The 60,948-nt window shown below is 33.3% G+C and overlaps 4 protein-coding genes, 1 long non-coding RNA gene and 1 pseudogene across 8 annotated transcripts; 3 read left to right on the top strand and 3 right to left on the bottom strand.

The window, feature by feature from the left end:
- Positions 1 to 2,215: 2,215 nt before the first annotated feature.
- On the top strand, positions 2,216 to 14,957 carry LOC100246750 (NADH dehydrogenase [ubiquinone] iron-sulfur protein 1, mitochondrial). The gene is made up of 5 exons (XM_002270121.5): positions 2,216 to 2,856; positions 3,655 to 3,901; positions 9,564 to 9,858; positions 12,213 to 12,587; positions 13,806 to 14,957. Exons 1-5 carry the CDS (start codon positions 2,433 to 2,435, stop codon positions 14,703 to 14,705), a joined length of 2,241 nt encoding a protein of 746 aa, XP_002270157.1. The 5' UTR covers positions 2,216 to 2,432; the 3' UTR covers positions 14,706 to 14,957.
- Positions 14,958 to 15,898: 941 nt separating this feature from the next.
- LOC100241624 (uncharacterized) lies at positions 15,899 to 20,461 on the bottom strand. The gene is made up of 7 exons (XM_002270303.5): positions 20,175 to 20,461; positions 17,886 to 18,009; positions 17,718 to 17,780; positions 17,570 to 17,617; positions 17,397 to 17,450; positions 16,337 to 16,394; positions 15,899 to 16,106 (listed from the first exon to the last, which is right to left on the bottom strand). Exons 1-7 carry the CDS (start codon positions 20,303 to 20,305, stop codon positions 16,063 to 16,065), a joined length of 522 nt encoding a protein of 173 aa, XP_002270339.2. The 5' UTR covers positions 20,306 to 20,461; the 3' UTR covers positions 15,899 to 16,062.
- Positions 16,539 to 17,450, top strand: LOC109123807 (uncharacterized). The gene is made up of 2 exons (XR_002031657.2): positions 16,539 to 16,673; positions 17,253 to 17,450. It is a non-coding gene; the product is annotated as an uncharacterized LOC109123807 (long non-coding RNA).
- Positions 20,462 to 39,816: 19,355 nt separating the features above from the next.
- On the bottom strand, positions 39,817 to 40,856 carry LOC132255074 (SCY1-like protein 2 B; annotated as a pseudogene).
- Positions 40,857 to 44,993: 4,137 nt separating this feature from the next.
- Positions 44,994 to 49,311, top strand: LOC100263898 (eukaryotic translation initiation factor 5). Its single transcript, XM_002270666.5, has 2 exons — positions 44,994 to 45,241; positions 47,373 to 49,311. The coding sequence occupies exon 2, from the start codon at positions 47,730 to 47,732 to the stop codon at positions 49,104 to 49,106; it is 1,377 nt and encodes a 458-aa protein (XP_002270702.1). The 5' UTR covers positions 44,994 to 45,241; positions 47,373 to 47,729; the 3' UTR covers positions 49,107 to 49,311.
- A 121-nt stretch (positions 49,312 to 49,432) lies between these two features.
- Positions 49,433 to 58,201, bottom strand: LOC100258737 (uncharacterized). 4 transcript variants are annotated; one of them, XM_019225107.2, is made up of 10 exons: positions 57,673 to 58,166; positions 56,859 to 56,941; positions 56,644 to 56,707; positions 56,323 to 56,437; positions 51,740 to 51,811; positions 51,464 to 51,531; positions 51,203 to 51,353; positions 50,538 to 50,618; positions 50,348 to 50,437; positions 49,433 to 49,649 (listed from the first exon to the last, which is right to left on the bottom strand). In XM_019225107.2, the coding sequence occupies exons 4-10, from the start codon at positions 56,434 to 56,436 to the stop codon at positions 49,578 to 49,580; spliced, it is 648 nt and encodes a 215-aa protein (XP_019080652.1). In that variant the 5' UTR covers position 56,437; positions 56,644 to 56,707; positions 56,859 to 56,941; positions 57,673 to 58,166; the 3' UTR covers positions 49,433 to 49,577. The 4 variants fall into 4 exon arrangements, with proteins under 4 accessions (XP_019080652.1, XP_010660371.1, XP_059598619.1 ...); XM_010662069.3 differs by having other exon boundaries at positions 56,859 to 56,889; XM_059742636.1 differs by having other exon boundaries at positions 56,323 to 56,707; positions 56,859 to 56,889; positions 57,673 to 58,201.
- Between the last annotated feature and the right edge of the window lie 2,747 nt (positions 58,202 to 60,948).

Here is a 60,948-nt window from a genome sequence, read left to right as displayed (position 1 = left end):
AAAAGAAGGAAAATGAAAAATAGATTTAAGTTAATAAATTATTGTTACATGCTTCTTTAAACTCATTTCAATTATTTTTATTTTTCTATATAAAAATTAAAATAATTAAAAATAATCAAGTTTCCTATTAATTTTAATTATAATTTGATTTTTTTTTAATATTTTTGTTCCATTTCTTGAAACTAAACATAGTTTTAGGTTTCATTTAAACTATGATAAGTATTAGAGAAGGAAAAGAGAATTATTTAAATGGTCTTATATTTTAAATTATTTGTTTTTACATAAAGTTAAAATAAGATAAAATATAAATAAATTAGAGAAACAAATAAGGAAATTTTATTAATTTTAAAACTCTTTCTAAATTTCATTCATATTTTTTATTTTTCGTTATTTGTTTCTATTGTAATTTTTTATGTGTGGACTTACATAATCAATGTGATAATGTCATAAATCAATGTTATTTTATTTTTGCATTGTGGTCCATAATGAAGCTGGACACATATTGTTGCTTGATTTTTTATGGGTTCACCCTAATTCACTTAACTGACTCTTTAAGTCAAGTGGTTCAAATAATGTGTGATATATATATATATAAGTGCAAAGGAAGACTTATTTTTTGGGGGGCTAAAAAAAGGCACGCATTGCATACTCATCTTGAGAGCACATACTGACTGAATCTTGGGTGTAGAAAGAGAAGAGCTCATTGAACCCAGATTTTCACACCATCACGGACTGAACATATTCTTAGACACCAGTGGAGCACGAAAATGGCTTTCCATGACATTAATTAAGGTTAGCATTTCATTTATTGTCATTTAATACATTCTTTAATGTCTACATGTGATCCTATGTCGTTTAAAATTTCATCAGTTTCTTCCTATTTTGTTAAAAATATTTCATATTATTTGAAATAATTTTAATGATAAATATTCGTTTTATTTATATAAATTCATTCCAACTATTTGCAAGGTAATTTTCACCATTTTTTTTCAAAATAAAAATTATAAATATTTGCTAATTATCCTTTCAATTTTTATATACAACAAACATATCTTTAAATTAAAATTTTTTTCTTGTCCTAAATTTTTTTGATAACTTCAAGGGGATTTTCTAGTAGGTGAAACTCCAATCTCGTTTGGTTTAGGAGAAAATGATGAGAGACAAGTCAATAATTAATATTAACTTTCTATTAAAATTTGGTGATTAAAATAATTTCTATATAATCACTTTTTTCTATTTTTACAATCAAACTTGATTCTTATACAATTTTTTTTTATAAATATATTGTGAAATTTTACTCCTTTTAAAATGTTATAAGAGAGAATTAAAAAAGTGAGGAATACTTTAAATTTTTTTATATTATATATAAATATATAATTCTTTTTTATTTTTAAGAAGAAAAAATTGAAAAAAAAGAAGAAGTAGTTTTCATGTCTTAAGTTTTTAATAGTAATTACATTTCAACTTAGAAATTGTTTTTAAAAATATTTAACAAAACAATATTTTTTAGGAAATTATATTTGTGTCCATAGACTCTTCTTTGTATTCATCCTTTTAATGAACTTTTCTAAAACAAAAATGCTCTTTTACAGAAATCCTTAAACCACCCATAATTACAAAAAATATACCAAGTTTCCTCTCATTTTTCCTTCGTTTTCTTTTGAATTTCTCATCAATGAATAAGCAAATAATCATATTCAATCATGGTAAACATGCAAATATGTGTTTTTTTAAAATATAATTTTTATATTTCTTATCATATTTTTGGTGTTAGAGGAAGAAAATGTCACAAATATTGTTTGGAGTTGTAAGATGGAACACTTTATGATTGTTTGAATAACTCCCCGTACCCATCCCATCCCTCGATTAATATACTTTCATACCCGTCTCAATAGGGCCGAGATGAGGTGGACAACCCCATTTAACCTAATAAACTACCATCCATAATCTTAAGAACGTTTGGAATTGTACTTCCAAACATCTTTTTATTGTTTGGTCTTCCTAGGTTTTTTTTTTTTTTTTGTCAAATGAGCTTCAAAGAATATAGATTTTCTTTTAGGGTTTAAGTTGGGAAGAAATAGGTTGAGAGAAAAAGAAAGAAAAAAAATGGGTTTAAGGATAAAAAAGAATGGAAATGATACTTTGGCTAGTTTAGAATTATTATAAGTAAATGTATTAATAAGTTTTAAATTGTTAAGCAAATGTACGTAAAGAGGCTTTTAGAGGATGTGAATATAACATCCTTTTCTCATCACCCAAACAAGTTCTTATTCTACATTTCCCCTCAAACTAACCAAAGTGTATATTGTTGAAACGGGTCGGGCTAAATCGATCGGGTCAGCTCAAATACCTGCCATCCGTCATTCCTCAGACTGGGAGGGTTGAAAACCCAAAGCGGAGCTCAGTCTCAAGCCTCACAGAAAGCCAAAGAAATGGGGTTAGGGTTGATAGCTTCGAGAGCCCTGAGACCCGCCATTCTCCACAGATCCTCTAGGGTTTTGGCTTCCCAAAATCCTATAACCAGAACCATCACCTCCACGCCCGAGCTCAAAAACCCAGAAGCGGCAACAGCGCAGCCCGATTCCCCACCAGATCTCCCTCCTCGGACCCCTGTCGCCGGTGCTAGGATTCATTTCTCCAAACCCGATGACGCCATCGAGGTCTTCGTCGATGGCTACCCCGTCAAAATCCCCAAAGGCATGACAGTGCTCCAGGCCTGCGAGGTTGCGGGCGTCGACATTCCTCGATTCTGCTACCACAGCCGCCTCTCCATCGCCGGGAACTGCCGTATGTGTTTGGTCGAGGTAGAGAAGTCGCCTAAGCCCGTCGCTTCCTGCGCCATGCCCGCTCTTCCTGGTTAGGGTTTTCAGAAATTTTTTATTTGTTCATTTGTTTGGTAGTTTGGCTTTTGTACTGCGTGGCCTTACACTGTTTCATCAATTCGTGTTTTTTTGTCTCTCAATTCCTTTTTTTTTTTATTTTTTTTTTTTTATTGTTTTATGATTGGTATTTTGGGTTTTGCGATTCGTGGGGTATTGCACTTCGTTTTGGGTGTTTTTTTCCTCATTTTTTTAATTAATTTCAGGGTCTGTTTAAGGGTTCAAGAACTGTGGTTTATGGTTCATTAGGGTTTCATTCTGCTATCAATGGTCCTCGTTTGTTTTATGATCTGATTTTTATGGGTCATTAATCTATACTATATAGTAAACTGTAGTATCATTCCGTTCTTAATTTTATATTTATTTTTTTAATTATTTGGTTTTTGGCTTCTATAGTCTTTTTCTTTCCTGCCTTTTTTCTGTCTGACATTCTCTATTGTATATAGATTTGCAATTTTTTGATTTGTTTGATCTTTAGTTTTAGGATTTTTTTTTCTTAACTCACAGGTTATAATTGACATCGTTTACTTCTAGTTCTATAATTAGCTTATTGATTTATTTGATCATTTTTTTAGTCTACTGATTCAGTGAGTGTGGTATTAAAGTGATGTGAAGTATAGTCTATAATTCATTTAGGTTTGATTATGCTTTAATATTTTATATATATATGATGATTTGGCTAGATGATCTGTATGCAGCACTATGTTATTCATTCTGGCTTGGATTATTTTTTTGATTGTTGACATATTAGGGTTTTTTTTTTTTTTTTTTTTAGGGATGAAGATTAAGACCAGTACACCAGTTGCAAAAAAGGCCAGAGAAGGAGTAATGGAGTTTCTGCTGATGAATCATCCTTTGGATTGTCCAATTTGTGACCAGGGTGGAGAGTGTGATCTCCAGGATCAGTCTATGGCTTTTGGTTCTGATCGCGGCCGTTTCACTGACATGAAGCGATCTGTGGTTGATAAGAATCTTGGCCCTTTGGTTAAGACTGTGATGACTCGTTGCATTCAGTGTACACGGTATGAATGTGTGATCACTTCTCCCTTGTTTTATTACTATTAATATGAATATTTCAAGTTAAGAAACTTTGGTCTAAGTGGGATTTTACCTAATTTTCAGGCCAAACCAATGAAAACTTTTGGTACTTGTCCCTAGCCAAACTATTAAACTTATTTTATTATTTTCATGTTTCAATATTATATTCCAATCATAATAATATATGTTCTCAAAATGCTCATTGTTTGTAGAAGAAAACTTCATGATGTTTGAACTTCTTGTCTTTGTACAGTTATGGAAAACTGACAAACCTTCCCAGTCACAAATACTAACCTCCAACTCCCAAACAGATACTGATAGGGCATTCATAAAATATTTAATGAGCATTTGAATTTTTGTTACTTCATTATCATTGTAGGATACTCACATTTACCATGATTATGATAAGTGACAACTCAAATATATTGATGGAGAATCCTTATATATGGAACTTTTTTTTTTTTTTCAAAAAAAAAAAAAAATTTGTACCCTGAAGAGTCAAGATTACCTTCTTGTATGTCCAATGGTTGTGATTGGATTTGGAAATCCCTAGGCAAGCCTCCCAAAGTGTTTTCACAGCCCATTGAAAATTTTTAATCCTATGCCTCATTTTGGCAGTCTCTCTTTATTGCTCCTGATTTCCTACCTGACCACAACTAGTACAATGTCCCAGTCATTGTGTGGATTAAGAGTTTTTCCGTAATTGGTAATTTTTGCAACAACTTGATAACATATAAGTGCATATATTTTAGCCTCCAAATGCAGAAACTTCTCATGCCTTATTATACTAATCATTGACATCACTTAACAATTACAAGGCTCTAACATAACTAATAAAAAATATTAACACTGCTAAAGTAATCAAGTATTAAAAAAATACGAAAAGCAAACCCCTAGGATGCCTCTGTATCACTAGCATCCTTTTTTTTACAGGCAACATTTTTCCTCTCCTAAGGCTTGAACCTATAACCTTTTGCATCCCCATCCCAACCTTTCTCATTTGAGCAACATCATTAACAGTTTTTGGTTTGAGAAACTCCAACTTAGTAGTGATTTTAGTTGTGATAAGACCTCAAGTTAGATGGATATTTCATGGCTTTCTTGGAGGTCATGTTGCCACATGGTTGTCAATGAGATGATGACTTTCTTGGATGATTTCCATGACATTAGTAATTTTATGAGAAGCTTGGACATGATATTTTTGGTATGGGTTCCAAGAAGAGTGGTACCTAAAAACCATTGCAATCTTTAGACCTATTAGCTTGTTTGAAATTTTATACAAGCTTCTAACCAAGATTTTAGCCAATAGGCTGAGAAAGTTGATTGTGGAGGTAATGTTTCATTTGCAGAATGCTTTTTATGGAAGGGATGTGGATCTTTGATGCCATTCTTATTAAAATATGGGGCCATTGATGCTAGAGTGAAAAGCTCTAAATTAGATGCTGCTTAAAAGTTGGATTTGAGACTTCTATGACCATGTTAACTGGGGCTTCTTGTTAAGAATTAAGAAAGGATGAATTTCAGGTGTAAGTAGCTGAGGTGGATTAAGTTCTAAATATCTACTGTCAAATTTTTTTGTTTGTTAATGGATCCTTGACCAGTTTTTCCCCCATTCCTATAGTTTGAGGCTGCTGACCCTCTTTTGTCCATCTTCTTTGAGTTAGGTATGGAGGCTTTAAGTTATTTTATTCGTAAGGACTTGGAGGGAGGCTTCATCAAAGCCTTCAAGGTGGGGAAAAGAGGTGGAGAGGAAATAGAGATTTTGCACTTGTTTTTTTGCATATGACTTCTTTTAGGCATTCAAATGGGGAATGTGCAAAATGTGGATTTTCTTGTGTCTGTTCTGGCTATAGAGTTGGGAAGTTTTCTACCACTTACAGTTACTTTTTTTTTTTTGATAGGCAAAAGAGAAAATGTATATTAAAAGCACCTTAAGGGAAGGTGTTCTACCACTTAAACTTTAACGCTTATTTTAAATCTGTACCATTTTGGAACTTGGTGGAGGAGAGGTTTAAAAGAAGGCTCATGGTGTGGACATGTGATAGCCCTCTAAGGGAGGGAGGCTCACTTTGATCAAAATCACTCTCTCTAGTCATCGAATTTGCTCATGTAGGTGCTTGTTATTCTATGGGCAATGAGAATTAGATTGGTGAAGCTGGGATATTTTTGGGGAGATAGTAATCTTAAGAAAAGGTACCCAAGGTCTTTATTGTCTGATAAGCTGTTTGGAAGGTAGCTGAGAACAAAATATTCTTTGTTAAATCTTTCTAAAGCTTCCTGAGTCTAAGGGAGTAAGGCTCTTTCTTGTCAAGGAGGTCTAGGTTCCAATTCCACTTTGGAGGCTGCCTGGGAAAATTTTCTTATGATGGGTAGCTCATAATATTGTGTTGGTCTTTAGCAAGTTAGTATGACCTTTGTAAGTAGAATGAGCATTTGCCCAATCATTTTCCAATTTATTGTAGGTTGGTTCTTAGTTTATGGGCCTTAAACATTTTTCTTGTTTATGGTTTCATGAATGTTTACTTGTTTGGTTGAGGAATTGTTAGATTGACATGGGAGTTTTGTAGGCAGTATAAGGCGTTTTTGGAGGATGGTTCCTTTTTTTCTGTTTTGTTCCATCTGGAGAGAGTTAAAAATGATTTATTAGGGTAGTAGAGAGCCTGGAATTGGTGTTGAAAAATGTTGTTGCAATTACTTTATTCTCTTTGGTCAAGTGTGATCTCATGAATGTTTCCAATTGTTTATGAAGCCCATTGTGTTACTTTAGTGTTTTCTGCCTTTGCACTCTTTGTATACTCAGCAACATGAGTTAGGCCCTCCCTTTCTGCTTATGTGCTCTTTAATAAAATTTTAATATGCCTTCTCTAAAGGGGGAAAAAAAGGACTCCTACTTAGCATAGAGTAGGTTTTTTGGATTCTTACTGTTACATTCCAACCTGGGATGCTGAGAATGCCTAAAGGACTCTTCTAATGTATGGATGGATTGATTGATTGATTGATTTCCATTTTTGGTTATCTTTTCTTATTATATAATGAGAAATTGATTACAAGATCCATATGCATGCATTTTACACACACACACACAGATATGTATGTATGTATGTATGTATTTTATGTATGTATGTATTTTATGTATGTATATTCATTGATGTTCTGAGTATAACTTAAGGAGTGAAAAAATCCTTTTCTTTTCTCTTACTTTGTCTTTTTAGTGTTTGTTGCATCTTGTGTGCACGGGTTGCACCCCTTATAGCTTAAAATTTTACTCACAAAAATAAAATTTCTAAACTATGAGAATTAGGATTTTAAGTTTAGGGTGCAAAGAAGGCTGAGAGGGTTCTTTTAGCATGTAGGTAGATTGATTAATCTTGTTTTACAATACTCATAAAAAAAATAAAAAATAAATAAAAAATTCTTGTTTTATAACTAGGCCTTTTGATTTCCCTTGTCTACAACTTGTGTACCAAGGCATATAGACCTTTTCATTAATAAATTTTTTTTCCTCTTGCTTACTATATAAAAGGAAAAAAAAATCTTGTTTTATGTCTTTTACTTGGCTAGGGAGTTTTCTAGAGTCAAGAAAATAAGGTTGATTGTGCTACATGGGTTGCACCTCCTATTTTGTGTAGCACTTGTCTAATAAAATTTTGTCTATCCAAAAGAAAAAAAAAAAAAAAAAAAAGCTTTGTTGTGCTTGAACTCACAGAAAAGATTGGAAGCTTTTCCTTTTTCCTCCCTTTATGAGCTTTTTCTTTGCAATCTGAGGGGCTAACTGGGTAGCCTCGCTCGCTTTCCTGATCTAATTTTATTCTTGTTCGAATTCTAAACCTTCTCCTTTTATCAATTTGTTGAAGTACCCATTTATTTGCGAAAAAGTTGCAAAATTTATTGGGCAAATAAATGTTTCTTCTCTTGTCATGTATTCATATTTTGAATCTACATCTCTATTTTCTTTTTGGTGGATGAGAAGTTTTGAGAATTAGGGTATGTTTGGAAAGTGTTTTTGGAAACGTATCTAAAAAACAATTTTTAAAAACTATTCTTTGATGGTTTGTAGAACAAAAGTCTGTTTGGGAACTTGAAATGTTCTTAATCCATTTTATATGTATTTAATTATGCTTTAAAAATAACTTTTATGTGTAGTTCTTTATTTTTATTCATTCTTCATATTTATATAATTATTATTTAAAACAGTTGTAAAAAAAACAAGGGAAAACAACTCAAAACAAAGAAAAGATGTTATCTGAAAATACATTATTTTCTGTTTTTAAATAACAGAAAAATGTTTTCTGTTTTCTAATTGTCAATTGTGTTTTGTATTTTTTTTTGTTGTGAAGAACAAAAAATTGTTTTAAAAAATAGTTGGCGAATAGGGCTTAAGTCTGTGAAATCTCATGAGTGACTCTTACACTTGTGTAGAATTCAATTTATTCAACTGTGTAACTAGTTGGATCATTTTCTGCATCCTATTCCAATGGATTTGGGTGGGGTGATTTTGCCATTGAGCTCCTTGTTGTTTCTATCTCTAGTTGATGATAATACAGCAGCATCTTTGTCTATTTTATGATAATGTGTTGAAAGAATGAGATAGATATTCAAAATAATATGCTGAAGCCTGCTTAAGATTTTTTTAGTTCCATATAGCTGTAGGATTTATTTCCTTAGATGGTTATTTCTTTCAAGTGTTTAAGGAACTCTATTAGAGGCAAGACTCTTTGGAAGATCACTTGTGTCACTTTGTTGTGGATTGTGTGGAGAGAAAGGAATGCTAGGATTTTCAAGGATACTTGAACGATGCCGGAGATGATGTGGGACTTGCTTCATTTCTATGTTTCTTTTTGGGCTTACTGTACTGACATTTTTAAACCCTATCCTTTAAGTGTAATTCAACTTATTTGACTTTTGATAAGTACACCCTAAGGTTGGGCTTATAGGGTCAGGTTCCTAGATGAGCTTCAGGAGATGTTATACATGTATAGGCTTTTTTGTTCTTTTTGTATAGCCCTCCTTGTATAGTGGAGGTTTCTTCGGGTCTTTTGATCAGGTTTGTATTTCATGGAGAGGATTTTTCATCATTCCCATGTTTTTATTCACTTTTAATTAATACATCTGTTGTTTCTGATATAAAAAATCCTTCGAACTCTGCAGTTTTCTGAGTTGTACTGCAATACATTATTGCCATTTAGAGCCTTTATCATTTCAAGAGTTCTCTTTTAATTTCATCCCTGGATCTTCAAGACTAAATCTAGATGTTTTCTTCCCTTGCAGATTATATTCTTGGGTCACTGTTTAGAAGTTTGATTCCTGATGTATTCTTTGCTTGCCTTCTGTAATGGAATTCCAATTGCCAAAAGAATAAGAAAGAAAGTGTCTATTTTGTGTGCATTGTTGCAATGTGATCAAGTTCTTCTCTTCTTCCTTGAATCTTTAATGCTAACTTAAAATAGTACTTCTGCTATGAATTGTGGAGAGCTGTTTCTGTATTTTGGCACTTGTATGAAGTATGGGTAACTTGCATTGCACCGTTGTGCCACAAGTTGCAAAGTTCACATTAATTTCAACTCTTGATTTGAGAGTATTTGTCTGGTTTAGTGAAGCTGCATCATTCTTTACAAGCTTTTGATGTGAACATGTTTGGTCCAACAGGTGTGTCAGGTTTGCAACTGAGGTTGCTGGGGTTCAGGATCTTGGCATGTTGGGCCGTGGCAGCGGAGAGGAAATTGGGACTTATGTTGAAAAACTTATGACAAGTGAACTTTCTGGAAATGTGATAGATATTTGTCCTGTGGGAGCCCTCACCTCAAAACCTTTTGCTTTTAAAGCCCGAAACTGGGAGCTAAAGGGGACAGAGACCATTGATGTAACAGATGCGGTTGGTTCCAACATTCGAATTGATAGCAGAGGTCCTGAGGTTATGCGTATTCTCCCACGTTTGAATGAGGTAGACTAAGATCACCTAAATTTTATATCTGTTCTTCTTTCCAATCAGTTTTTGCATTGCATCCTCCCATAGCATTGGCTTCCTGCCTTGTTTCTGCAACTTTATGTTGTCTGCTGCCGTGGATGAGTTTTCTCTTGTTCCATGAAAGAAAGGTATTTCTGTCTTTTGCAAAGAAAATGACTTAAGGAATTTATATGGAGGTTGTTATATGCATGTAAGAGGAATTGACCTAAACTGAGTAACTGATCGAATGTTTGCGAAGTTGAAGTGATCTGACTTGGTCCCTTTTGACCACCTTTTAGTGTTCATATCATAAATTTTATTGTTTGGCAGATCAGTAATACTAGTTATGTCATGTAGCCATTTTGCATGGAATGGTAAAATTAGTGCTGGGCAATCCCACTCATGACTGATGTGACTGTTGTTGCGGTGTGTTGCTGGGGGTAGGCTCATGGTTTGTCATGATTTGTTGTGGAGTCTATCAATGAGATATTCAAAAGCAGAAAGAAGCCTGCTGACCTGTTGTTGGTGGGATGTTTCTTCTGCTTTTTTGGTTGGGACATAACCTGTGGGATCCTAATCTAACCATTAAGCATGTTGAACACACACCCCTAGCCTAGCCCTGGCCATGTCATGGCCAAATGGGTACTTGACATACTTGAAGTGTCCATGTAACATAGCCACTGACATCACATATTATGTCAGAACCTGTTTCTCCTTCTGTTCCCTTCTTTTCTTTTGTTTTTTAGTCAATTGCTAGCTCAATTGGTTTTTTGTGCTTAAAAAATCTGTAAGTTGCTTGTTATCCTGTATAGATATGGAAATGGATGAATATTTTATTCAATAGGGACTTCACATACTATGGCATTGACATTGTGGGGACTTGCACTTCTACTATTTACATGCACACTCTCACACAAATCCTTCCTTTGCTACATACACTTAGTACACACACATATCCTACGATTTGCTCTAATACTATTATTTTTTCTCTTTTTTTTACGTAGTTATTTTCTTTTTCAATGTTGAAACAAAATAACCATTGCAGGCAGGTCCACTGCGTGTTCGCCTCATGTCCATGGTTGTCATTTTGTGTTGCTGGATATGGAATTTTGTAATTTTGTTTACAGTATCACGTGTCATATCATATTGTTCATCATAAGGTAGAGATGTTTTTGAGATAAATTGAAAAAACTAGAATACATGTGAGGAAAATAATTAAATTAAAACTCTAAGATCTGGTATTCATTTTCTTGACAAATGAAGTGCCAGATATATAATTCTTTATATATGCATATATACGAACAAAAAGGGGGAAAAAAAAGAAAAGAAAAGAAAAGAAAAAGGAAATGAGAATACATATTAACAAAAGAGTAATTTGGATTAGAGGGATGGGATATTCTCTTAAATAAAAGTAATTCAAGAAGAATGAGAGAAGAAACAAAGAAGATAACACAAAGAAATGGAAAAAACACCCAGGACAAAGCCCCCAATAAAGTCATGACTCCGTGGTTTCATGAGGGTAGATGATCTCCAATAAAGCAAGATAGGGAAGTGTTATTTATTTATTTATTTTCTTTTTTTGATGGGGAAATGGGGGTTGTTTTAAATGTTGATGCTTTATAACCAAAATTAGGGTTTCATGTATGTTGTGCCTTCAACATGGGACAGTTTATAAAATTCTATTTTTTTTTTTTTGTTTTTGATCATAAACAACAAATGTATTAGTTAAAAGTGAATAAAACATGAGAAGGATGAGAAATCCTCTCCATGATATACAAACTTGATCAAAAGACCTAAAGAAGCCTGTACTATATGAGGGCTATACAAAAGGAATAAAAAAGCCTATACAAGTATAACACATCCTGAAGCTCATCTTCCTCTTCATGTAACTAGATTCCCTGGTTCACTAGCATGTGATCATGCATATTCTATTATAATATTTCTTTTAGATATGATATTATTGTTGTTCCTTCTCAAGAAAAAAATGATGACTTTGCTGCTGTACTTTTTGTGCTGAGTGTTGTAGATGATCATGCTAAAGACCCTATCTTCCTGTTCATGTGGCACTTGACTCTCGAATATATTCTTTGCTTGAATAGCATGCATTCAGTGATTTCTACCTCCTTTATTGTTCAGGAGAACTTTGGAGGTTATTGAGCTTATTATAATCGCCGTCTGTGTACTTTTGCTGTGATTTTCATGTGACATAAAGGATATTCCTTGTAATAAGAGGGTTAGCATCTGGGAAATTGAGGATCTTTGTGTTTTTTTAACTTGTTCAGATGTCTTTTAGCATCTTTTACTGAAATGTAAGATCATCAATTTCAGCTGGCTTTGCTGAACTGTTGCAGGACATAAATGAGGAATGGATATCAGACAAAACACGTTTCTGTTATGATGGTCTGAAGAGGCAGAGGTTAAATGATCCTATGATTCGTGGTGCTGATGGACGCTTTAAGCCTGTGAGCTGGCGTGATGCTCTTGCTGTGGTTGCAGAGGTTGCTCACCAAGTTAAACCAAAAGAAATTGTTGGAATTGCTGGTCAGCTGTCTGATGCGGAATCTATGATGGCGCTCAAAGATTTCTTGAATAAAATGGGATCGAATAATGTACTGTGTGAAGGAAATGGCTCACATCCATGTGCTGATCTGCGGTCAGGATATCTCTTGAATAGCAACATTGCTGGGCTTGAAAAGGCAGATGTTTTCCTTTTGGTTGGCACCCAGGTAATTTTCTGACCTCTTTATTAAAGTCTAACTTTAGTAGTATATGACTAGCAGGGTTGTGTTATTTAAATAACACTGATGATTTGTGGTGTCAGATTGCTTCTGTTTTATGCATAACTATGGACTCTGGTCTTTTATACCATCTAGCTTCATATTTTAAGTATTTTGAAAATTATTTTGCAGCATGTTGTTTTGATATCCTTTGTATACCTTCCATGTACTGGGTGCGCTGCCACTCTTTGATTGGCACCTTTTATATATGCTTGTTTGCCCATCAAAAAATATAAAATATAATTATTTTGCAGCACTCTTTTTAGAAGTAATTTTTGGGGTACTATGCATAGGTGAAAACAAGGATTTAACTTTTCTTTCCTTTCCTTTCCTTTCATAACTGAAAAGCTATTTATAGTTTGATTAATAAAAATTTTTGCCCTTACAGTTATTATGTGCATGTAAAGAAGTGTTGAAGCTGATGATCTTTTGAAACTTATTTACTTCAACAGTCATACGGGTTATATCTGATGTTGATATTTGATCTTAAAGTGAATATAAGTGTGTAACTCCTGCATACCAACATCACGGTGGAAGCATATATTATTCAGTTTCACAAAATATGATATTGCCTATGGTTATTTTAGAAGTCTTATTTTGATTATTCATTATAGCACTTTTAGACAAGTGGTTATGGATTTTGAGAGGAGAGGGATAGCTTGAGTCTTCAAATTTATCCCCAAATACGTATAAAGTATATTTACAAAAATTGCCTTGGAAGAGGCATGGGAGTGAGGAAACCTCATTTTGGAAAGGGATTTTAGAGATTGTCTTATTCTGGTGTTGTGACTTACCAATCATTAACTGGATAGAGGCTGCTGCATGGGAGTTAGGAAACCTCATTGTGGAAAGGGATTTTAGAGATTGTCTTATTCTGGTGTCATGGCTTACCAATCATTCACCGGATAGTGGTTGTCATGCCAGTTTACTTGTTCTTGTTCAACCCTCAATGAATATACCCAGTTCCTTGCAATGAGGTGCCTGTTGTTAGCACATAATCTTGATCTGCAGTTAAGTCTGTATTTTAGGATGATCAATTTTCCTCCTTGAAGGTTCTGCTTGTGTGTTTCTGTGGATGGGATGATGGGATGATGGGTTTCTGTGGTTTGAGTAACTTATAAGTATGATTTATGTTACTTGTTCTAATTTGTCATAATCAATTGGCAGCCAAGGGTGGAAGCTCCCATGGTAAATGCCCGAATCCGGAAAACAGTACAAGCAACTCATGCCAAGGTGGGTTACATTGGGCCTGCAACTGATTTCAACTATGACCACCAGCATCTTGGCACAGGCCCTCAAACGCTTCTTGAAATTGCAGAGGGTCGCCATCCCTTCTGCTCGGCTATCTTAAATGCCAAAAATCCTGCTATTGTTGTTGGGGCTGGGCTATTTGAACGTGGTGACAAAGATGCTATTTTTGCTGCTGTTGAAACCATAGCAAAACTTGGAAAAGTCATCAGACCTGACTGGAATGGTCTCAATGTATTGCTTCTGAATGCTGCTCAAGCTGCAGCACTTGACCTTGGTCTTGTACCAGAATCCAGCAAAAGCATCGAGTCTGCAAAATTTTTATATCTGATGGGTGCGGATGATGTGAACTTGGAGAAAGTTCCGGATGATGCCTTTGTAGTTTATCAGGGCCATCATGGTGACCAGAGCGTGTATCGTGCCAATGTCATTTTGCCAGCAGCAGCATTTAGCGAGAAGGAAGGGACATACGAAAATACAGAAGGCTGCACCCAACAAACCTTGCCTGCAGTCCCCACTGTTGGTGATTCTAGGGATGACTGGAAAATAATTCGGGCTCTGTCTGAGGTGGCAGGGGTCCAGTTGCCTTACGACACCCTTGGGGCCATCCGTTCCCGGATTAAGACTCTGGCACCAAACCTTTATAACATGGATGAGAGGGAAGCGGCTACATTCTCTACTTCATTGAAACCTGAGTTGAGCGAGAAGATGAGTCTGAGTGCCTTTGGGAGTGCTGTTGAGAATTTCTATATGACGGATTCGATCACCAGGGCATCAAAGATCATGGCACAATGCAGTGCCACGCTGTTGAAGAAGTAAAAATGGATTTTTGATGATTCTAAATAAAGGTGCAGACTGAACTATTTGTTGCTCCTACCAATTTCTATTCTTAGGCATGTAAAAATTCACTGTTTTAGCGCAGCGCCTTAATGGAGTTGCAGTTGCGCAACAGATGGAAATTCAACTTTTGGCCCCCAGTGTTTATTGTTTACCCTTCTGTAATTTTACCGAGTTGCTCCCGGTTTGTTCTGACTCAGTAGATACATTTATTTTATTTTTTTGGGTCCTGAATATGCTTTCTTTGGGACATGCTCAGTAATGGTGTAATGGTGCAATGGGGAAGAATATTTGAAATAAAAATTTTATAAAGAAAAAGAAAAAGAATGGCATTGGAAAGGTAGTCAGCCATTTTTATAGGGATGAACCCTTGAATAGGAAAGGGTAGCCACAGGCTGTACCAATGAACATTTTGTATTCCTCCGTCCTCAATTTGCAAACAATCTTTATTTTGTATTGCAAACAAAAAGGATGTTTTTAATAGAGGAGATAGAGAAATGTGAGTAAAGTTGAAACTCGTGTGATGAATTTGTCACAGACCTTTAATGTTGTCCAACTCTAGGATATTGTTTAAAATAACCCATCCCTCTCAAAAGGCATAAAAAAATTGGCTAGATTATGACAAAATATTCTTTTTCTTGGCCTCTTCCTCTCAATGACTCACAAAATATGGATTATAGTTATTCTTATGCCTCGCGTACCCCTAATATTTTTTCTTATCTTAGAAACAAAAATATTTAATATTTTCAGAAAATTAAAAATAAAATAGTTTTTTCTGTATATCCAAGTAACACCTAAATTACATAACCATACTTGTAATTCAATTTACAAACTTTCAAAAAATAAATTTTTTTTTTTAAATTCATGAAAATTTATTTTTTATGAAAAAAATATTTATAAAAGATCAAACCTTGTCTCGAAAAAATAGAGAGAACAGCACAAATTTCTTTTTAACACAAAAAGAATAACATGTAGCCCAAATTAACGTGGTAATGAAATAAAACTAGACCAAGACTGCTTGAAAATTTTTAGGCCGAAACTAGACCCAAGCCCACATTTATGCCTGGTCCAATCTCGCCCAATCATTGGGGGCTGGGCTTGAACTGATTTTTAAACCCATACCCGACCCAAAAGCTGACTCAAACTTGTTCGAGCATATTCAGGAAAACCTTACAGAACTAGAAATTCGTCTTTTCAACTGCAAAAATGTTGGTACAGTACACATCCTCATCAATTTTATTATTGGAAACAACAGAAAATTACTAAAATTAGTTATGTAGATATTATGATAACAATCAACAATCAACAATCACCAATTCTGAGGCCATCACAACAGCTCTCATTCATTGGTAGCCATGTCCTCTGCGGGAGAGCTTCCTCCATCTAACCAAAAAGAGGATAAAGAATTGAGTTTTTGCTCCTTGATAAAATGATATATATATATATATATATATATAGAGAGAGAGAGAGAGAGAGAGAGAGAGAGAGAGAGAGAAGAATTCAAATTTATTGTGGCAACAAGTAACTAAATGAATTTGAGAAACCTTGTTAACTTTTTATTTCCTATCTGGGACAAGAGGTATGAGTAAAGCTATGTTAATCATTAGGCATACCTTCACCATCTGATGGAGCATAAGGAGATTTCCGGTATCTTGTTTGCTGTTGTGTGGGCTAAAACAGAGAAAGCACCAAAGAGAAACATATATCAAAAGCATAACAAAGAATTGAGAATCAGATGCTTAGATCCTTGTTTCATGCATCAAAGATGGCTCATGTATGGCGATATAACCATCACCATAATCCAGGTTTCACAACATGATAATTATAGACTAAATCATATGGCAGTCTCAACATTTGGCAATTTGTGCATGTTTTCTGAAGCTGGCAAACCAAACATGGACAGGACCGTGCTTTTGGGTAAAATGGAACTAAATAACAACCATGGGTAAGGTGCTCACTCTGGATAGGCTCCAGATAAGAGGAGTGCAACTCCCAAATTGTTGTTTTTTGTGTGGTTGTGATGAAGAGAATGTAAATCATATTCTTTTACACTGTATAGTGACTAGAGCCTTATGAGATATTATTTTTGGGTTGATAGATATTAAGTGAGTCCTCCCAGAATCTGTAAAGGAGACTTTAATCTCCTAGAGGGGCTCATTTGTAGGGAAGAAAAGGAAAAAGATTTGGAAATCCATTCCGTTGTGTATTTTTTGGACGGTTTGGAAGGAGAGGAATAGGTTAGCTTTTAGGGGGGGTGCGATGAATATTCAGAGGTTAAAGAGTTCTTTTGTTTGTAATTTATGGAATTGGGTCAAAGTGTATTTAGGTGAGGAGTCTTTCTCCCTAATAGGTTTTTTAGAGTGGATAGCTTCCACTTGAGGGGAGGTAGTTCTTTTTGGTCCTTTTTCTCTTTTTGAGGCTGCAGCCGTCTTGTATACTCCCTGTATGCTCTATGGCGTTTAGCCTTTTCTAATGCAATTCTTGTTTACTTATCAAAAAATAAATAAATAAATAACAACCATGGGTAAGATCGATACCAAAAACTAGGTACTGTCAAGTCCAGCATGGTATTTCAGATCCTTTGTAGTGCCCATGTTTATCAACCAGTAGTGAAAACATTAACACAACAATCAAGGGCAGAAATTAGAAAGGGAGAACATTCTAAACCAGTACCTGCAGTTTAGGTCGAAGGGCCTCAAGTGGTCCTTTGGGCTTCTCTACACCTTGCTGTTACCACCCACAGCCATTGAAGGAAGTTAGGTAACTAACACATGTTTCTTACTTTTTCATCAAACCTCAAATGCAAAAGTGCAGCTACACACACAAAAGGAGTAAATAACAAATACCTTTCCCAGTGCCCAATCAGCAGAATCAAAGTAAGCACGTTCATGGTCCTGACATTAATAATAAAGCTTTAATTGGAAAATAGTAGAAACCAGCATTTCTTTCAACATCCAGTGATCACACCATCAGAAATTTGAAAATAAGAATTACCTTGGAAATAAGTGGTGGTTTCTTGGGCATAATTCCTCCATACCTCTTCTTAACAGCTGCCTCCTATAGAAAAATTCAAAAAATAAATATACATAATTAAATGCACAAGTTTGGGGAATTCAGCATTTAGATGTTTCCTAATAAAGAAATATTAGATGTGAAGACAACCTCCTCTTGGGAGGAAGGCATTGATTTTTCAGCATTGTCAGGGCCATTTCCATCCACCTGTTCATGCTGTTCGACATTCTCCATGCCTGATATGTTGTCCTTGCACCACCCTAGCAGACAGCAGCTGCAATAGCATACTGTTACTTTCACAAAAATTTCAGTTCAAATAGTTCAACTCTGAGTCATGCGAGTGTCATGGAAGTAGATTCAATGATTTTCCAACAGTTTAATTAATCATAATTTGGAAGAGACGATATCTACATTAGCTTGAGAACAAGTCTTGATAAAGGAATACACTTGCACATAAACTTTCTGAAAACTCAAGAGTGACATATGAAAGTGCTCTTCAACTATGGATACAAGTATATGGCAAGTTGATTGAAGTTCATCCACACAAATTACATGAAAGACAATTTTAAAAACAATGCCTAATAAAAGGGCAGCAGATCTTAAGAATACCGAATAAAAGGTTTTACTGTTGTTAGCATAGATCTGAAAGGTACAAAAGCCTTCTGGGGCCTAGGTGCAAGGTGCAAACCAAGTTGCCGCCTGCCCAAAATGAGGCGCACCCTAAGGCACTTGTTCAGTTTTATGAACACAGTAAATTTGGATATTTAAATATCTTTTATATGCTCATATAGAGTTTACTGTTTCATATATACAAAAATAAAATTTGTAAAATTGTCAATTTTAAACTAAAACAGCTTACCATATTTACATAGAACTATGGTTATGGTATTATATACATATTATCAAAAAGCTTAATGCAAATAAAATACAGTCAGCAGCAATAAGTAGCTTCAGATTTGAAATACAAAAAATAAAAGAAATATAAAAAATTACCAATAAACAAATTTCATTGAAATACATAAAGAATGTTAAAATACTTCTCGTTATGGAAAAATCCAAACAAATTCAATATAGAAGGAAACGAATAGAAGAGGTATCCTAACTTTTGTATACACTGTATTTTAGGAGAATTTTTCCTTCCTATGTACACATACTACGGTCAAAATTATGTGGGAAATAGAGAGAAAAAATTCCCGGGGATGTCTGTTACTTTAATTTTGTTTTGCACAATAATAGCAAAGTTAAACAATTAAAAGGTATTACCATCATGTAATAAAGACATAATATCAAATTGAGCACAAAATTTTCCACCCATTTACACCTAAATAACTCATATGGAAAGCTCAAACAAAGAAACATATATATTGATTAACAAATAAAAGCTTATAAGGATGGCAGATTATCCACCAATCCTAAATTATAAGACTGCCATATAAATTTCTTAAACCACTCACAACAGGAAAGAAGACAGATTTGCATGAAATTGCAAAGCTAGGCATGCAGACTCCTACACTCCCATTGGTTCAATTAAAATCAACCAAAAATAAAAATGAAATGAAATTGTCATAAAACAGTTGGTATTTCCAGGAAAGCTAAAGCAGAATAGGTGTACAGTGTACAGACCCTTAAAACATCTTGGGCCCCTTCAAAAGAAAAGCACAAAAGAGTAAAATAACAAAAATTTATGCGGGTAAAGAAAAAAATTCAAAAGAAAGAGAACGCAAAAGGTTCTGCAGTTTCTCCCACTACTCTTCTTCTTTTATTATTATTTTATTCAATTCCATAGAGTTCCAATAGGCTGTAATATGCTCTAAGTTTACAGTCACATTTTCGCCACCCCAGGTAACCATTCAATCAATGGCGTCAGAACCCTCTACACCTTCAATTTCTTGTTCTTCTCTACAATTTTTTCTTTTCCAACTTTCGTAACCAAGAAAACCCAATCCAAAGGTGATGCACCATCCCCACCATTGCTCACAATGTAGGCTTACAAATCTTAATCCATCGAGCAATTGAGCCCAACTGTGGATCGGATTTGTAACCCAATCCAAAGCAGAACCAGACAACAGAATTGGATTCCAATTCTTATTTTGGAAATAAATGAATGAAGACAGCCCCCAAAATCATATTCTCCATCAAATTTCAATTATAGCACGCAATTTAACACAGCATCCATTATTACTTCAGATAATTTCATGCAGATTTCATTTCCCCTCTTTTCCTGAGATCCAAACGGTACCTAAACTAACAAAGCAGACAAATCATTTATGTCGCCAAACACCTCCCTATAAACCCCGTTTAGACAAACTTTCACAATTTCCCCTCCTTTCCCGATATCCAACGGAATTCAAATTAAGATCTCACAACAGACAACGATTAAGGCAAGCAAGATAAGAATTGGGAGACGGTCAAATCAAATAAAGATGAGGGTTTTCTTACCAGATCGAAGATGAAAGATGGCGAAATCCCAAATCTAGGTGGTTAGGGTTTTGGTGGAAGATAGGCTTTCCAATATAAAAACGATATACGATTGTAGACTCGGAGAGACCACAATTCACCTGTTCTCGCATTTACTCTCCTCTTCATCTCAGTCGTCCATTTCCCATCACCATCATCAATCAGTGATGACCATCTTGGCTAGTAAAAAATTAACAACACCAAAACCCTAACGATAGTCATTTCATTTAACACTTTTAATCCTTCTTATCTCTATTTGTTATCTTCTTTTTATTTTATTTTTCTAATTAACTTATTTATTTATCATTATTTCATCATTATTTATTTATTTATTTAATTATTTAATTTGATAAATTTGATTTTTGGGCAAGAAAAATTACAGATGAAAAAGAAAGGGCAAACATCAATGACCTTTAAAACAAAAACCAATAACAGGGTCGATTATATTAATGAATTTGAAATTATAAAAAAAGACACTTAAACTAAAAGAAGATGAATTGACACTAAATCAAAACAAATTTTAAAATAGGAACTTTATCACATATAAATAATTTTATTGACGAACTAAAATTATAAAAGTTCCTAAACTAATTAAATGGATCGAACTGAATTAAAACAAAAACATCAACTTATTCATATGAGATTAATTATATTAATGGACTAAAATAAAAGCACTTGAACTAACTAAATGAATTAAATAAAAAACATCAACCTATTCCCATGAGTTCAATTATATTAATGGACTAAAATAAAATAAAAAACAAAAAAAAAACACTTAAACTAACTAAATGAATTAAATAAAAAACATCAACTTATTCGCATGACATCAATTATATTAATAGAATAAAACAATTAAAACACTTAAACTAACTAAATGAATCAAAATGAATTAAATAAAAAACATCGACTTATTCACATGAGATTAATTACACCTAATCAACTAAAATTTTGGAAAACTCATACAAAGTAAATATGATGGACCATAAACCAAAATTAACAAACTTAAAAGCATGAAAATAACAACATGGGGTCAACTAATTAACATGGGATCATAAACCAGAATAGTCATTATTATGATCGAGTATCTTGTGGAACATTGACTTCTGATGGGTACATTAGTGGGGGTTAGTAGTTTATCAAGTGTGAAATGATGAATGAGGAAAAGCGAAGATGAGACCATCAACAACATACATACATGTTTGACATTATTGCATATTTGTTAATGGTTATAAATTGTTTATCATGCATGCTATTATATGTTTAATTCAAGGTTTTTTTCATAAGATGGTTATAAACTTTCCTACTGAGTTGTGAATTCACCTTTAGATGTAGGTCAGAAGACTTATGCTAGAAATAATGTTTGAGCATTGCTTTTATGTTAACTGAATGTTGTTTGCTCGCATTAAAAGTGTTTTGAGGCTTTGCCTTTGTATTATATGAAGACTAAATCTTTTTAAAGGAATGATGTAATGCATATTTGTCATGTACATTTGTAGTATGAGTTACTTTTAGTGAACCATGGGGTTTTGGTATATGTAAAGTAATGTAGTACAAGTTCTCTTTGTAAAACAAATCATATTTTGTTAACTAATAATTACAAAGTGTAATACATGATGTATACTTCTTTATAATAAGTTTCCACATTCTCTTTTTGCACAAAATCAACCAGGAACTCAACATTTAAAATTTTGTATTCCTAATTTTGGGAGCACTTATGTTGTATTTGAGAATTAATTGTTAAGTTTGAAACCTAGGGTGTGACATAGAGTCTACCAAGTGGATCGGAAGATAAGTTGCACGAGTAGCGAGGGCTAACAAGGAACTACTATGGAATACTGAAAGATCACCTAATAAGGCATGTGCTAAGAGGACAAAATGGAGGGTCTATAGTACTGCTAAAGTCATGCCATGGATCCAAAAATCTCTCCAAAAGGTCTCCAAAAGTGGTTCAAAATTCAATGCCAGAGCCAAGTAACAGGTAGACGACTATGGAGCGCAAAGAACAAAAAAGTTGAAAAAGATCTTATGCGCATAATATGCAAGGGAATGAAGCAAAGGGTACCAAATACGATCAAAATCTTGTGCTATGGGGACAAAATAGAGATTCTATAGTAGCATATAAAGAAATTCGAATCCCATAAATGTAATGGACTTGTGAATGTTTTAAAGTTTTTATTATTTTAATTACTTTTCTTATTACATACCAATATAATTGTTATTTAAACTAATCTTCAATTTTCTTCACTTTTTATGTGGGCATAATGTCTAATAAAGAAACTACTGCTCAAGGTTTTATTCATCTTAGCTTGCTTAAACCTTTTCTTAAAGATTGAACCATAAAATTGCTTGTGTTTTGTCAAGGAAAGTCATAAAAATTCAACTGGATTTGGGAAAGTTTGGAAATAATACTAATGCATGATAAGGTTTGATAAAAAATTATTTATAATTACCCTTTTTTCCCTCCTATTTTAAATCATGGTTGATTTCCAAAAAAAAATTACTTCAATTTAATTTTTCAATACTTTAAGTATATCTTTTTTTTTTTTTGTTCTTATAGGGTACATGAATGTAGTTGTCTTATTCAATAATGTGATTGGTATGTTCATAAATACATTTATTAAATAAAAAACATACTTCATTTCAAATGAATTGGCAAAGCAAGTTAACGACAATTTTCTAAATGCACATGACACTATTGAGCTGATGTTATTTGTTCATAGTCAAGTAGAGGAGGCTACAACTAACTTTGATATGTCACATGTTTATGTTTTCATATGTCCTTGAGGGTATATTAGTTGTTGTGATGAAAGTTGACTCCCTTGTATTGATAAAAATTGATGGCGCTCTTAGTGATGCCTACCAACATAATGTTATGCTTATGAACTCATTGTAGTCATCTTATCCATATTTAAAATAATTTTTCCCTTTTTAAAATAATTCACTTTAGTTTTTTACAATATAATAGTTCTAACTTCACAACTTATTTTTATTCATTCTTATTACCATCATGATACAATTGCATTAATATTATGGAGAGATCTTGCAAGAAATGAAGGATATTTATTGGAAGAACCACTCCTTTGTAAACCCATAATTGTTTTATTCGAAGTAAAAATCTAAGCATATGCAAGTATATATTACAAAGTACATATCATTTACTTTTTTAAACTTCTTTACCATGTTTAAATCGACCACTAAAACATTTTATTAATAACTTAGGGAATTTATTTCTACACTATCGATCACCACTGTTCACATCAACCCCAATCTTGAAGAAGTTGAAAAAAATAATAATCAAAGAATCGTATTCTTCAAAAACTAACTATTTCAATTTGTTTTTTTGGTTAAGTACCTTTACTTACTAAAATTAATATTGTAATAAATTTAATTTCCAACTCAACATTTATTACAAGTGCAAGTTTGTTAGGCGTTTCTAGTTCGTCAAAGTTTACAGACTCTATGAAAAATAACGATTGTTGATTTGATAGAAAAACTATTATTTGAATTCCAAGTTTGTAATATCACAAAAAAATAAAAATTAAAAAAATTGCTCTACCTACATTTCAATTATTACATTAGTTAAATTAATATTAATATTATTTATATAAATATGTAGAAAATGCATTATTCCTTTAAAGTAACAGTACTTCATATTCATAATATGGATGAGCCTTAATGTACAAAATGCAGTAAGAAAGTGTTGTTGAAAGATCTAGGAACATAATCTACAAAATGTTACAATACTACTGCAGATCATTGCCCAATGTAATATCATTTTAGGCATATTGATTACTAACTTAAGCAATGATATCTAATTGAACTTTCAAACTTGTTTATTGATTTTAACATTACTATGAGAATTTGCTTAGACTAATTATTACTGGTGGAATCTACCAAGCTACTTTAGACTTGTTTAATGCGGCTAAAAAACTCATGAGTACCTTGTAATTGACTTTATCAAATTCAAAAGATAAATACAATGTTTTTTACTTATAACAAGGTAGGAAAGAAAAATATATCTTACTATCTAATTTGGTCAATTTGGTGTTTCAGGAAGGCATGAATAGTATGTTCTATAAAGGATTGATCTACTACTATGGGAAGTCATACATGTTTCTCACAAAGATTAATAAAATCAATGACACAACTCGGATGTCAATGAAGTTCATTGCAAAAGAAGTATTATATGAAAAAGACATAAATACCATTAAAACAAACAGTAACAACAAACTTCTTGTTAAAAAAAAAAATTAAGACTGAAAATTGATAACTTCTTTGCATTCGTTACAAATGCTAAGATTTAGGTTTTTATTTAAAATGCAAACTCTTTCTTTCAATCCAAGACAATTATAATTTGTTCATTTCAATAATCTCCGTAGTCTTCCATCAAGAATGCATATATAGATTTCTTCATTTACGTTGGAACTAAAAGAATGTTAGTAGATCCAACAATCTTACTGTGACTGTTTTGCAACAACTTTAGTTGATTTTGAAAATAGTTGATGAGTCATATATACATGTAGCTTGTGTGTGTCTCTCTCTATTATATATGATGGGATGATGGATGATGAGATAAGGTTTCAAAACTCTAGCAATCTATTATATTCGATGGAGACTATTTCTAAGAAAATTTAGTATCTTGTTTCAATTATATGTTCATAGTGGTTCATATTTAGAACTTATATTGCTCTCTTAATAACTTCCATTGTTTTTTTTTCAACTTCAAAGCTTTTTCCTTTTTCCTTTTTTATTAATTTTTTTTTTGATTTCATCATTCCATTTTTATTATTTTTATTATAACTATAATAATGATTTTTTTTTCTTTTTTGTAAAAAAAAATTGATTTCGTCACTCTATTTTTATTATTTTCATGATAATAATAATAATAATAATAATAAAGTTGTAAAAAAATTGAAAATATTTTTCTTAAAGTAAAATTAAATAAAAAGAAATTGAATTTGGTAAGATTGCATGTCAAAGAATTTAGAATTAATATAAGAAGAAAAAAAAATTACAAAAGGAAAATCAATGTAATGAAATACTTAGGAATTAAAAATTGAAGTCAATGTTATCATTATAGTAAAAAATAATTAGGAAATTAGAAAGATTTTATTTAATATTTGAGCATCTTAGAAAAAATTTCCATAATGATTTTATATCTCATATCATATAATAAAAAATTTATAATATATTTATTTGTAAAATATTTTTTATACAATTAAAATGATAAATTAATTTTTTTATAATTTTATTTAATATTATCAAGTAACATGGTTTGACTTACGAAAAATTACATGTATTTTAAAATAATTTTAAATTGAAGAAAATAAAATTGATTTATAAAAATTGATATTCATTTTTCTCTATATTTTTTGAAAAAAAAATAGTAAGTCAAAACCCACTTTTTCCTTAAAAATTTATAATATATATATATATATATATATATATATAAATTTAAGACAAAAATAATATGTTTAAAAGGAAATTAAAAGCATAATAATGACAATAATATAACAAACTTGTAAATCATGAGTAGCGTAATAATGACAACAATCTAAAGGAAGGTAGAATAATGTAATGAAGGGAGAATTATGTAATGATGCCCAATCTAAAAAAAAAGATATCAGTTTTAGAAGTTTAATAACTTTTGACTTTCAAAACAGGTATTCTAGTGAAAATTATTAAGATATCAAAACTACCCTTTAACCATCCTCTACCCGTTACCACTTTTTTTTTTTTTTTTGACTTTGATATGATAAGTCAAAAAGTTCATCATGGTTAATTTCTTTTATTAAAAAAAAATTGACATGTGGCAACCACATGATTTTTCTTTTTCCATTTTTTTTCTCCTCGTAATACCTCCACCTTTTTGCCTTTTTTTTTTTTTTTTTTTTTTTTTTTAATTTTCAATTTTTTTAACAATTTCATGTGTTTCAAATTTATTAATTTTAATTATTTATAAATATTTTAAACATAAAATAATAATAATAAATATATATATATATATATATATATAATAATTAATGATAACAAATTTAATATAAAAATAAATGAATAATGAATAAATTTAGAGATTTAAGACATAAGATCTTTTATATTCTTATTAAAAAAATATTTATCCATTTTATAAATATTATTACATTGTCATATTATTTTATTGTTTGTGTGAAATTGTATTTTTTAAAATTTTAAAATTTTATATGAAAAATAAGTTGATGATTATATGTAGACTCCAAAATTTGTCCAAATTTCTTTTAATTAATTAATACATTTTTCATTTTTCATTTTTCATTTTTCATTTTTCATTTTCCTCTCTTCTCTTTCTCCCCATCCTACCCACTCCCTTCTTTTACACCGCTAGCCCACTCCCTTAGAACTTCTTTTCTTATTATTGTTTTTTCTCCTTACTTTTTCCTCGTCTAAGCTACCCCTTGCACCTAAGAAAAAACCACATAAAGAGACGCCCCCTCGAGGGCCACCCATCTTTCCCACTTCCTTTATCTTCTTCTCCTTATTTTCTTTTCTTTTTTATTTTTATTTCTTTCCATATAAAACCCATTTCCCCATTTCCACTAACTTTCCTCTACACACACCACCTTCAACCGTCACCGTTACACGACCCCCCACCTCTCTCTCTCTCCTCTCATTTTCTCTCTATTTCTTTCACTCATGGAAAACCATCATCCCAAACCCATTTTCTTTCTTACACCACACTTCATTCATGGTCATTGTATCTTCATTTTGAAATTGGCTAAGTCCTCATTTCCTAATATGGACCCCATATTTCGGCTTATGTGTTTTCCACTCGATGGTGAGCTCGATTTTTATTTGAAAATAATTTTATTTATATAAAAAAATGACTTTGAGTCACCACTTATTTTTGTTTTATTTTTAAAAAGATAAACAAAATAATAAAGAAAACCTTAAGTGCGACTCCTTATTTTGGAAAAAATGGTCTGTGAGAAACTAAATTCGACTTTAGGGGTTAGGTTACTTATCGGGAATGTACGGTAAATACCGTAACACCTCTATAAGTTCCTAAAAAATCAGGTCTCTACTAAATAAGGTGAGACAGATATGGTAATTAGTGAGAAAATCAATGGATACCAAAGTGATCACAAATCACAAGCAAGTCATGATAGTAAATAAATGAACAAAGTAAAAGTGAGAGCGTACCTTGGTAACAGGTAATAAAGCGCTATCATGAAACAGAGTTAGTACACAATATCAAATGCAAAATATATCGCATGCATGTCAAAGATCAAAATAAAAACCAACCAATATTCATTAGGCTTAGCAATTAATAATCAAAAGAGAGATCTCATATGTAGGACTCTCACCAAAGCCCAATTTGTTTTGCATGAATTAATATCACAAATCCCATTATTTTGGAATTATGAAAATTGTCTTCATGCTTATTAAAATTGTGATAAACGAAAAAATAATTAAAAGCCAAATAAAATCACAAGATGCGTATTTGAATGAAAAATGGCGGTATGTTTATTAAAAATTAAGTTTTGGTGAATCAGGATTTTAATGAAGAAAAGAAAAGTACATAAATGAGAAAATAATGCTAATAATAATGAAAATAATAATAATGGCAAATAAATAAATAAATAATTATATGAAAGATGAACGAATAAAAATAATCTAGGCGAACAAATAGAACAAATAAATGAATTTAAAATATTTAAAACCATCTGAAAGACAAATTTTTGGAAATCAAGTTTTGAAACTAAATTGAAAATTGAAGTTTTAAGAACTAAATTGAAAATTTGGAATTTTAGAAAAATAATTTGAAACTGTGAGTCATGAAAATTGGAACTTGGAAAATTACTTGATGATTGAAGTCTAGAAAATTAAATTTGAAAACTTGAAGTTTTAAAAATTGAAAATTTGGAAGTTAAATTTGAAAATGGAAATTTTAAAAAATTATTTAAAAATGGAATTTTATTTTTATTTTAATAAAAGAAAATTAAATTTGAAAACAATTAAATTTTAGGAAGTCAAAATTTTGAAAACTAAATATTTTTGTGGACCCTACATTTCGCTCGATGCGTTCCCACTCGATGGCGAAACTCGTTTTTTATTTCATTTGGTGAAAATTTGATTTTTAGAAAAAGATTTGGAGTCACCACTTATTTTTGTTTTATTTTTAAAGGGAAAAACAAAATAAGAAAGAAAAACCATAAGTGTGACTCCTGAAGAAAAAAACGGATCTGTGAAAAACCAAGTCTAGGTCCGGGGTCAGGTTACTCATTGGAAAGGTACGGTGGTGAGTCGTAGCACTTCTCTAAGCCCGTATATGTACGGCCTTTACTAAACGAATTGAAGAAATTATAGCAATTAATTAATTAATTATGGATACCAAGAAAAATAATCAATATACAAGTCATGGTGAAAATTAATATGCACAAAAACAATGATGAAATCTAATGACAAAAATACACAAAATAAATAATAAGAGGATTATGCAAAATGATTTATTGAATTAAATAAATAAAAGATATTGAAAAAAAGTTTTAAAGAAATTTCAAAGGATTTTATTAAAAATGATTTTGAATTAATGATTTCCATTTATTTACTTATAAAAAAGAATTAATTCATTTTCTCAATTTTAGTTGTATTTAATTTTCAAAAAAAAAAAAGTTATTTACACTTATTGTATCAAAAGAATTTATTACAAATTTCAATTTGGGGACAAAAATTATTTTTACTTGCCTAGAAAATAATGAATTTTTACAATTTTATTTACAAAAGTATTTAGATTCATTTTCATTTAAAAGAGTGATTTTTATAAATTATTTAAAATGACATAACTTTATTTGCAAAAGAAATTTTAATTAAAAAGAAAAACAAAGATTTAAATTCTTTATTTCTAAAAAAACACTTTTAATCTCATTTTAACTAAGGAAAAAGAATTCATTTGAAAAAAATATTTTTAGACAATTTTACTAAAAATTAATTTTTGGAACAACTTTATTTACAAAACATTTTTTGGACAATTTTTATTAAACAAAGAAATTTTTGAACAATGTCATTAAAAGCAATTTTTCGAATTCTATTAAAAACAATTTTTTTGGATTTTTCTAAATGCATTTTTTTGAATTTTTATGGATAATAAAAAATAAAAAATAAAATAAAAATTTCTTTTATTAAAAAGAATATTTTTAAATTAGTATTTTATTAGAATATATTTACTGAATTCTTCATCTCATTTAAGCAAAATTTCTAATTTGTTCGATGTTCAATTCTGTACACACTCAATAAATATATACGAACAAATATTTATAAAAACTAATTAAAATCAAATCAAATAAAAGTGAGAAATAAAATATGTACCCAAATAAACTTACAACAAGCTCCACATGTCATCAATTCGTACTCAACCAACAAGATTGCAAAATGAGTCCATGCAAAAACAAAAATAGTACAAATGTAAATATCTAGAGATGTATAAAATCTCAAACAAATATTCAAACCCAAATTCCAATTTCAAATTAGCCCCATAAATTTCGTCAATTAAAATGAGCCCAAATTACTATAAGTCTTAACCCAGAACATCCAAATTAATAACAAAAAATATAAATACAATCAACCAAACCTAAAATTGGATAAATTAAAATAAATTCTACTAGACCTAAATTTAATATTTTATAATCTAAGCCTAGTTTAATATACACCACAATTGTCTCATGTCCAAATTAAACAATTTAAATTGGCCAAGCCCATATCAAATATTCAAATAATCCAACAAATCTCACCCACATTATGGGCCCTAAAATTCACATCAATTAACAAGCCTACATAAAAAAAAAAATACATGGTCAAGAGAAATAATATTTTAAACTCAATCCAATAAACTCAAACAAATAACAATTTAACAATAGGCCCAAGTCCAAATAAACAATATGCAATTGATATAGTCTAAATATCCCCAAATTAATTACCAAATACAATATGCCTACAAACCCAAATTAACAAATTTCAAATTAATTCACCAACAATAAATTAAATCAAATTATATATTAATCTATCAACAACAAATTAACCCCAAATTTTATATTAATTCAACAATCCAAATTTCACAAACAACAATTACTATTAAAATAAAATAAAATAACAACAATAACAATAACAATAACAATAACAATAACAATAATAACAATGATAATAATAATAATAATAATAATAATAATAATAATAATAATAATAATAATAATAATAATAATAATAATAATAATAACAGAAACGGATGAGATGGAAGGGGGTCACTGGCCGGTAGTGGCTCGCCAGCGGCAACTGGCCGGTGGCTCTACCAGCGACAGTGAGGGTGGACGGGTTTTCGGGAAGCAAAATAAAATAAAATAAAAATAAAAATAAAATGGGAGGAAAGAAAAAGAAAAAAAAAAAAGATGGAGGGATGCCGAAAAAGGCGCCGACGGGAGTGGGTGTTGGGGTCGTGCTGCTAGAAGGGAGGTGTGGTGAAGTGCTATGAAGAAGGAAGAAGATGGAGAAGAAAAAAAATATGGGGGCCGCGCCTGTGGGAGTTCAGGGGGAGCAGAGAAAAAGAAAAAAAAATGCCCAGCCCAGGGTGGGGTGTCAGTCGTGTGAGAGTGAATGGAGAGAGGAAGGGGGAGAGAGGAGAGAAGAGGGAAAAATGTGGAGAAAAGTCTTTGGAATTGGGGGGGAAAAGAAAAATGGGAAAATCATCTAACCATACACCAACTACAAAAAATATGAGATTTTGGAACTTTACTTTTTTCTTTTTAATTTTGGTGTAAAATGGAAAAAAATATTGTCTATTTATACACTCCAATAGTGCTTTCAAATTTGTTCCACAATTACCCTCAAAAGTAAAAGATAAAAGTACACATCAATTTAATGCTATCTGTTAACAAGTACATGGATCATTTAATTTTATTATTTTTCTCATATCAATATATCTCCCATACCACTTGTCACGTTTCCACTTTTTTCTTTTTTTCCTTTTTTTCCTCTCCTGCCACCATAATCCATTGTCACCTATTATAGTTTTTATTATTATTTTTCTTTTTTGTCTTTATATTCTTTTTAATATGCTCGCGCATTTTTTAGTAAAACTTCTTTAATTTTAATTTATTTTTACTCTCTAATTTGTCTATATTTATTGATTTTAATTATTGTTTTGACATATTAAACTTAAAATGATAATATATAATAAATAATTAATATAACAAATTAAATAATAAAAAATATAATGTACAAAAATGAAAATATTATCCCACAAATAATAATGATTTTAAATATTAATTATAATAATACATTTTATAAATTAAGGTTTAAATTTAAAAACTCCATTTTATTATTTAGAAGTTTATGATATAAGATTTTTTATATTAAAACTAAACAAAAGATTTATTTATTTTGTAAATTATATAACATGTTAAAGTAAAAATATCATCGTAATACTATTTTATTATTTACATTATTTTTCTTTTAATTTTTATTTTAAATTTATCATATCAAAATCACAATAAGTGACGGTGCTTTTATCATTTTTCTTATGATTTTAAATTGATTGTGGATCTAACTTTTTTTTTGGTTAAAATCTTTAATTTTTAATTAAATAAAATTTAAAAGAAAATATATTTTTCATAAAAAATTGTATTTAACCTTTTATATTAATTTAATAAAAAATAGGTACATCCTTAAAAAAATAGGTAAATTAATGCTTAAGAGAACCGAAAACACTATCATACTTATCATGGTGTATATATTCCTTTAGGACCCTTGATAAGTAATTGGAGGTCTTTGCCTACCCCAAAAAGAACTTTGGGATCCTATGTATATCCATTCTTAGAGGAACCAAGACCCCTATTTTCATTTTCATAGTTCATATATTCCTTTGGGGACCCTTGAGAGGAATTAGAGGTTATTCCCCACCTTAAAATGGATATTGGAACCTAAGGTATATCCTAAAGACAATTTGGTGCATCATTTATAAAATTTGATACATATTTCATAAAATTTGGTACATATTTCATAAAATTTGGTACATATTTCATAAAATTTGGCACATCCTTAAAACAATTTTGTACATCCAATCCATGAGCTACCGGGACCTCTATATTATTACCCATGGTTTGTTTATTTCTTTAGGGATCTTTATGAAGTAATTAAAAGTCGTTCCCTACTCAGAAACGAACTTTGGAACCCTAGGTATATCCTTAAGGAAATTTGGTACATCGTTAAGAAATTTTGGTACATCCAATCCTCCGGCTATCGAGACCCCTATCTATTTTCCCATGGTCCATATTATCCTTTGAGGACCTTTAGGTAGTGATTGAAGGTCATTCCCCACATCGGAAAGAACTTTGGCACTCTTGGTACATCCTTTACAAAATTTGATACATCCTTAAAAATATTTGGTACATACTTGAGCTATTGAAACCTCTATCTTATTACCCATGGTCCGATTATTCCTTTAGGGATATTTGGGAAGTGATTGGAGATCGTTCACTACTCCGAAATGGACTTTGGAACCCAGGTACATCATTGAGAAAATTTGATACATCCAATCCTTGAGCTAACGAAACACTTATCTTCATTTCCATAGTTCATTTCTTCATTTGGAGACCCTCAGGAAGTTATTGAAGGTTGTTCCTCATCTCATAACGGACTTTGGCAACATTGGTACATCATTTACAAAATTTGGTATATCCTTTAAAAAATTTGATACATCCTTGACAAAATTTGGTACTTTCTTCACAAAATTTGGTACATTATGAAGGATATACCAAATTTTGTGAAGGATGTACCAAGGGTTCCAAAGTGCATTCTGAGGTGGAGATCGACCCCCAATCACTTCCTTATGGGTTCCAAAATGAAATCATGTATCATCCATGTTCAGATAGGGGACCCGAAAACAATAATAGGATCAGATGTACCAAATTTAATTAATGATATACCAAATTTTGAGAAGGGTGTACCAAGCGTTCCAAAGTACATTTCGAAGCGAGGATCGGTCCCCAATCACTTTCTTATGGGTTTCTAAATGAAATTATGGATCATCCCTGTTCAAATGAGGGTCCTAGAAGCGATAGGATGAGATGTACCAAATTTAATGAAGAATGTACCAAATTTAATGAAAGATGTACCAAATTTTGTGAAGGATGTACCAAGGGTTCCAAAGTGAGTTCCAAAATGGGGATCGACCCTCAATCACTTCCTTATGGATTTCAAAATGAAATCATGAACCATCTATGTTTAGATGGGGGTCTCGAAAGCAATAGGTTCGGATGTACCAAATTTAATAAAGGATGTACCAAATTTTGTGAAAGATGTACCAGGGGTTCAAAAATGCGTTTCGAGGTGGGGACCGGCCCCCAATCACTTCCTTATGGATTTCAAAATGAAATCATGGACCATCCATGTTCAGATGGGGATCCTGGAAACAATAAGATCAGATGTACCAAATTTAATGAAAGATATACCAAATTTTGTGAAGGATGTACCAAGGGTTCCAAAGTGCGTTCCAAGGTGGGGATCGGCCCTAAATGAAATTATGGATCATCCATGTTCAGATGGGGGTCCCGGAAGCGATAGGATGGGATGTACAAAAATTTAATGAAGAATGTACCAAATTTAATGAAGGATGTACCAAATTTTGTGAAGGGTGTACCAAGGGTTCCAAAGTGCGTTTTGAGGTGGGGATCGACCCCCAAACACTTTCTTATGGATTCCAAAATGAAATCATGGACCATCTATGTTCAAATAGGGGTCCCATAAGGAATAGGATCGGATGTACCAAATTTTGGGAATGATGTACCAAAGGTTCCAAAATGTGTTATGAGGTGGGAATCGGCCCCCAATCACTTTCTTATGGGTTTCTAAATGAAATTATGGATCATCCATGTTCAGATGGGGGTCCCATAAGGAATAAAATCGGATGTACCAAATTTAATGAAGGATGTACCAAATTTTGTGAAGGATGTACCAAAGGTTCCAAAGTGCGTTTTAAGGTGGGGATCGGCCCCCAATCACTTTCTTATGGGTTTCTAAATGAAAATATGGACCATCCATGTTTAGATGGGGGTCTCGGAAGAGATAGGATCATATGTACCAAATTTTGTGAAGTATGTACCAAGGGTTCCAAAGTGCGTTCCGAGGTGGGGATCGACCCCTTAACACTTTCTTATGGGTTCTAAAATGAAATTATGGACCATCCATGTTTAGATGGAGGTCCCGAAAGCTTTAGGATCGGATGTACCAAATTTAATGAAGGATGTACCAAATTTTGTAAAGGATGTACCAAGGGTTCCAAAGTGTGTTTTGAGGTGGGGATCGACCCCCAATCACTTTTTTATGGGTTTCTAAATGAAATTATGGACCATCCATGTTTAGATGGGGGTCTCGGAAGTTATAGGATCGGATGTACCAAATTTAACGAAGAATGTACCAAAATTTGGGAATGATGTACCAATGGTTCCAAAGTGCGTTCCGAGGTGGGGATTCACCCCCAATCACTTTCTTATGGGTTTCTAAATGAAATTATGGATCATCCATGTTCAGATGGGGGTCTCGGAAGCGATAGGATCGGATGTACCAAATTTAATTAAGGATGTACCAAATTTTGTGTAGGATGTACCAAGGGTTCCAAAGTGCGTTCTGAGGTGGGGATCGGCCCCCAGTCACTTTCTCATGGGTTTCTAAATGAAATTATGGACCATCCATGTTTAGATGGGGGTCCCGGAAGTGATAAGATCGGATGTACCAAATTTAATGAAGAATGTACCAAGGGTTTGAAAGTACATTTTAAGGTGGGGATCGACCCCCAATCACTTTCTTATGGGTTTCTAAATGAAAATATGGACTATCCATGTTCAAATGGGGGTCCTGGAAGCGATAGGATCGGATGTACCAAATTTTGTGTAGGATGTACCAAGGATTCCAAAGTGCATTCCGAGGTGGGGATCGACCCCCAATCACTTTCTCATGGGTTTTTAAATGAAATTATGGACCATCCATGTTCAGATGGGGGTCCCAGAAATGATAGGATTGGATGTACTAAATTTAATGAAGGATGTACCAAATTTAATGAAGGATGTACCAAATTTTGTGAAGAATGTACCAAGGGTTCGAAAATATGTTTTAAGGTGGGCATCGGCCCCCAATCACTTTCTTATGGGTTTCTAAATGAAAATATGGACCATCCATGTTCAGATGGGGGTCTCGGAAGTGATAGGATAGAATGTACCAAATTTAATGAAGGATGTACCAAATTTAATGAAGGATGTACCAAATTTAATGAAGAATGTATCAAATTTTGTGAAGAATGTACCAAGAGTTTGAAAATACGTTTTGAGGTGGGGATTGGCCCCCAATCACTCTCTTATGGGTCTCTAAATGAAAATATGGACCATCCATGTTCAGATGGGGGTCCCGGAAGCAATAGGATCGGATGTACCAAATTTAATTAAGGATGTACCAAATTTTGTGTAGGATGTACCAAGGGTTCCAAAGTGCATTCCGAGGTGGGGATCGGCCCCCAATCACTTTCTCATGGGTTTTTAAATGAAATTATGGACCATCCATGTTCAGATGGGGGTCCCGGAAACAATAGGATCAGATGTACCAAATTTAATGAAGGATGTACCAAATTTTGTGAAGAATGTACCAAGGGTTCGAAAGTACGTTTTAAGGTGGGGATCGGCCCCCAATCACTTTCTTATGGGTTTCTAAATGAAAATATGGATCATCCATGTTTAGATGGGGGTCTCGGAAGCGATAAGATCGGATGTATCAAATTTAATGAAGAATGTACCAAATTTAATGAAGGATGTACCAAATTTTGTAAATGATGTATCAAGGGTTCCAAAGTGTGTTTCGAAGTGGGGATCGGCCCCCAAACACTTCCTTATAGGTTCCAAATGAAATTATGGATCATCCATGTTCAGATGGGGGTCCCGAAAGTGATAAGATCGGATGTACTAAATTTAATGAAGGGTGTACCAAATTTTGTGAAGGATGTACTAAATCCTTGAGGTGGGGATTGGCTTCGTGTTATGTGAGGAGTCAGTAAAAGGGAGGTTGACCCATTAACACATTGGGAAAACATTCGAACATTTACACCTTATCCTTAGAATAAATCGAATTTTTTTTATACAATAACATTAGTTTGGTATGTTATGTGTAGAAGGCAATCTAGGGGCGCACCTTCCATTTCAAAGGCATGCCTATGGTTGAATGACATCATATTACTATGCTACATGCAGAAGGCAAAGTAAGAGTGCACCCTTCGTTGCATAGGCATGCCCATGGGTATGATAATATTATTTTGGTATACTATATGCAGTATGCAAACTAGGGGCACACCCTTGATTTTAGAGGCATGCCTATTGCTAAAACCATTATATTGGTAGGCTATGTGCACTAGTAAAGAGCACAACCTTGACACATCCTTCACAAAATTTGGTACATCCTTCATTAAATTTGGTACATCCGATCCTATCACTTCCGAGACCCCCATCTGAATATGGATGGTCCATAATTTCATTTAAAAACCCATAAGGAAATTATTGGGGGCCGATCCCCACCTTAAAACGCACTTTGGAACCCTTGGTACATCCTTCACAAAATTTGGTACATCCAATCCTATCACTTCCGGGGCCCCCATCTAAACATGGATGGTCCATAATTTCATTTAGAAACCCATAAGAAAGTGATTGGGGGCCGATCCCCACCTCGGAACGCACTTTGGAACCCTTGGTACATCCTTCCCAAAATTTAGTACATCCTTTATTAAATTTGGTACATCCAATCCTATCGCTTCTGGGACTCCCATCTGAACATGGATGACACATGATTTCATTTTGGAATCCATAAGGAAGTGATTGGGGGCTGATCCCTACCTTGAAATGCACTTTGGAACCCTTGGTACATCATTCACAAAATTTGGTACATCCTTCATAATGTACCAAATTTTGTGAAGGATGTACCAAATTTTGTAAAGTATGTACCAAATTTTGTAAATAATGTACCAAATTTTGTAAATGATGTACTAATGTTGCCAAAGTCCGTTATGAGGTGGGGAATGACCTTCAATGACTTCCTGAGGGTCTCCAAAGGAAGAAATGGACTATGGAAATGGAGATAAGTGTTCCAAAGTCCATTTCAGAGTAGGGAACGATCTCTAATCACTTCCCAAAGATCCCTAAAAGAATAAATGGACCATGGGTAATAAGATAGAGGTTTCAATAGCTCAAGTATGTACCAAATATTTTTAAGGATGTACCAAATTTTGTAAAAGATGTACCAAGAGTGCCAAAGTTCATTCTAATGTGGGGAATGACCTTCAATCACTACCTAAGGGTCCTTAAAGAATAATATGGACCATGGGAAGATAGATAGGGGTCTCGATAGCCGGAGGATTGAATGTACAAAAAAATTTTAACGATGTACCAAATTTCCTTAAGGATGTACTTAGGGTTCCAAAGTTCGTTTATGAGTAGGGAACGACCTTTAATTACTTCCTAAAGATCCCTAAAGAAATAAACAAACCATGGGTTATAATATAGAGGTCCTGGTAGCTCATGAATTGGATGTACAAAATTGTTTTAAGGATATGCCAAATTTTATGAAATATGTACCAAATTTTATAAATGATGCACCAAATTATCTTTAGGATGTACCTTGGGTTCCAATATCCATTTTAAGGTGGGGAATAACCTTTAATTCCTTCTCAAGGGTCCCCAAATGAATATATGAACCATGAAAATAAAAATAGGGGTCTTGGTTCCTCTAAGAATAGATATACCTAGGATCCCAAAGTTCTTTTTGGGATGGGCAAAGACCTCCAATTACTTATCAAGGGTCCTAAAGGAATATATACACCATGATAAGTATGATAGTGTCTTCGGTTCTCTTAAGCATTAATTTACCTTTTTTTTTTTTAAGAATGTACCTATTTTTTTATTAAATTAATATAAAAGGATAAATACAATTTTTTATGAAAAATATATTTTCTTTTATATTTTATTTTAATTAAAAATTAAAGATTTTAACCAAAAAAAAAAGTTAAATCCACAATCAATTTAAAATCATAAGAAAAATGATAAAAGCATCGTCACTTATTGTGATTTTGATATGATAAATTTAAAATAAAAATTAAAAGAAAAATAATGTAAATAATAAAATAGTATTACGATGATATTTTTACTTTTACATGTGATAGAATTTACAAAATAAATAAATCTTTTGTTTAGTTTTAATATAAAAAATCTTATATCATAAACTTCTAAATAATAAAATGGAGTTTTTAAATTTAAACCTTAATTTATAAAATGTATTATTATAATTAATATTTAAAATCATTATTATTTGTGGGATAATATTTTCATTTTTTACATTATATATATTTTTTATTTAATTTGTTATATTAATTATTTATTATATATTATCATTTTAAGTTTAATATGTCAAAAAATAATTAAAATCAATAAATATAGACAAATTAGAGAGTAAAAAAATTAAAATTAAAGAATTTTTATTAAAAAATGCACGAATATAAAGACAAAAATAAAATAATAATAAAAATTATAATAGGTGACAATGGATTATGGTGGTAGGAGAGGAAAAAAAAGAAAAAAGAAAAAAGTGGAAACAAAAAAGTGGAAACGTGACAAGTGGTAAGAGAGATGATGTGAGAAAAATAATAAAATTAAATGACTCATGTACTTGTTAATAGATAGCATTAAATTGGTGTGTACTTTGTCCTTTACTTTTGAGGGTAATTGTGGAACAAATTTGAAAGCACTATTGGAGTGCATGAATAAATAATATTTTTTTTCCATTTTATACCAAAATTAAAAAGAAAAAAGTAAAGTTTCAAAGTCTTGGTGTATGGTTAGATGATTTTCCCAAGAAAAATTGGGGGGTGGGGGCGGGCAAAATGGAGTTTTGGGAAAGAGAGAGAAGACTAGGAGGAAAAAAATTGAGGGAAAAATGAAATGTGGCCGATGGTGAGGAGTATGGGAGGAAAGAGAAGAAGTGATGGGTGAGGGTAGGTGGAGGAGAAAAATGAAGAGAGAGGAAAGAGAAAAAAATAAAATAAATAAATAAAATAAAAATATAATATAATATAATAATAATAATAAATAAATAAAATTAATAAGTAAAAATAAAAATAAAAAAATAAAAAAATAATGAAAACTAAAAATTAAAGGATGGATGGACCTAAAATAACACATGTAATCGAGATTCAAAATTAGGCTCAAAATAAATGTAAAAATAAAATTTGGACAAATTTTTGGTGTCCACAATTTTTTTTTTTTTAAAAATGGGAGTTTTTAAAAAATTAAAATAAAATTGGAGCTTTGAGAAATTAAATTAATGCTAGAGTCTTGAAAAATTATCTTGAAATTAAAATTTTGAAATTGGATCTTTGACATAAAAAAATTGAAGAAAACTAAGGAAGTAATAACAATAATAAAAAATAAAAATAAAAAAAGGAAATGGCCACCAAACGTGTACAGCAAGTCATAAGGAATAAACAAATGAAAAGAAAAAACACCACAAACCCATTTTTTTCTACGTATTATAATGATGTTATACTTACACCACAAACCCATTCTCCAATACACATCTCTGCCATACCCACACCACAAGCATGAACCCTCACACTAAAATAATCACTTAGGGCTCATGTAGCCTTTTCAACTTGCTGGGTTTGAGAGTATTGCCGCAAGCTTGGTCTGCTACAAAACTGAGAATGGCCTATCCTTGTTAGCATTGAAATGATAATCATCACCAGCTGTTCCGCGTGGATTTCCATCATATCTGATAATGCTTTTAGAAACTCAAACTTCTGCATATTGTCCCTTTCAAGCATGTGGTCCAAGAAACGAAAAGCACGCAACCTAGTGTCATCTCGAAAAAATGGAGAACCTGTAAATTCCAAAGCTGTTGGCCTAAAAGACTCATTTGTAGAAAGCATTATTTGCAGATCAGGAACCAATTCCGAAGGAATAGATGTGAAAGCTCCATTGGTTGTGGCAATCAAACAAAGGCTTGTGAGCAATCAAGTGGTAAGCAAGACACCTAAAACTGAAAATATCAGAAACAGATCCAGCTGGAGATCCTCTACTCTGAACCATTTCAGGAGCAGTGTAATTCAGTGATGGCTGAAGGGGTAGTATTGAATCCTCAACGTCATATTCAGCATAATGGAAGGCTGGCACATTAGCTAAATCATCCGATGCCTGATATGATGAAATTGCAAAGCCAAATCCACTGAGTTTCCAAGCTCCACTTGAAATAGTGAGCACAGTCTTAGGTGATATAGCCCGATGAATAAGACGAGCATGGTTATGAAGAAATTCCAAGGTTGCTGAAACCTGGGGCAGACCCTACTCCACCTCCAACAGTCCCATTTCCATCTCCTTAAGCTCCTTAGGCACCTTCCCAATCCCCTCAAAACTCCCCAGCGCATTCGCCACCGACGCAAACAACGGCTCAAAAACATGCAAACTCTTTTACCCTGTAAGGCTTCCTTCGAATGATGAGGTATCTTTTCTTGTATTACATGGCAACAGTCTCCAACAGAGCACCAACCCAATAACGAGAATATGTTTTCTGTAACTCCTTGCTCCCATGGGCAGAGATGAGAAAAATAATGCATTCCATGAACCGGTATAGGAAACAGAGGAAGATGGAAAAAAACAAAGCACAAAAGAAAACGAAGAAATAAAAGAAACTTCAAAGGCTTCACTTCCAGAATGATCAGTGAGCCCTCTGATTAGGTGAGAAAAACCACATCAAATGCAACCATGGATATAATCCTTTGGTATTTCACAATAAGGGCAAAGCAAGCTAAGATTTACAATAAATGGGAAATCTGGATCATGTTTTGACAAGCAATCAGGTGACCTCCATTATCCACCCCAAACAAATCAACAAACATTCAACAACATATATAGAGGAATGATAAGTAGTCAAATTAAACGATAAGCTTGTAGCATGCATACCTGAGGGTGCCTTTCTCCAGTAAGGTTCTGTTCAGCTTCAAACGCTCCAAATCCTCCTCCAAAACCAACGAAACTAATGAAACAATAGATCCTCCTCTACTCTCCAAACACACAACTCCCTCTCTCTTTTTCACCTCCCCCTGGTATTCACTCCCCCAGCCCGCTAAACTATGCTCCCTCCCCTCCTGTTTCTCTCTTCTCCCACAAGCCACCACCCGCTCCACTATGCATCACTCAGGGAAGATGTCATCCTCAACCACTGCCACTCCTTGCCGCACATCCATGCAGTTGGTTTTTCTCCGGAAAGAGGTCTCCCCCACTTAAAAAAAAAGGGAAAAAAACTCACTCTCCCGAGTGGTCCCAAAACAAAAGAAAAACTATATGTTTTTTTTTTTAAGTGTCTACACCTAATTTATTAATTATGCATTTTTATTATTATTATTAATTCTTTATCTTGCATTGTTTATGGATATAAAATTTGGGTTTGTAGATATATTACATTTGGTGGTTAATTTGGGATCTTTGGATTAGGTCAATTGCATATTGTTTATCATATTTGGACTTGGACCTCTTGCTTATTGGCTAGTTATTTAAGCTTATTGGATTGAGTTTGAGATATTATTTTTTTTGGTCTTGTATATTATTAATATAGACTTGTTAATTGATATGAATTTTGAACCCATTTGTTGTGGGTGAAATTTGTTGGATTGGTTGATAATTGGTAAGAGTTTTGCCTATTTGAATTATTTAATTTGACATGAATCAATTGTGGCATATTTTGGATGTTATTTTAGGTTTGCATATTAAATTTGGCTTGATTTTGGTTGTAGATTTTGAGTTTGTATATTAAATCAGGCTTGGATTGTGGAATATTGAATTTAGGCCTAATTAAATTTATTTTGATTTATTATATTTGAGCTTGACTAATTGAGTTTTTATTTTTTTTTGTTATCAATTTGGAAATTTTGGACTAGGGCCTATGACATGTGGGATATTTCTATTGGGTTATATTTGCTAATTTTGACCCATTTTAATTGGTGAAATTTATTGTACTAATTTGAAGTTTGAATTTGGCATTGAATATTTGCTTTAAACTTTGTACATTTTTTTTATATTTACATTTGAGTTTTTTTGTTTTGCATGACCTCACTATTGGGATTTTGTTGATTGAGTGAATTTATGACACATGGAAAATTGAATTTCATAAAGGGAAAGGAGGCTTAGGAAGGCTGTAAATGGGGTGGTGAATTTGTTGTAAGCTTGTTGGGGTATACGTTTTATTTCCCATTTTCATTTGGTTTTATTTTTATTGGTTTCTGTAAGTATTCATTTGTTTATATTTATTAAGTGTGTACAAAATTGAATATCGAATAAACCATAAATTTTATTTGAATAAAAGGACAATTCAGTAAATATGTTTTAATAAAATAATAATCCTAAAATATACCTCTTAATAAACTAAAGTGATTTTTAATAAAAATTGAGAAAAATGTTTCTAATAAAAATTCAAAAAATTGTTTTTAGTAACAACTATTCAAAAATTTATTTGTTTAATAAAAATTGTTCGAAATTTTTAAAAAAAATAAAATTGCCCAAAAAGTTAATTTTTAATTAAATTGTCCAAGAAAGTGTTTTTATTTTTATTTTTTTTAACTGAAACTACCTTTCGATATGATGGATTGAAGGTAATTTTTGTAAATGGATGTTTTAAATATCTTTTCAATGAGAGTAGGAAGAGTCTTTTTTTTCAAATTAAAGTTGTAGAAATCATTTTCTTAATACAATTGGTTGAAAATGGTTTCGTAAACAAAGTTTGTAAAGAAATTAATTCCTTTGTAAATAAAATTAAATTGAAATAGTTGTAAAATAATCTTTTTTATTTTTAAATTGAAATTTTATAATAAATTCTTTTGATAAAATGAGTGTGCATAGCTTTCTTGAAAATCGAATCAAATTACTTATTGAAAATAAATTAACTCTTTTCGTAAATAAATAAATTGAAATTATTAATTCAAATTTGTTTTTAATAAACTTCTTTAAAATTTCTTGGAAAACTAATTTTTGAAATATTTTTTTATTTAGTTTAATGAATTGATTTGTATAATTTTCATGTCATTTACCTTATATATTCTTGTAATTTGATTTTATCCTCATTTTCTTGTATATTAATTTGTGTCCTTAATTTTGATATTCATTATTAATTAATTAATTGTTATAGTTCCCTTTATTCATTTAGTAAAGACGTATGTATACAAGCTTAGAGGGATGTTACGACTTAGTACCGTACATTCCCAATAGGTAACCTGATCCCTAAATATAGACTCAATTTTTGCAGGCACATATTTTCCAAATAAGGAGTCATATAAAATTTCTTTCTTATTTTGTTTTCCATTTTAAAAACAAAGTAAAATAAGTGGCGATACTTGACTTGATTGTGATTTTAATTTTTTTTTAAATGTTTAATATTTTAAATTAAAGAAGATAAAAATTTGGTTGTGGTTTCGATATACTTACAATTTTCCCTAACTCTATTTTTTTTAAGGACCTTTTTTCTTGTATTTACAATTTTTCCCTAGCTCTACATTTTTTCTATGGGCCTTTTTATTATGGTTTTTGAAAATATATTATTTGTCCGTTTATGCACTTTGAAAGGAGTTTCGAACATTATTCATATTTAATAAATAAACTATTGATGTCACTATATATATCACCACTACTTATGTCACTAGATATACTATCATCCTTCAATTCAAATATACATTTTTATTTATTTATTTACTTTTTTTTTTCTATACATACACTATGAAATATTTCATAAATCAAAAGATAAATTCTATAAATATAATTTAAAGAATAAAATAAACACAATAATTGAATCTAAAATGAACTTTATATTGAAAATAATACCTCAATACAGAAAGTTTGAATCTAGATACAAACTTATTGACAACAAAAAGTTTTTATTACAAAGGAAAGATTTTTTTAAAGGAGAGATATTACAAAAAACCTAAGAATCATTAATCGAATAGGCCTCTATCTCGCTTTGATCGTCTTTACCTTGAGATGAACTTCATGACTCTATTTATATAGAATTTTGACGAGCTTGATACTCGTTGAAATCTATGGACTTAGAAATTTATTGAAATCTATAAAATTATTTGAGTAGACTACTTGTTTTTGCAAATGGTTGATGGAGATTCTCTGGTATCAAGAATTTTTATGGCATGCTTCACATATGGTTTTTCACACATTTCACTTTTTTAAGAGATTATTCTCGAGACATTTTGAAACACATAGTGGAGGAAACACTTTTTTTTTCTCATTTTTTGTGACTAAATAATAATTGATACTATTTGCATTACTTTCTTTCCATTCAAATATTTTGTTATCAAAATATTCTTATTATACCATTTATTTCCATTCATATTTCTCAGTTAAAAATAGAAAACCATTTCGAAATCATAGGACCAACAAACTCTTCATCTTGTCAAAGAGTGAAATTTATTCAGACTAATGAAAATTCTTGCTAAGCTTAAAAACAATTTTATTTTATTTTTTATTTAAAAAACTTACTCTAAAAATTAACATAATTTAATATAAATTGTATTAAAAATAACTAAAACGGATTTGGGTTAGGGAGCCCTACCCAAACGGAGCAAACCAAGCCCAACCCACTGCCCAAGCCCATGATAATGGAGTTGGGTTGGGCGAGTGGGGTAAAAATAGGATTTAAAAACAGAAAAAAAATAAAAAATAAAAAAAAAAATAAAAATAAAAACAAATAACATAAGAAAGACAGGGTTCCAGAAACATCACCATATCAAAAGAATCAACGGCTAAAAGAAAAACACGTACATTGCAGTGGTAAGAATGGTAGAGGAACACTACTCTTTCTCGGACTCTACCCTATATAAAGAATCGCTAGGGCACCTCCATCACTCGTCTTCCATCACAACACCAGAAACCAAAACCCTAACAACCTTTCTTCTCTCTTCATTTCATCATAGCCGATTCTTAATCATCAGTCTTCTCCGATTCGATCAGGTATCTCATTTGTGTTTAGGGTTGCTACGATCTAAGGGGTTTTTTTTTTCTTTTGTATTTTTCGTTCGTTTAATTATCGATCATATTTTTTGATCGTAGATCTTGCTTTTTTTTTTTTTTTGTTCATATTCAAATATGTTGTTGTTGTGAAATGTTAATTGCCTTTTAAAAAAAAATTATTTTTCCTCTCCAATGAGGATTTTGTTTCTGAAAATCGTTTTTTATTTTTATTTTTGTTTATATCTGAATCTTTTCCTGGAAAATATTAAGATTCTCCTAGAAAGAGATTATGCGGTTCTTTGAACAGCTTCCGCTGATATTGGAATTTGATAAGGAAAGATTCAGATTCTCGGAGAAAGAAATTATTTGGTTTTTTGAACAGCTTCCATTATTATCGGAATTGATTCTTTTTTATTTAAGCATTTTAATTTACTGAGCCAGTTTAAAATTCGTGGTAAAGAAAAAAATAGTTTGATTTCTAATCTTCCTTGTTCTCGATTTTATGTTTACTTAGGCGTTTTGTAGCCAAAACTAATTAAGATTCTTCTATTTTTGTGCATTGTGGGGTTACATTTGGTATCTTAAGGTTGATTATTCTATATGACACTGCATAATTTATTATTGTTGCTGAACCTATTGGTTGCTTTCTTATTGTTGCTTGTGTTGGGAAGAAGATTCTTTGCCAAGTTTTATTCTTGTTTGCCGATTGCCCAATGGCATGTATGATTTGGAGATTCACATGCAGTTATTTATGTCTCTCTACCTGTCCAAATGATATTTAGTTGCTGTAGTACTCAGGTTGTAAATATTGATTCAAATGAATGTTGAATTTTCCACTATAGATGACTCCTTTTGTGTGTTTTTTAATGTTTCCTTTAACATTATTATATATACCATAGGTGGTGATCCATACAACATGTATACATCCACAATAAAAATTTATTAAAATATAAGAGATTAAATGGGAGTTTTGATGGGAGTTTCTGATAGATGTTGAGTTTCAACATGGGATGTGAGAGTTGTACATGCCATTAATTTCAATGAGACTTCTATGGAAATGTCTTTTTTATTTAATTTTATCAAGGCTAAAAAGTTAACCTGATCCCTTTTTTATTTATTTAATTTAACTTTTTTGGACTCTAAATCCACATCACAAGTTTTTTTAAATACTTTCCAAATTGCACAGAGTTTGTATCTCTAAATTAACTTATTGTCTCGGATTTGTTCACGTTTGTTCTTTTTGAGTGTTATTTAGTACTGCTATGGTAACAAATTCATCTGAGTTGGAGATGAAAGTTTTCATATTATTCCTTGTATTTACAAATATGAAATTGAAGATGAATTCTGTGGTTTGTTGTGTTGAATGACTTGCTTTAAGATCTGTATGAGCAGGTTGTGAATGTTCTAAGGGGGCTAGACACTGAACTGGCCCCTGTCTTGAACAAGGCTAGGGCCAATTCCTGGCCTTAAAGTAAGAATGTAGCCCATTACAGCAGGCCATGCCTATTATTGTTTTTTTTGGGGGGGGTTCTGAATATTTTAATATTTCATATCATATAAAATTAATAAATGAGTTTTCTCATTAATTAATGTTATAGAATCTCAATTTGTGGCAAGAAACACTGATATTTGGTAATTTCTTTTTATAAGATGTAAAACATAACTTGTAATTGTAAATTATAAACTGTGAAGTTCAATATATCTTTCAAAGTTCAATGAATTACTTACTATTAAATCTATATAGCTATATAAGCTATGTACGTTAATACCCCTATATGTAATGATAATTCATTTAGATATATGCTTACAAGGTTTAATATTTTTAAATTTGTGTGAATTTATGAGCATTCAGAGCCAGACTTCAGCCAAGAGCTGGGCTTGGAATTGGGTTGTTGGTTGTTGAGTGATTTGTAAAAGGCAGAGTTGGGTATACTTTCTTTACTATAAAGTTAGTTGTAGTATTGTAATAAACTCTGAATGAGGTTGTGGGGAATTAATGGAATATTTTTCTTTTCTTTTATCTTCATAATAGTCATTTCATTATTCATTTGGAGGGTTATCATTTGCTAACAATTTGGACTATTTTTCCTGGGTTTGTATGACCTAACTCTGAATATTTTTGTTGATTCAGGTAGCTTTGCGGGTTCATCTGCTATTTGCAGATTTCCAAGTTAAAGAGTGTCCACAGTGAAGTTTCTTTTATGTCCGAACAGGCCATTCTCTATTTGGGATCGATTGGGTTGCTTGGAGAGTATTGTCCTTCGGCAAGAAAAAAGAACAGACCCTTGTTAGACAGGCTTGACTGTATGCATCTCTGTCCATTTCAGAAATACAGAGTGTGTCGTGGTTGCAGCTGGATGCAACCTTCCCTAGCTAGAGACAGTCAGTCTTCCTGTGTCAACCATACTGCTGCCAACATACTGAATTCAGCATTTGCGCCCTGCTGATATTTAGTCCTTTTTTCTGGTCTCTTTATTCTGAAGCAAAGATGGCTTTGCAGAATATAGGTGCTGGGAATAGGGATGATGCCTTCTACAGGTATAAGATGCCCAAAATGGTTACCAAAATAGAGGGTCGGGGAAATGGCATCAAGACAAATGTGGTCAACATGGTAGATATTGCAAAAGCATTGGCTAGGCCGGCCTCTTACACTACAAAGTATTTTGGTTGTGAGCTTGGAGCCCAATCTAAATTTGATGAGAAAACTGGAGTTTCTCTTGTTAATGGGGCTCATGACACCCCTAAACTTGCTGGCCTTCTTGAGAACTTCATTAAGAAGTATGTCCAGTGTTATGGCTGTGGAAACCCAGAGACTGAGATACTTATTACAAAAACTCAGATGATTCAACTGAAGTGTGCTGCGTGTGGTTTCGTGTCTGATGTGGATATGAGGGATAAGCTCACGACATTCATCTTGAAGAATCCACCTGAGCAAAAGAAGGGATCAAAAGACAAGAAGGCCATGAGGAGGGCTGAGAAAGAGAGATTGAAGGAAGGTGAGGCTGCTGATGAAGAGCTGAGGAAGCTGAAGAAAGAGGTGAAGAAGAAGGGGTCTTCCACTTCCAAGGATGGCCCCACAAAATCTCTCTCTTCCAAGAAGAAAGCTAATGGTTCTGATGAGGATCGCACATCACCACCTCGAAGTCAGGTTGATGAAAAGGAAGAGGCTGATTATGAAGATGATGATGATGATGTTCAGTGGCAAACTGATACATCACTGGAGGCAGCTCGTCAACGGATCCAGGAGCAATTGAGTGCTGCAACTGCTGAGATGGTTATGCTATCTACTGATGAACCAGAAAAGAAAATAAAGCCAGTAAATAATAAAGCAAATGGTAGTCCAAAATGTGCTTCTCCTCCACCCGAAGAAAAACCCAAGGCTGAGAATGGGAGTTCAGAAGAATCTAACCATGAAAGGCTGGTTGAAGAGGTGAAAGCAAATCTGAAGAAAGGGGTTGGTGCAAAGCAATTGCAGTCCATTTTGGCATCACTGACTGGCTCTGGCCAGGAAAAAATGACGACCCTGTTTGAGGCCCTGTTTGAGGGTGTTGAGAAAGGATTTGCAAAGGAAGTGGAGAAGAAGAAGAGCTACCTTGCTTCGACTATTGCAGGGGATGAGGGGTCGCAGTTGCTGTTGCTTCGTGCTATTGAGGCATTCTGTGGTAAGTCGAGGCCAAGTGCATTGAAAGAAGTGGCATTGGTTTTGAAGGGTCTGTATGATGGAGATGTGTTGGAGGAGGAGTACATAGTGCAGTGGTATGAAGAAGGGGTGTCAGGAGCCAACAAGAAGTCTCAGATCTGGAAGAATGCCCAACCTTTCATCACTTGGATCCAGAGTGCGGAGTCTGAATCTGAGGAGGAATGATAAAAAGTGTGTTTTGAATGCCAGGGGTGTGGTGTCCTTTGTCTGGAATGGAATAAAAATGTGTTGGGTCGGTGTGTTACAGTTATTTAGGAAGAGGTGGAGACGGTAAGAGGGTTATGCTGGGGGTGTCTTATAATTTGCCGAACATGAAGTTTTAGATGCTTTTTGTGTGTGCTCTTTTATACAATTCTGCTGTGTTATAATCTTTGTTTGTGGTCTATTATACTTTTTTGCTAATTGTTGGGTTACATACATGGGAATCACAAAACCACATAGGTAGAATAAAACCAAAGAAATAACAGAAATTTTAACAAAAGGCATGGGCATGGGCAAAATCAACTGGAGTAATATACATGTATGTATGCTTGATTCATTCGTCTTTTGATTCTTCATAGATACACGTCCCATTAAACATTTACTCATAATTTACAGAATTAACTTGGTAATTTTACAACTGATTCTCCAAATAACCTATCGGATTTGGATGATGCGTGGCTGGGGCTGCATTTCATTTTCTTCATCAGATGGTAAGTTACGAGCATCCTGGTGCATGGTTAATTGGAAACAAATCATTACATGAGAACAGTAAATGCATATTATATTTAACAATAACTCGGTAGGAAAGCTATGCAGCAGGGTGTTCTCTTGGAGATGTTAAAACAGAATCTTCTAAGGTTCCAAAAAAAGATAAAAGGGGCAATGCTTATTAGATATTTGAGGATTTAAGGATTTGGGAAAAGCCATTTTCCAACTGGCCAATCATTGCTGTTTATGTAAGAGTTTGGAAGGATTGGCTAACCACACTTATCTCTTGTGGAAAGTTGAAGGGTGGTCTTTGGCAATTTTTGTGATCTCTCTTTGACATCTCTTGGGCACTCCATTCTATGAAAAGATTTGCTGAAGGGATGGCATGATGGTTTTGTGAGCAAAAATGAAAGCAAGATTTAGAAAACAGTCCCTTTGGCAAGAAATGAACAGAATATTCAAAGCTAAGGTGGCTCAAGGACTCGCTCCAACTTGGCCCTGTATCCTTATTTGATTGGTTGTGTTAGTGGGAGTGTGAAATTGAGTGCATGTCCGAGGTGGGCACTGTATCCTTATTTTTGTAGAGTATTGGTATCTTTTCTATACATCCCAAAGAAAAGAAAAGAAAAAAGTAATCTTCTCCCTAGTCTCCCTTGTGCCATCACCTTGTGCAGACATTCCTGGGGTAGAAGTGCAAAAATTTAAACTTTACTGACCTGTTGGTGTCGCCGACGTTGAAAGGCGGTACATGCTTTAACCATGATATAGACAGGCAACAGAATCCCAATGGCTCTCAACATCAACAACTGCAAGATAAAGCAAATCAATATGTTCCTTCAACTTTTATTATATTAGGACACCGTCATTCTCTTCCTAGAAACAAAAAACTACACAAACCACCCTCACCGTAAACAGTGTAAACGAGTATTCACCAGCCCCACTAATTATGATTGGCAAGGTATGCCGCAAAACCAGGAGGATCATGAACTGCAAATACACACAGAAGAGACAAAATGCTGGTCAAAACTCCACAATCTCTAACAAACTTTCATTTAAGAGGCATCTGCAATACAATTGGTACACTGGATGATTAGAAGGTTTTAAACTGCATTTATTATCAGAAATGATATTGAAACGTAAATGGCACCATTTTTTTTAAATTCCCATATATAAAATACCAGGCTCAATGAACCGAGAAAAACACTTCCTTGGTTTTCCACAATCTCTCTTAAGTTCTGTGACAGATAAATCTGAGTACTTGGGGCAAATTACAGGTCCTAGGTTTAGATGGACAGTCCATCCCCTTCCATGAAGATACCATTATTGTACTTCCATCACTTGATGAGTGCCAACAAGGGAAAAAAATCCCCTCATGTACTATAGAAATACCCATACCTAGTGGCAATATCCTACACAGACAATCTAATCTTGAGTGTTAAAATTTAGCAGCTGAGAAAGCCCCATTATTTAGCCACTCCACCAACTTAAAGTGGAAGACATGTGGCAAAATGTGGCCTTCTTTTATCTAAATTAGGCACACCCACTCACCCACCCAAAGAGAGAGAATTTACAATTATAGCAACTATCCGGCAGCATATCACACTTCTTGAATTGGGAGCTGGATACTCATCAATGTCAGTATCCAGAAAATTCCGGTCGCTAGCAACCATTGCTATAAAGCGAGGGTGATTTGCATCTCTCCTGGAAACCTCCCAATTTCCCCTGAAATAATCCCCAGATAGTTTAACTATTGATATTTTTTATATAAATTTCAGTCATAAATGTAAACATCTCATAGGAAGAAGCTTGTCCGGTGACAGTTAAAAAAATACCTGAAATTCATTGGAATACCGCCATAATGAAACAGAGGGGGTGGTGCTGTATAATTTGGCCTGAATTGCTGCAACCTCACAAATATTCAACATAAATAGAAGTACTATCTCCTGATTTGGCAGGAAAAAAAAATACAACAGGAGGAAGAAACAAAAAGATAGGCTTGGGGCCATCAATCAAAACTTGGAGCATATAATTAAAGCCAAAACCATTACAAATAAGGAGTTAAAAATAGACTAGAGATGAGAAGCACGCATTAGAAATCAACGTCAGACCTGGTGGCAGATCTCACATGTGGTGTTCCCCTTTTCATTACACCAACGTTGAACACATCCACGGTGAGCATACTGCAACAATTAAGAAATTAATACATGATACCAATTTCATTGGAACCATCAAAATGCCAGTGAATAAGGAGCAGGAAAAAGAATATATATGCATATACAGATAAAAGAGCAATTAAAGTTTTTCTCCAATAGGTAATTGAGCTTACTAAGATTATAAAACCAAGTGCAGTTACACATGACATGTCATTGTTAATGCCTTAACGAGTGTTGTGCACAAGAAAATTTCTCTATATCAAGGTAAGACTATCTAGAACTGAAACCCTTATTTTTCACACTTCTATTACTAGCATGTTAATCTGAAGCATGATGCCTAGTCTGCTTGATAGTAAAGTTAGTTGCTCAAAAACCGCTCAAACTTCGAAAGGTTGTATGATGGCCATTATAGAAACTAAGGCTTTAAAGGATCATCAATATTTAAATGGTTTTAATTGACATATTTCCAAGAGCCGAACTATTACAACTCACATAAGATGTGGAAACATGTCATGCTCTCACCATACATACTTCTCCTCTCAGACATCCAAAGCTCCCCCACACTCTGTTTTATGGATTTCACACACTTGACAGATATGGATGCTTTCAAAATTTGGTATTTTGGAAGCAACATCTATGCAAGCTCAGTTCACCAGCCTTTTTTCTTTTAACTTTTCAATGCTCTACTCCAACCCATAGTAAGATCGAAAGGAATCAATTTCACAAATCTTCTTCAACATTGCTTTAAGAAGAGAACTCCAAAACATAAAGAATGAATTGGTTCTCCAGGTAGATGTAACTTCCAAATGCATCCCATGACAGATATCAGTTATACAAGTAACTAAGAAATGATACTGGCCTCAAGTAGTGGAGACTAAAGGTTTGCTCAGTTGAGTTCTACATGCAATTAAGAAATGTGAATAATGTTGAATACAAGTCATAACACTTTGAACATCTTATATGGTAGATTCTTATTTGGAGAAGGTCAGCCATACAACATGATTAGGCATCCAAGTTTGAGAGGAGAGTGAGCAGTGCAACAGGTTAGGGAGGGGTGATGAGTGGCAGTGGTCCCAATTTAAAAAACCTCACATGCGAGAGGATATCATAATGAGAGAGAATATTGAGAATATGAGAGAGCAATTTTTCAATTATATCTTCCTTTGTTGTAGAAATGGAACTTTTTTTGTGAGGTTCCTAAAGGTAACATCCCTATTAATTGCCACTCTGATGCATAAACTTTTAGTGGTAATACATGTCAATAGATCCCTTCCCCTTCTCTTTCCTTCCAAATTGAACTCACATTCCTACCAAGGCAAGTGTTTTGACTCTAACCACCAAATAACCATGGTCAAACAACCGTTCCACCGTTAATGTTCACCAAATCCGAACTTTTGAGCCTAACTCTTAACTTAGCTACACTTATTATCATTACATTGTTCCATGAAGAAAGAAACCTTTGATAGGTTATAAACACTTCCCCTTGTTGGAGTATGCCATTAACCCTCCTAGCATATGCCATAGGTGGGCATCCACATTTCGGCTTTGAGCATGTACCTGGAGGTAGGCACCTATGCTATAATATCACAGTTGTTTTATAGGAGGAAGTGAGGAGAGATGGATACAAGAGAGAGTAAGGATGCAGCCAAGCGGCAGATTCATTAAGAAGTTGAAGACATAAGGTGCCACGTCAATGGTGAAATGTCTTGGCTACATGGCATTAAGTCCTAGACCACATGGTCATACATGATTAGCACATGTGGGCACCTATATTCTGCAAGGATCTTAAATGCTCGAGCATCTACTAAAGTAGGCATTCATACCTAAATGCTATACATCACAACACGGGAAAAAGTATAGAGAGATTGAGTGAAGGAACTAGAATCTATCCTTTATGGTCCGACCGCAGCATGTAGAACAGATTCCCCCACACATCATCAAGGGGCTAAACCCATTCTTGATTCCATTGGCTTGGTGGCCATCTTGTTGGCCAGTTGAGACGAAGTCACTATCACTTTATTTTGTCCCTGCTCAAGACATATAGTTGTCTTGATTATCATCCTTTGTTCATTCTCAAGGTGAAAAGGTGCTATCATCATATGGAACAAGAAGATTTTTGCGAATGGTTTTCACCTCCTAATGAGGGTGAACACATGTTGCTAATGGTTTTCATCGCCTAATGAAGGTGAACCCATGTGTAGCACTAATGGTTTTCACAGCCTAAAGAGGGTGAACTTGTGTGTCAGTGACTCACTAGTTGATTCTTCACCATAAATAGGTGGTTACCATAAACAGGTGGTTAGCTTAAGGCTAATGCAAGAGAGTCAGGTGTATCTTCTTTTTGTTCTTCTGCTCTCCTTTTCCTTCCATAGCTTGAGCACTAACATGACCGTCAAAGGGGGATCCACCAAAGCATCCAAATCTGGCATTTCCCTGTTTTGAGAAAAAGTGTTATTGGAAAATTTTGCTCCAATGAGCACAACAGACGATATGGAGAAGGCCATGAAGTCCATTCACCTAAGGGTAGAAAACACTCGGCAGCACACTAGCCAAGAACCATCCATGACATTAAGCCCTAAGACAAAAAGATAGTAAGGAGTTGTCCACATGTTGTATTCATCCAAAGGTAGAGGAAGTGCCATACTAGTGGAGAACTGTCCATGAAGTCATAAAGTACCAACATGCTAGTAGAGAACCATCTAGGACATGACATGAAGTCTCAGGACATGTGACACTCTATAATTGAGAAAAGGGGAAAATTGGACAAGGTATGCCACAAAATCCATGCCTAAATGCTTCCGTTTATTACTTGTACTCACCCATGCTTTGACTTTCCCACACTAAATCCATTCTTTGATTTTCATTGCTAGAGTCCATAAATTTCCCAATGGAGTCAATTCCAAACGATCCCACTAGTTAGATATCCAAATCCCAATTTGTCATATTATGCTTCTAATGCTTTTCTTTTAGCATATATGCATTAATAAGGAGAAATAATCATGGGTCTAGCTAGTCAAATTGGGTATTCGTCAATGGCATAGTCATTTACCCCCTTTTCAGATAGGAGCAAGGGTTAAAGAGAAATTGGAGCAGTACAATGAATATGAGAAGGGCAGTTGAAATGATAAGCCATTAAAAAAGGTTAAAAGTAAGCATGAGGTGCATTGATATCCTATCATAGCCCTGGGCGTGCGGAATTTGAGGGACTAGTTCCTATGGAGATTCCCCTTGGTCAAATTCCACGCCTTATGACAAGGCATGGCGTAAAGCGAAGATTGAGGGGAGTAGAGCAAAATTCCCTTCTAGGGTGTCTTTTGAAGGTGTAACCTAGGCAACGAAAAAGGAGCCGAATACTTCAACTAGAGACTCCACATGACCTACTCATGTCAATACCTATTTGATCCTTCAACCATAAGAGGAGAAAAATAACAATACCATATACAAATGCTCAATTTAACTAGCTAGATAGATAAATATTAACCCTTATAAATGCAAATATGTAAAAATAAAAGCATTCATGATACGACAAATTGGGATTTGGACATCTAACACACAGGATACTTGGAATTGACTCGATCCCGGAATGTCAGGAATAAATGATAAAAAAACAAAGAATGGACTTTAGCGAGGGAAATCAAAGAATGGATTTTATTGCGGAAAAACCAATATATGGATGCAAATACAAGTAAGAAAAAGGAAGAATTTGTCATCATATTGGAAAAACCAAAAACATGGATGTGAATACAAGGAAGAATTTATCGTCATACTAGAAATAAAAGAAATAATTCATGATAGATAAATATTAACCCTTATAAATGCAAATATGCGAAAATAAAAGCATTCATGATACGAAAAATTGGGATTTGGATATCATAATACGACAAATTGGGATTTGGATATCATAATACAACAAATTGGGATTTGGATATCTAACACACGGGATACTTGGAATTGACTCGATCCCAAAATGTCATAAATAAATGATAAAAAAACAAAGAATGGACTTTAGCGAGGGAAATCAAAGAATGGATTTTAGTGCGGAAAAATCAATACATGGATGCGAATACAAGTAAGAAAAGGAAGAATTTGTCATCATATTGGAAAAACCAAAAACATGGATGCAAATACAAGGAAGAATTTGTTGTCATACTAGAAATAAAAGAAATAATTCCATAATATGCTAACAATTTGATACATGCAATATTAGTGACTGTTTCAAGCCCTTGAATTGTACAACATTCAATAGAAGACACCAGGTCTAGTGTGAGATGATCTTAACATAACTTGATAAATTTATCTAACTAAATGAAATATTAAAGAACTTCAATGTTAGATTAAGTAGATCCAAAATACATGAGCATATAGACACACACAAATCAAAGAAATTTTGACTTACAACAAGCTGCATTGAAATTACTAAATACAATAATTACGATATTAGATAGACAAATATAAAGCAAGCAAATACAAAGAAAATCCGACTTCTAATAACCTCCACTGAAATCACCAAATGTACAAAACATTAAATTGTGACTAACCTTCAAACTACCAGCGCAAGAGCATGGTACTTCCATGTTGGAGTCTTCATCCTCATCATGGCAAATCCTACACTGTACTAATATCCTTTGAGATGGTCCAATATCCACATCCATCCTATGGGCAGAAAAATTAGTCATCATATCCTCACTCCCACAGGGTGTGGTATGCTGCCACTGGTTTTTGCTCTCGATAGCAGCTTCGAGAGTGGACTCGGTGAGCAACCGATCCACCAGCAACACAAAATGATCCCCCATCCTTTTAAATTACACAAGAAACAATATCCAAAAAAAAAAAAAAAACACAAAATAACATAAGCCAACCCTTTGTTTATTCTCTTCTTCTTCACCAAAAGACCGGAAAATCAAATCCCACTCAAGTCCTAGCCTGCATTTGAATATAAACAATTCAGGTTAAAAAATAAAAATAAAAATAAAAATTAAAAATTAAAAATTAAAAAAATTAAAAATTTAAAAATAAAATAAAATAAAAAAATAAAAAAACCTAACAGGTAAAGAACAGGAGAAATAGAACATGCCTCTTTTACTGCCAATGTAGCGGTGAAGAATCTGCAACAAAATGAAACCCCGATCATCAAATGAAACCCAAATGCTTTGATGGCTAAAAGATTACAAGGGAAGAACAGAAAATGAAAATTTCAGGTCTTGTATATTTCATAATTATCTGGATGAGTGAGAAAACAAAAGCCTCCACAGAAACGAAACAATTATTGCCATTTGAAATGGTTGAGGTGAACTAATGTTTTGTAGATTATTTTTATTAAAAAACACACGCACAGAGAGTTCTTTTCTTTTTTGTTTCCTCCATTTTCTCAACAACCAAACAAAGGGAAAAAAAAAGAAAAAAAAGAATCATCAAACCGAAAGGGACCATCGAAACAAAAGAAAATGAGAAAGATACTGAGAAAAAGAACAGGAACGGTGTGAAAGTAGAGATACCTTTACGCACAATCAAAAGCCATGAGAGAAATGCCTTAGAATACACAAAACCCAGAAACCAAAAGTGAAAGATTTTGAAAAAACAGCAGCTGAAAATACGTTTTTTTAAAAAAGAAATAAAAAAAGATAAAACCCAAACCCAGATCACAAATACATCTCTAAGGATAAAAAAAAAAAAAAAAACCAAGAAAACAAGAGGAAAATATGAAAGGAGAAAAACCCAGGTAGAAGAAGAACACAGAGCTCTATGAGGTCAGAGAGAGAGAGAAAGAAAGAGAAGAAAAGAAACGCAGACGAAAAGAGCAGGTGACCTTGAGGAATCAATACCCTTTTTTTCACAGATACAACCAAGAGGATTAAATGAGAGAGATTCTAGAGGGGGAGAGTGCTTACAAGAATGGGATTGGATTTTCTGCAAGACAAGAAAAGCTTGCCTTTTTCTCCCTCCCCCCTTGTTCTCTTCTGTAACAAAGCAAGAGATGGAGTGCCCCTCTTCACACCCAAAACTCCATCACACTCATCTCCACCTCCACCACCACAATCACCATCCTCGTCATCGATCAAACAAACCAACCCAATACACACATACATAAATACACAAACATCTCCTTCTCCCTCCCCCTCCTCCTCCCTCCTCCTCCCCCTTCAGCTCTTGGTCTCTCTCTCTCTCGACACTTTCTCTCACTTGTTGTGGCCAAAGTGGAGAAGAGAGAAAGGTGGAGAGACTCTAACGGCAAAACCCACGACCGCCACGATCCCATTCCCCCTCTTTCTCTCTCTCTCTCTCTCTCTCCCCCCTACTAGAACTCCAATTTCTCGTCACCCCTCCAGATAAATTCAATTTCACGTGAATTTATCATGTGGTAGAGGTGAGTTTGGGTGGGGTGGGGGTGTACTGGAGTTAGAGCGGGTCCTCGATCAGAAGGGGTTCGGGCTGTGGGCCCATCCTTACGTTAGGTAGATTCCCACTGAATCAAGTGAGTGGTGGTTGTTGATCCTGGTGTCTCTGTGGGTTCTTTTTGTTTAGGTTTCCATTTTGGAGGTTCTCTTTCTCCATTACTCTTGCCATGGGGATCCCACAATTTAATTCCTCTTTTGAGAAACTGAAATGAACAAGAAGTAATAATGAACAAATAATAATAATAATAATAATAATGGAGAGAATTTAGTGCCATAATGATCAAGATTTCTTATAATTAATTCTTCTTATGGGGAGGTGAAGATTTAATGCATCTACTTCCAATATTTAAGTTGTGCACAAATATAGAGTAAAAAAAAAAAGTTAAAAAGGGTTTTTTATTCCAAAAATTTCAAGTTTTATTTCTTTATATTTGGAAAATAATTTTTAAAAACCGTTCTCTGTTTTTTTTAGAACAAAAATCTGTTTAAAAATCTAAAATATTTTTAATATATTTTTAAATATATTTTTTATATCTAATATTTTATTTTTAATAATTTTACTTGTATAATTATTTTTTAAAACAATATTCAAAATAAGTGAAAACAACTAAAAATGTTTTTTAAAAAATATTTTATTTTTTTGTTTTTAATAATAGAAAACCAAAAATAGTTTTTAGCTATCAAACATGTTTTTCTTATTTTTTGTCTTAAATAACATAAAACTATTCTAAAAAAGGGTCCAAACAGACCCTTAAAATTTTTCAATATATATCATTATAACTTTGTTATTAATATAAAAATTATTATTACTACAATTCAATACATGTCATTATGAGAATGGAAAAATCAAGGGAAAAAACATGTTTTCATCCGCTCATATGAAAAAAATCATAAAATAGAAAATTAAGTTTATAAAAATATATGAAATGCTAATTATTGAAAATGTGTTACTTTGACCATTCGAGTACTATATTTAACTATCTTAGGTATTACCTTTAACCCGATGAATAAAAACTTGAATTATTTGTAGAGGGTTTTTATCTTATAACATATTTTTTCCAAAAATTTGTTAAGAAATTTGTCATCTAAATAAAACACTTTATAATTTGAAATGATTATTTGATTTGTCCTCTTTGTTTTTGTAAATATAAAATATTGCATGTACTAATTTGTTTTTCCTTTTCAAGAATAAAATAAAAGTATTTCTTCAACCCAATAATTATTTTCCATTTTCAGTTAAAAGATTTGGGCAGGACTAGCATAGGAAAAAAATTTATTTTCAATTTAGGTAAGCTACTAATTGAAAAATATATGTGTAGACCCCCCATGAGAGAGCTGATGATTTTTTTTATTATATATTTCTTTTCTCTGACCACCCCGGGATTTAGGCTGATGGGGGCGGCCAGATTAGATGGGATGGTGTACGGGGATGGCTGGTGGAGGGAGACAGGAAAACGGGGGAAGGAAGCTAAAAAAGGAAAAAAGAAAGGAGCAGAAAGTAGAGGGGGGAATGTAGGGTTTTTCTTCTGTGTGGTTTTGGTCAGAGAGAGGGGGGGTCTTTTGGAGCTGGTCATTGAGGGGATAGAGTTGAAAAGAGAAAGAGCGGAGTGCCGGGGTTTGAGGGAGATTCTGGCTGGAGAAGAGATTCTCTGTTTTTATAGGTATTTTTGCTTGAAGAACTTAGGTACGAACACGGCAATCCTCTCATTTCTCGTTATTCACTGTTTTTGCTTCAGATTGTTATTGTTTCTTTCTGCATTATATTGCTTGGAGTGGATATTGTAGGCCATTTTGTTTGTTTGTTGTGATAACCCTGTTTTTGCGTTTACCATGCTTTCATGCACCCTGCATTTTTTTTCATTGAGGAACACCATCCAAAATCTTCATACCCACCTTCATACCCACTGAACTCGTGTCTTCTTTCATCACCCGTGCCATCACTCCATCCCAACCCTGTAACATCCATGCAAACACCCATCTTTCCATACCCATCTCTGCGCCAATCCCACCCCTCGCCATCTTTTCTTCTCTGCAACCGCGTATCCACCATCACTCACACCTCCATGCGCGCGAGTCTTCTTCAGTGGCTGGGGAACGGGCAGCAGCCAAGCAAGCCTTCCATTCCCCACAGACCTCGCCGGAGCCGCCTTTGGGGTTCGGCGCCGCTGTTCCGGCTTGGGGGCGTCTCTCTAGGCTATCGGCGGCAGCCTGCTTGCTGTCCTCTTCAACGGCTTCCGCGGCATGGACGTCCATCTCTGCTGGTGCCGTGGCTTCGAAAGCCATGCATCACCACCGTCTCGGCGCCGCCGCCCCTGCCCCTCTCCTCTACGTCGCTGCCGGTGGAAGCCTCGCCTGAAGGAGTTGCCCAGATGGAGAGGGGTGCTTTGTGGGTGACGGGCTTGGGCTTGCCCATGATTGACCTTGGGCTTGAGAAGAAGCCCAACCCTGGCATTGTTAATGGAAGGCAATATTCTCTTAAATGAATGGGCTGTGTTGAAAAGGTGGGTGCCTTGGGCTTGGGTTGGAGCACCAAGCCCAAGTTTGGGATCCAGTTAGCCTATTGGGCTTGCCCATAGTATCAGATATGGGCTTGTTTTTGAAGCCCAGGCCCAAGCGGAAAGATAAAAAAATAATGAGGAAGAGAAGGCCTCACTGAGTTATTCACCCATTTTAAAATTGGCTCATTTGCTTGCACCTACTTTATATGAATCACTTTCTTTAAAGCACTAATTTCTTAATAAATTTTCTAACTTCCAATTCCCAAGCCCA

Source organism: Vitis vinifera, chromosome 14 (genome assembly GCF_030704535.1).
Source record: "Vitis vinifera cultivar Pinot Noir 40024 chromosome 14, ASM3070453v1".
Taxonomy (NCBI): domain Eukaryota; kingdom Viridiplantae; phylum Streptophyta; class Magnoliopsida; order Vitales; family Vitaceae; genus Vitis; species Vitis vinifera.
Note: the sequence above shows the minus strand (reverse complement) of the source record. Positions and strands in the feature narration are given on the sequence as shown.

Bases quoted from the DNA above. Each gene is read 5' to 3' on its own strand.
- LOC100246750 (XM_002270121.5), top strand. From the start codon at position 2,433: ATGGGGTTAGGGTTGATAGCTTCGAGAGCCCTGAGACCCGCCATTCTC. The intron at 2,857-3,654 runs GTTAGGGTTTTC...TTTTTTTTTTAG, and splicing joins CGCCATGCCCGCTCTTCCTG to GGATGAAGATTAAGACCAGT. The intron at 9,859-12,212 runs GTAGACTAAGAT...GAACTGTTGCAG, and splicing joins TTCTCCCACGTTTGAATGAG to GACATAAATGAGGAATGGAT.
- LOC100241624 (XM_002270303.5), bottom strand. From the start codon at position 20,305: ATGCGAGAACAGGTGAATTGTGGTCTCTCCGAGTCTACAATCGTATAT. The intron at 17,781-17,885 runs GTTGTCTTCACA...ATTTTTCTATAG, and splicing joins TGCCTTCCTCCCAAGAGGAG to GAGGCAGCTGTTAAGAAGAG. The intron at 17,451-17,569 runs GTATTTGTTATT...GGGTGGTAACAG, and splicing joins CTGATTGGGCACTGGGAAAG to CAAGGTGTAGAGAAGCCCAA.
- LOC100263898 (XM_002270666.5), top strand. From the start codon at position 47,730: ATGGCTTTGCAGAATATAGGTGCTGGGAATAGGGATGATGCCTTCTAC.
- LOC100258737 (XM_059742636.1), bottom strand. From the start codon at position 56,577: ATGGGGGATCATTTTGTGTTGCTGGTGGATCGGTTGCTCACCGAGTCC. The intron at 51,532-51,739 runs GTCTGACGTTGA...GTGAGGTTGCAG, and splicing joins CATGTGAGATCTGCCACCAG to CAATTCAGGCCAAATTATAC. The intron at 50,438-50,537 runs GTGAGGGTGGTT...TTTATCTTGCAG, and splicing joins ACTCGTTTACACTGTTTACG to TTGTTGATGTTGAGAGCCAT.